Source organism: Saccostrea cucullata, unplaced genomic scaffold, assembly GCF_032062105.1.
Source record: "Saccostrea cucullata isolate Sc308-1 unplaced genomic scaffold, CSIRO_AGI_Scuc_v1 ctg1044, whole genome shotgun sequence".
NCBI classification, from domain to species: Eukaryota; Metazoa; Mollusca; class Bivalvia; order Ostreida; family Ostreidae; genus Saccostrea; species Saccostrea cuccullata.
The window spans coordinates 30,503-102,591 of NW_026938158.1; the positions used below are offsets into that span (position 1 = coordinate 30,503).

General features: G+C 31.7%; 2 protein-coding genes and 2 long non-coding RNA genes across 4 annotated transcripts; all 4 read right to left on the reverse strand.

Moving 5' to 3' along the window:
* Positions 1-3,069: 3,069 nt before the first annotated feature.
* Positions 3,070-12,391, reverse strand: LOC134249522 (uncharacterized). Its single transcript, XR_009988303.1, has 4 exons — positions 12,082-12,391; positions 11,169-11,245; positions 3,516-3,609; positions 3,070-3,409 (listed from the first exon to the last, which is right to left on the reverse strand). It is a non-coding gene; the product is annotated as an uncharacterized LOC134249522 (long non-coding RNA).
* A 3,345-nt stretch (positions 12,392-15,736) lies between these two features.
* LOC134249519 (fibrinogen C domain-containing protein 1-like) lies at positions 15,737-22,768 on the reverse strand. Its single transcript, XM_062731858.1, has 5 exons — positions 22,468-22,768; positions 18,331-18,473; positions 16,990-17,086; positions 16,074-16,238; positions 15,737-15,981 (listed from the first exon to the last, which is right to left on the reverse strand). Exons 1-5 carry the CDS (start codon positions 22,763-22,765, stop codon positions 15,740-15,742), a joined length of 945 nt encoding a protein of 314 aa, XP_062587842.1. The 5' UTR covers positions 22,766-22,768; the 3' UTR covers positions 15,737-15,739.
* Positions 22,769-51,221: 28,453 nt separating this feature from the next.
* On the reverse strand, positions 51,222-53,820 carry LOC134249517 (uncharacterized). Its single transcript, XM_062731857.1, has 2 exons — positions 53,159-53,820; positions 51,222-53,058 (listed from the first exon to the last, which is right to left on the reverse strand). Exons 1-2 carry the CDS (start codon positions 53,818-53,820, stop codon positions 51,222-51,224), a joined length of 2,499 nt encoding a protein of 832 aa, XP_062587841.1.
* Positions 53,821-54,137: 317 nt separating this feature from the next.
* On the reverse strand, positions 54,138-55,327 carry LOC134249516 (uncharacterized). Its single transcript, XR_009988301.1, has 2 exons — positions 55,120-55,327; positions 54,138-54,628 (listed from the first exon to the last, which is right to left on the reverse strand). It is a non-coding gene; the product is annotated as an uncharacterized LOC134249516 (long non-coding RNA).
* Positions 55,328-72,089: the final 16,762 nt, after the last annotated feature.

Sequence of the window (72,089 nt, forward strand, 5' to 3'; positions counted from 1 at the left end):
TGCTATGCTTGGAATTATCAAAATTTAGAAAGTAAATTAAAATTTGTGCATGATCAGGAAATTATTTTTCTATAATATTTCAGCCGTTTTTCATTCATATCTACCTGTAAACTATCTTTTCAAAATCTTTTCAAAATCTATTTTTTTTTTATCGTTGATGAGAAAACTCATAATTTATATAATATACATAATATAACTTAACAATTGTAGAATCAAAGTCAACATTAAGTATTTGAAATATTCACCTCCCTTTCTCCTTTCTGGTAATGAAATGTCCAGTGAATAAAAATCACGAGATGTAAAAGATAAAAAAGTTTTATTCTCCATATATCAACATGCAGCATATGTTCGAAATATGATATTTTTACAAAGTCACGCTAATCGGCAATCATATTAAAAATTGTTTTGAGTCCAACAGGTTTGGTTTGATTTCTGAGATTTTTTTATTATAGTCTATTCGATTGTTTATTTCTTACGTGTTTCAAGAGAATGTCGGCACATATTGAACGTATTCATATTGATTATCTTTATAACTAGGAATACATGGACAAATTCCAAAATCGTCTAGAAATGCAAATCTAATAAAGTGAATCTGCTGATAAATGATAAAAATGTGTGATTGTACTTCAGATTTAATCTATTAAACAATTGAAAGTTGCATCGTAAAAAGGGGGGGGGGGGGTATTTTGATATCAAAATAAACTAACAACAACTCAAGTGCCGAAATCTTAACGAGCAATTACAAAAGTTAATTTGCAAATATGTTGATAAGTATTTAAATTATTTTTAGCTTTATAACCAGAAAGTTTACCAAGCTGGAATAATGAACTGCAAATGCATTATTAAATATTTGTTTTTAAAAACCTACATCGTCACAATGCCAGCGTCATGAGTACCGTTGAGTACCTTACCGATGAAATCCTGGCATATTTCATTCAATATTCTTGGGCTGACTGAAGCGACACCTTTCCGAAAAATTACAAATTCTGCTTGTTTTTCTTACCCCTCAGCAAATCGCATGAAGCCATTTTATAATAAACAACTTGTAACACGTGCATTTGAGGGTCAATTGAATCTTTTTGGTACACATTACCTAACTGTTTATGTTAGCTTTAACTTGATTGGTGTTTCTAAATGGGAGGAAAATGCGTACATATTTTGAAAGAACATATGTCAGGGATCAAACGGCAAGGTGTTGACTCAGGACCCAGACGTTGTGAGGATGAAAAACTTAGTAAGGTACATGTGCTTACTGCTTCAGAATCTTTGGAGGTGTTGTATTCTACACTTTTGACTGTAAAAACTCAAAAGAGCCAACGACTTTAATTTAAAAAATGAGTTGTGTATTCAGTTTTGTTTTGTTTTACAGCTATGTTTTCTGAACTTTTCGTATAAAACGTGAAACGTGAAGATTGTACCATCAGTGTTCATTCCCCACAGTCCACTGAAGCAGTGCGAGTCAGGGGCAGAGCATATAATAAAAATGATAACATATGTTAAACCAGGTCAATTAAGGAGTAGGGAGTCCCTCTTGACCGCGGTTTTACCTGTAGTGTGCTTCCCTATTAGGTAAATAGAAAAATCAGTGGACAATTTAGAGCGAATCTATAATATCCATAGGCGTTGCATGAACAACGTCCGTCAAAACTCTAAATGACATTTTTTTTTTTGCTGACAAGGTCTTAATATCGACCATAGAATTAGCAAAAGTTGTCTTCAAACCAGACATTTGATATCCTTATTTCAACGAATTGATTTCCAAAGCTTGTCTCGTTTCAGAACATATTCAACAAGTATTAATTTTTCGACTAAATAAAAACCTCTCTAGACCCAAAACCCACCCTTAACAAAATTACTAGATCTGCTCTAATGTAGTATGAAAATAGTATGCAACTTCCGTCATGAATAATTTCACTGTGATTGCTTGAATTTTTTCAAGTTTAATATGTGTCAAAATGATCAAGGTTCATTTAAAAATGTAGTTTCTAAAATAATGTTTGGAAATTGAATTTGACGTACGCGACCTCATTAATATTAAAATTTCAATAAGTAACGTGAACGTTCCTTTGAAGTAGCATTATACTAAAAATAATGCTCATAAAATTCATCTCATTGCAGATGAACACTAAGTAGATTACGAAATATATTTAAGCGAATGAAATTTAAGCGGGCTACAATTAAAACGCCAAAATAAGTTAAAAATTTATAACACCCCGCTTAAATAACCAGTTATACGGTATAATATCTAATAAAGTCAAACAAAGGATACAAAGTGCAACATTTAATAATGAAAAAATGATAATTTATATTCTTGTCAGGTAATAAAGAAATATCAACTTAAAATACTATTCTTTCAAACATCTTACAAAGTCTGTTTAAATTCTATGCATTTTATAATAATTTGGATGTCTTTAGGAAATTAAACCATTATTTTTAAAGTTTTTTCATGTGTGAGAAGAAGGAGTATGAATCTTAAGACATTTCCCATATTCAAAATTTGACATTTACCTCTAGTGTATGCAGTTTATACCATTCATTAAAGTGCAATTTCTTTACAGTTGTTGAAAGATATATAAATATGGCACCTGATCCCACATCTGATGTTTTGGAGGTCCGTCTTTGCTCTGCTCGTATGTTGTAATGTTTTATGGTCTTTCGATCTTGAATGCTGTTAGTTATCTCCATATGATTCATTAAAATTCATACTGAGGGAAAGTATCTTGCATTTCTTTTCATCCATACTATACATGTATACTATAGTTAATATAGTGTATATAATAATTGTTACCATCATGTTATTTTTTTATTATTATTTCTGTTACAACAATTTCACGAACAACAAGAAGTATGTATGGGACAAGAACGTTTTGTAGTCGAAAAACATGTGACAAATCTTTGTTTTCAATATGCAAGCCATGCGACATTTTTGTCATGATTATTTTTGTACTGGTTCTATCAATATGATAAATTTTGTCTGTTCCCTAAACAAGTTTATTTCATTTGTTGTAGTTTAAAAAAAATTCAAAGGATTAAAACGAAATACAAATACACTTGGCAATGTTACTCATATATATCAGTAACAAAGCATCATCTGTAAACATCTTACAGCATATTAATACGGGTTTTACGTAAGCACGTGACCAACTCGTTTTAATATCCCAAAGATGTTTTCAGATGAAACTTCTTTAAACAACAACTCGTTCGCAAATAGTGTTGTTCACTTTAAATCCACATGGAAAGTCATCCCAAGCGTAATCAAATGGTGAATAAAGGACTAAGCAGAAATCCGTTCCTCCGTAATCAGGTTTGTCAGGGCCCCAGTCAGTGAAACTAATGTTCTTCAGTGTTGAATACCATATCCAGCTTCCCTCTTCGAAGACCTCCGTTCCTCCCAAGAAAAGAAGTGGACCTTAAAATATATAGATTACATACATATTCTTATGAAATACCCTATCTGAAAAAAATTATATAAATATTTAAAATAGTTAATTATTTTTTTTTAAAATGACCGATACCCAGGCTAGATGTTCGAGCAAGATTCTTTAAGAACATGTTTTCTTCTGTATCCTCTACCTCAACCAACCGTGCACCAACTGCGGCACATTCGATCTGAAAAACAAAGAAGTTTTAGCATCACAAAGATAGTATTTTGTTAAATATCTATGTTGGATTGATCTTATTTTCCATCGACATCGATATCTATATGTCTATGTTTGCAACATCAAAATTCAACTTTCAACAAAGATGTAAGATTTATTGGATCTGGGAGATATTACAAAATTTATAGCTAAATTTATCTGATGTAAGATTGACTTGAGGATGTTGAATAACATGGCATGTATAGATATTACAGTGTGTTATATTACCAAGCCTTTCTGACAATACATCAAACTTTACATTTAAAAAGTCTAAAGTAATGAGCAAAAATATTCATGTAGTGCATGCTCTTCGGGGATAAGGATCGAAAAATTATTACTATCGTAAATGAAAATTTCTTACTTTAACTTGTTCTAAATGCTTATTTTATATGACATTTACTAGAAGCATGCACAAAAGAGAATAGCTGAAAATGCTTTTTGGTTTCTCTTTCTTTGAAGTTTGTGGAACTATATCCATCTTCCATCAATCTATTGGAATTTCCATGGAAACTCAAACTAGAGAATATAAGTATATTTTTAAGCTGGTGTTTTGTATGAATTTTAGAATTTTATTTTTTTATTATGTACATCCAATGTATCTTTTTATTTCAAGTCATAGATTTACTTGATATAAATGAATTCTAAAGTGCCTTGCTGAAATGACGTTTTACACGTACTGGTACACGTGCAGTTCGGTTGCACTGAAGTTACGTAGAACGTGACGTCATAATATAAGAAGCGTTTTAACCATTGTGACGTAATGACAGCCAAGTCCGTTTAGGTCTATGTCGGTGCATTCGCTTTGTGTGATTATATAATATAACTATTATGGACTTCAGTGAACGGCCAAAATATGGTTATAAGGACTCATGACAATGGATATTGACCTCAGACACAGAAAATGATAGCGACCTCGCAGGCTCGGTCGCTATCACTTTCTGTGTCTGAGGTCAATATCCATTGTCATGAGTCTTTATAACCACATATCGACCTACACTGAAGTCCATAATTGTATATTAATTTACAGAAACAACAAATGACGTACATGTATATGTTCAGAAGCGAACATTTAAATATATTTAATGACACAGTCACATACAGACATACACACACTTACATACAGAGTGAGACACACACCTACAATATTACACGTGGAAGGGGGGGGGGTGAAATAAATATCAGTTAGACTTGTTACATACATTACATGTTTTATCATGTCCAGATATCTGAGGCCCCTGAAAAGCTGGTCACTCAGTCACGGTTCAGTGATATATATATATATATATATATATATATATATATATATATATATATATATATATATATATAATATATATATATATATATATATATATATATATATATATATATATATATATATATATATATATATATATATATATATATATATATATATATATATATATAATGTGAAACAGTCGGTAACGAAAAGAGTAACTGTGTTCCTCTTTAAATGGCAGGAGAAAAAATTACTATAGAATTCGAAACTTACAACAGTTGCGAGGTCATTACAAATAAACACACAGATAAACACAAATTAATGCATAATAACCAACTTGAACACGCATCGTTCATTCAACATTACTATTCGACTTCAGAAAGCAGTCAGGTGTAACGAATCCGAAGGGAATACCCCCGTGCTGATACTGGAGACAGAAGAACTAATATAGCGTTCGACTATTTACAGGACGCGATCAGCTTTAAGTTACATATTTAAATTCCTTCATATTTGCCACAAAAGATCCACCTGTGAATTGAAAGAAATGCTTCATGCTAAGTTCAAAATAAGGAATAAAAATTCCAATAACACAATGCACTGCAGGTTAACATGAAATGGAAATATTAATCAGATACAATTTTTTTTTAAATCAATAAAAATAGTACCAAAAATGTAAAAATTATTCGACCTTAAATTAAGGTAAATTAGTATTCGTCACTTTCCTTCAATGTTTTGCATGCATAATCAGTTTACAAAAAAGTTATGCATATCAATTATTAAAAATGTATATAGCAACAGGCACCATTCGCGGTAGCTTTGAGAAAGGGTGCTTGCTTTGTGATACGGTCCCGTGTTTGATTTTCGTTGTTCTTGTCGCGTCAAACCTTAAAGGCAAAAACAGATAGAGACTGTATCTTCGCCAAACACCACGCACCAGAAATGAAAGTCACAGGTAAAAAGTCTTACGGATGGGACGTAAGAAACCGAGGTCCATTTAAACAGCAAAGGCGTTTCCATGATAAAGAACCCTAACTGTTCGAAGGTCCTGAGTACCAAGTAAAGTAACAAAATAAAACAAACACTCTGTCAAACAATGAAATAAATACAGGAACAATGTAGATGGGAAAAAGTGTAGTACAATATTTCTGAAGACGATTGTTTAATGGGCAATATAATATCCATGCTAGCCAACACCCAAATTTGTGTTCGTAAATATGATGTTCCATACATAAATCTTACCGCAAATGGCTTTTTGATTATGAATTTGAGTAAAATATCTGTTTTGTGCAAAGTTCTTTAAATTATCTGTCTTTCATATATCTCAAATAAAATATAGGCATATTCCGACAAAATGTATTGCGTTGCAAATGTTTGACAGATATACTGCTGACACCGTGCGACTCTGACAGAAAAAAATAAATAATTAATGTAAAACTGAATATTATTTTGCGAACATTACTAAAATATTGATGAATAGAAATATTATGGAGGGATTCACAATGGAGCGATAAATAATCAACCAATTTTTTGTTCTATATCTGAATGCTTTATTCAATCATGAAAATAAAACAAGACCTCTGCAAATTCTTGGATCGTTTTAGGTAGGATAATCAATTTCAAAATCGGTGACTTCGTGTTCTGTTGCAGGTGTGGAAACGCGTAGTTATTGTGTGCAGAATTTTAAGCAATTCTGATAAGAAAAAATCAACGAAATTTCGGTACAAAATGTGGAAAAGCAAATATCACAATTAGCAGATAAAACTTCAATTCCGTTAGATTGTTGAAAAGAATCATGAGCAGAGGTAGCAAAACATTTAACAAATTTTCAGAAATGTATGTATAAATCTTTCAAAATCCAATGCAGTTTAGGTCGGTTCCAAAAAAAATAGTCAAGAAGAAATAAGTCATGAGTACAAAGTTAATCGGAAATGTACAAGATTTACCTTACTTGGAATTCATTACGGTGTTGAATTGAATGAAATTAAAAGATGTAAATATGAACCAAAATTATGACAAATAAACCCACCATTAGTCAGTGGAGAACGAGATATCTAACGCCTAGTGGGATGATAACTCTTCTGAAAACTCTTGTTTTACTTCTTCTGAATCATGTACTAATGGCATTCCCTAACCCGTCAGAAAACTTAAGAAAAATAACTTGATTTTTTCTTCATTTGTATCGAATGGCACTCGTACATTAAGGAAAGGTGTTTTAGTAATAATAAAAATAGAAAATGAACTAAAAAAAATGATAAATATAAGATCCTTCACTGCATCTCATAAATTCCCTTCGAAGAGACAGCTCATCCTCTTAAATGAAGATTTTCAAAATATTTTACCAAATAAAGATGGGAAAAAATTATCAAAATGTGGCACTAAATATGTTAAAAAAATTTAGACCTTCAAAAATGAGAATTGAAAGGATGTTTTGAGGCATGGGCTAACTTAAATAATAAACATTGTAATGATTGTCAGATTTGAGGAGATAAACCAGGACTCAATTTCTTAGAATTAACCTAACATTCTAATTCTTTCGTAGTGTATATAAGAAAGCAAAACCGTTTTATGAAATAGCTAGTGCTATTGATCTTGAACCCACTGGGAAAACAAGACGGAATGACACTATATTTATGTACAATCATTTAAGTTATGTTACTTGTTGAATTCGAAAGTTTCCTCCCTACACAATGTGACTTTGACAGGAAAATTTTAATAATTAAGGACATTGGCAATTCTCGGACATCCGGTGAAAAAATGTTTAATTCATAGGTTTTGTCACGTATACAACTGTGACTGAAAGTGATCTCCCGTATAGAATTCTATACACAAAGAAAACCAATAAAGCGTATGTTACAGAGATAAACAAAAGCAATGGATAAATTCATCTCTACAGCAAGAAAGAAAAGTACTCGTGACTTTGTTAAACATTGTGCTCAAAGGACAAACAGTCAACAGATCGTTACATGTACATACAGTATTTACCATAACTAGGGAGGCGCTATTTAGTAAAATCTGGTCAAATGAACCAGAATATAACACGTTAAGTACCATTAAACCTACTCAAGAGTTCTTGAAAAATCTATACGAAAGCCAGCTGGAACCTTGCAAATGGCCTGAATGTGAAACTGCCAATTATTTTCGAACATAAATAAATATTCATAAATAAAAATGTTATGAGATATTCATCATGAAACGATAAATTATGAATCATTTTATTGTTTTCTCTGTGAATGGTTAATCTAATGAGTCGTGAAAATAAAACAATCGGTAAAGAGACTAAGGTTTGGATAGTTTTAGTCGGGATGACAATTATTATCATTTGAAAATCGGAGACTCTGTGTGCCGTGCCACTTGGAGGAAACGCAGTCTCCTGTCCTCATTTAGATTTTATTTAGATGCAGATCTGCAGCGTTAAGGTTTTATACGAGGGCTGTTCGGAAATTATTGAGACAATTACATGAACTCCATAAAGGACGGAGATTATTTTATGAAAATTCAACAACATTATATATAGAACGAATAAAACACTTGAGCAAAATTTCTTATTCCTATAATTAGATAAGTTTCGGTAAAATAATAAACATGCATATGTGTATCAACCTGGAGCAGCATCGCTACGTCATTTTACCGTCACGTCAGTCGGAGATGTTTTCGCATGTAAAGTGATCGGGAAGTATTTAATACTCTTACTTCTTTGTTATTACACATAAAGTTACAACTATGAAACAGTATCTTTTCTTATATTATTCTTTTAAAATGTATGCTGTTGCTACCCCTGTAAACAATTTAATTTTTTGGAAAATGATGACTTAGAATCATGCAGTGCAGAATTATGCAATGCGGGTTTCATACCGTAACATTATTAATACCGTACGTAATAACTCATGGTCGTCCAGAGCTTTCAAATTTACTCTGGTTGAATTAATTGTAAAAAAAAAAATGTATATCAATGAAATAACAAACTATAGCACATTATTTTATTCTCGTTGTTGTTGGTTTTGCAGGTCGTTCAGTCTTGAAAAAAGAGTTCTACATTGCGCTACGCAAAATTTTAGGCATACCGGCTGCTCTGCCCTTGACGTCAGAATCCATTTTGTCGTTGTTAGCAGATTTCTCTACCATGCTTGATTTTTTTACGATCTCTGTATTTCTGATCAAAATTCTATCAAAGTTGCACAACATGAATTTGAAATAAAGCTGAAATATTATACACCTAAACTGATTTATTTTCGCTCTTATTATGGATCCACGAAGAGTTAGAACGTTGATGTTGCATATTTTCAATATCTGATTTCGTGACTGCTCCGGATATCCCTACTATTAACGCATTTGTAAATCATTGTAGAGGAAATATTCGTAAAATATTTTTTTGTTTTTATTAGGTATTAGTGTGTGTCAAATGTATATGCAAAATTTTACCGAAATAGTTCATTTGAAAGCAAAATACACGCAATGTCTCAATCATTTTCGAACAGCCCTCGTATATTTATCTTTGACCATAACGCTACAGATCCCTTAAAGCAAAAAAGGTGCAATTTACGGCGCAATATTTTTTGCACACTTTTTGGGAAGAATTTCTCAACCTTCTAGCATTGGTCAATCAACTAACTTTCACTCCCTAATTCTAAACACATTCTGTAGTCAATTTGTATATTTTATCCACCTTACAACTATTTATAGTTGTCTCTACAGGAAATAAACAAGCTTAAAGTGAATTTTAAGCAATGTAACAAATAATTTAAATCAAACGACTTTATCTTTTGTAGGGACGACTATAAAGGGTTGGAAGATGGATAAAATATACAGATTAGTTAAATAATGTTCCTAGAATTAGGGAGTGAAGGGTAGTTAATCGACAGTTGCTTGAAAATCGAATTAAAGTATGCAAAAAAATATTGCGCCGTAAATAACACCTTTTTTGCATCAGGGGATCTGTAGCGTTATGGACAAATGCTAATATAAAAAAAACATAACGCTACAGATCTGCAGCTAGATTTTATTTAAACGATTATTTTTTCTGCACGGATTTTACCACCATTAAACATTGACGTAAAATTAAAAAAGAAAGAAGATATATTCAGGAGCCGAATTTTCAAGGGAATTGATCTGTGGAACTTTAAATTCATTTTGTTTCTCTGACGTCCAGTTTCAAGTTTAGAGAAATATTCTTCGTTGCCGTTCTGCTACGGAGGGGGTACGAGTAGATAATCATTCATAAGTTTACACTTTTTTTAAAACAGAGTTTTCTTGTTATCTGAACGTTAAAATAAGACAAAACTACAAATTCTTACAGAATTTAACAACACAGTTCTTATTGCTTTTATTTAGTTTAGGTAGAGAACGGAAGAAAAGCACACATATATGCTACCTCCCTAGAAAATTTCTTCTGCATACGCTACACATCACACGTTCTCGGGGTGCGTTAACAGAGTGTTGAGGGAGGTTCATGTTTCAAAGAAAGTGCCTTCCATCAGCCAAGTACCTTACACAAGATGTCTCGACACTGTGTGATGTCATTATGTTGTTTTGAGTTCCGTCAATGCATTCAAAACATGGCTGAAGTAAAATAATTCCTTAATTTTCTTCAATTCGGGCATTTCTGCATTAAACAGGGGGCTAATTTATTTTTATGAGATGACAAACTATGTGCAAACTTTCTTAGATAGCAAAATTACGAGCATTTCCGGCTGCGGTATGTTTGTGTACAGTGGTGATGAGGCTTTCACGCAAAGGAGGGAGCGAATCTCAGGCATTTCAAATCAATAAAAACGATGGAAATTAATTTCAAATAAGTTAAACTATCATTAAATAAAGTATTCATATGCAACTAATATATTCACAAGGAACCGTGAAATTTCCGATATACGTTTGTACAGCTCTCACTTGATATTTTTAAAGATAAATTAATTCTAAATAAAATAATTATAAATTCTATAGATAAAATAGAAAAAGAAAGAACGCTGGCAAAATACCCGGGTATCAGATACCATCAGCAGAACTGAATTAAATTTATGAATGAAACTTCATGATCTTCCATATCAATTGTTAATTTTATATCTGCACATTTTATGAAATTTTCAGCACTATTATCCCAGCCGTCTGCGAGGAATATCATGGACAAAATTTTTGGGCGTACAATAGCAGAATTCATTCGGGTTATATAACTACCACAAGGCTAAAATGCATCACATATTTACCATTTTTTCATACAAACATGGGGAAGAATTAGGCTACGACCAATCAATTAAATACCAGTGCTAAAAGAATCATCCAGTAATAGATATACATACTTGGGCCTCAATCCAGTTTGCGCTTCTTTTCAGAATAAGGTACTGGGAATTCCTGAAAGGAATCCACTTAGGTGTGTCTGTAATGAAGCCCACAAAATCATTTATCCTCTTGCAGATCTTAAATTTTATATCTACATTTATATGGTACATTTCCAGTAAAGAGATACTTCAGAATCATATTAAAATAATGTCATTTTCTATTACACGTATTCAGGTTTTGAGAGATTTTGTCCGTTCAAGAAGCTGTCAATAAGATGATTAAATTTCAGTGTTTTGTCTTTCTGCTTAATTTATTAAAAATCTGGTCTATAATTACTTTCTTACAAAAATGATATCAAAATGGTATAGTTGTGTTAACGTTAAGATCTAGTAAATGACTTTAAATTCATTTTATGGTGCTAAATCCATTATGACGTCACAATCATTTCCAACTTTCTTTTTCCCGTACTTTACGACTTTAGCAGAATTATGTAGAAAATAAGGTATTTTCATGGCATTCAATGCGAAATTATTTGAAAAGTAATACCTATATTAAATTTGTTATCATTCTAAAGAAGACGCCATGAACATACACATTACCGTTTTTTGAGAGGCTGTAGGCAATCTGGATACATTTCATTTGTCGAATAGAAAAAAACACTTCCATGTTCAAGACTGGTTTTCTCAATTTTTCATTGAAAATGACAATTTTAATTACGGTTTTTCATCTTGTTTACCTACAAATTATGACCCGAAATGCCTTAGTTGACCAAACTAAAGTTATAAACATCATTAACGGAATTTATTCCTCAAATATGATAAATCTGTAGGCACCTTTCATTTACTATATCTTGACCTTAAGCTATGAATCCCCAAATGATTATAATGATAATAGAAAAAATATATAGATGACATGAATTGCTAATATAAATACCTGAATGATTTTTGGAAAACTGGACATATCCAGGTGAAGGCGTTAGGTCACCGTTCCCCACCTGGCCAGCACAAACACACTCTGAAGGTCGTTATTGTAAAACACAGAGAGAGTGTCAGAATAATGGAGGCATGATGCCAAACACCTAGAAACACTCGCAGTTCCTAGAAATTCTTGTAGAACATTTTCTGTGGAATATTTGTTCGTGTTTTCTATTACATTTTTAAAACTTGCAGTGGTTTTAAACGTTTCAGCTATAATTGACTGGATAAATACTACATATAAAACAAACAGCAAATGATGTGCATTCATTTCCACGTCTGCAATACTTGTTTAGAATTCTCACCATACATGATAAAGCTTCTCAATCCTTCCTTAACAAAATACTCGGATTATATGTCACTATCGACATTTATTATTAATATCTAACTCACATGACCAGTTGCAATACAAATAATTGCGTATGGAAGTCACAGCATATGCATGCATTCGTTGTAACTAAACGAAATCTGACGCAAGTAAATTTTCTGCCACTTCTAACGAAACAATTCCATAAACATTATCTTATTGTTCTTAATTACTACCCTGTAGTACATGTATGAAGAAATATCACATTGATTAAAATCCTACGGTTAGTAAAGAAGCATTTTTGAATAGGTATCTTTTTTTTACTTTTTTCTCATTATTCAAATAATATTTTATATACTAGAATGGGAAATTCAGAGTTTTCTCTCTCAAAACAAAGCACTTTTTTCAAATCCTGATATTAAACAAATGCATCTAAAATTTTACAATTAATCACGTGCACTTGTTTAAAAGTTAAATTTTCTATTTGTCGACAAATGTATTTGGTATAAGCTCTCCATTTTAGAATGCAGCTCGAATTATGCTTACTTTAACAAAACTTTAAAATCTTCCTCATTTATATTGACATATATAGACATCAGGTCTTTCTTTTAAAAGGGTTTTTACTTTAAATTCCATTTTGTATCGGAAAGAGAACATATTCACATCTATCTATCAGGGTTCTTTCTCCCATTCAGTAAAATATCAGCCCTAATACAGGCGTTTTGGACTTAATGAGACAACATCTTGGAATTAGGGTTGGCTGAGATAGCTCTGTCTCAGTCCTTTGTCAAGGGGCTGTCTGGTCCTCACATTTCAGTCGATTATTCCTGTTAAATTTGGGCGAATAAATAGCATTTCTTTTATATATAAATATTTTAAAGTGTTAATGATAAATATTTTAACGCTAAATGTAATAATCCTAAAAAGTCAGCTGCTACTTTTAGTATTAAAACATCCTGCGTTGATCTCGACACAATTTGTAATATTATACTTTCTTGTAAATTAGTTGAATGCGATTGGTCGAGAATTATTTGTTAAAAAACACTATTACCGCTGAATAATGAAGACACGCCCTCCAGCGTAGCGATAGTCAACATTGCTTGACGACGGATGATATTCCAAAAAATAGCGACTGTGCAGAATTTATGCGCGCACGGTTCACTGTTATACGTATTTGTATAAAATATTCAGTACAATATAATAAATATTGCATGTAATTGAGTGTAACATTGAAAATTTTCACCCGTCTGCGCCTCGGTTTACAATGATTTCTTGGGGTGAAAATGTTCAATGTTACACTCAACTACAGTCAACTACATGCAATATTTATAATGATAACGCAAACGGATATATATTTTGTATACTGGAATTAGAACTAAATTAGAACTAAATCTTTACAACTTATTTATGCTAAAATATTTTGTTAAGTGAACCAAATGACGTTACTCATGTTTAGTTACTGGGTTGGAAACTCGTCCTTAAATTAGCTAGACATGCAGGACTGACTGCTAAGAAATATTGTGAGCCCTACCATAAATCTTCTGGCAAAACATAATAATATTACATTCTTTTATAAATTTTGTTTTTGGCAATAATGTGAACGGAACCAGATCACCATAACTTCGATTTTGAAAAGGTTAACAATTCTACCCCCTATTACACTTTGTTAACGATACTATAAGATGACCTGGAAAAGATTTATTAAATAAATGAATTTTAATTTAAAGGAAATTTTGACACGTCCAGCCATGCGTCGATATGTGCACGTGCGAATCTGTTCGCCGCTGGCAAAATTTGTACGTCTCTGGCATAGGCGCTGAATTAGTTTCAAAATGCTATTTCGTATGTATTATTTGTTTTTAGGTGTGTTTAAATACTCTCATAATTCACAGAATTAACAATCCTGAAACCACTCTAGGCTTTTTATTTACAATATAAAGTATAAAGACATTTTTTAAAAGGTGCTATTTCAACGATATTTTTTTATTATTTTTATTTTAATAAAGATATTTGAACACACCTAGAAAAAAACATATAATACACAAAATAAACAATCATGAAACCACTCATCTAATATACAGTAAAATGAAATTTTTGAAAGTTTAGTTGCTAATTTCAGCGATTTTTCTTTAGCGTCCAAAGAAAAAACATTTTCTCTTTATTTATAAAGTTTGTACGCATAATCCACTCCCTTTATTTCTTCATGATAAATGAAACTGAATCAACACGAGTTTTTGGCCTTTTTAGGTTAAGATTTCGAAATCAATTAAACCAATTTAGATCTCCTAATTTCTTGTTTGTTAATTAGACTCAAATACTCAATAAATTTAAGAATTTCTGCTTTTTGGATTACAGAAAATGTGTTTCAGTCATCAAAAGGCTTCACCAAAAATTACCCGGTATTATATTTGGATCAGAATTTGAAATAATACACTTAAAAAATTTATTTAAAATAATAATACCTTCTCTGAACTCCTTAGGTTTTGCGGAACACCGAAAAATAAAAATTCTGAACACATTAGTAGGGGTATGGAATGCCATATACAACAGCCAACTACTTACTGCCAACTGTCATTTGCTTACTGCCAACTGCTACACAAACTTGAATAAATTTGATTTTTATATTGATATTTATGTAAATTTTCACAAAAACAAACAAACAAGCAAAAAAATCAAGCCCAGAAAAAAGGTATATATTATTATTTTTTTTATTTTTTTAATATTATTTTTTTATTTATTTATTTATTTTTTTTTTTTTTTGCAATATCCATTAGAAAATATAGTTAAGGGATTTTTCTAAATTTTGTAACAAATCCTATGAAATGCGGAATTTTTTTTAATCTATGTACGACTTCAACATGAAAAACGTTACTTTTTATGAAAAGGAACTTTATATCTTTGGGTAATCTGTGAAGAAAATTTGCGACCTGTAAAGATTTGATGTCATTGTAGATACATGTACTTGTGACAGATATTTTACTTATTCTCATTAGGGATGTTTTCCCATGACATTTTATTGTATTTATAGGTGGTTTTGTATAATACTGTATCAGCATCATAACGTATCGGCATCAAAGTGAATTCAACTATTCATAAAATGTGCCTCATATTATTAACAAGACAAGTGACAAAGTAAATAATATCGAAATTAAAATCATAGATTAAAAGATATGCTTTGGAAAATGAGAGCAAAATCTGAAGAAATGAAACACAGCATTCATCTTGGCATTTATTACATGTATTTTTCATTTCTGACAAAGTTTTTGTGTTATATTTCTTATTTTCCTTTTCTTTTTCTCTAAGAAGATTTTCAAATGTTGAGTTTCCTGATTTTCATTTCAGTAAATTTCAGGGAATAAAAATATCCTTTCCAGTGTTTCCAATTCACACCGTCTGCATCTGACTTTTGCTTTCCTTTCAAGTAGAGACCGTTCAGATTTGACTGGTGACAGTCATTGTACCACCAACTCCCTTTAAAATTCTTTGCACAAGAATTATGATCTCGATCCTTTGTGGCAAATTTCATATTGTTGTGGTACGTCAAGGAATCGCCTGAAGAGAAAAAATGTTCATGCAAAAACTAAATGAACTTATATAGCATTTAAGATAGAATTTACTTTACAATTATCACATATTTGACTCACCGGCGGTTCCTCTGTATCCTGAGACATTCAAAACATATCCGGATTTTTTATCTCCAACCTTAAAAGTTTTGTAACTAGCATATCGGGTATTTCCAGAGAAATCCTCCATGTTGATTAGCAATTTGTATTTTCCAGTTCCAGTCATTATGTGGATTCTGTCATTTCCTGAAAAATTACGATACTGTCATCCACGAGATACAATGAATTTGCTTCATGAGAAAAACACAATAGGGACGTCGATAAGTTATATTCGATTACTCAATAAGTGTATTCAAATATATTCACATAATCAATAAAATACAAATGATCTTATATAATTTGAATGTGAATTTTAACCATCCTACCCTAACAAATTGACGGTTGAATGAAAATTGTGTGAAGACTTTTGCAAGTTTACAGTTAGAAATTCTACATTTTATATTTTAAAATATTTAAAACAATGTGTTGATTTATTCTTAAGTGTGTATGGAACTAAGTACAGTGTATATAAAATTAAATAAAAATTATTTAAAAATATTTAACGTTCCAAATGAAGATCCAATTTTCTTATAATTTAAGCAGGATGGCTGATCAGATATAGATATTTGAAAATTTCAAACTTAATAAAAGATATTAATAGATGAATGTTCGTTGATCTTTTCAATTATTCTTTGAAACAAATGTCAAAACTGCAAACAAATGATTTTGTCGATGGCAAAAGTTTTCAATCACATCCCCAGAAAACGTTTTATACTATTAAATTATTCATCATGTTTGCAATTTTTTCAGTGATCTTATATTTCATTTAGGTTTAGTTGTTTAAATTTTTATATGAGATACCTTGTACAAGAAAATTATTATCTTTCAAGATCTGAGGTAAAGAATGCCTGTGTTGTAAAAACAAGTACTCCTTATTTAAATGAAATCTTCATTGTACCTAGCCAAAACTCATAGGAAAGATTTCCAAATCCCTGCTCGTAGTCATTCCAGGTTCTGTAGAAATTTTCAGATCCATCTTGTCTCCTTTGTATAACCTAAAGTTAAACATATGAAATACAAACATGTCAAATGCATGATCTACATGTATCTATTTTGATTTTAATCATTTATATCACCCAGCATAACTCACCGTGAAAAATATACATGTACCAGCTGGATGAGCAACATGTATTACTTCCGGAAGAATCAAAAGTTTATTCTTTTAAGAACCAGCCGTACAATATTTTTTGTGTTTTCCTAACTTTTATTAAGTTATTTTTTTAACTATGCTTTCCAGTTAAACACTTATCATGCCGTATGTGTTTTATTATAACGAAACAATCATAGGAGATTTATTAAACTAAATCCGCTTTTAAACATGTTCTAAGACAATATAGAGGCATTAAAAAACTCACATATGAATGTAATTCATATAATTGTATTTCTTATTTTTAGTGCAACAATACCAAGGAAAATAAATGAAAAAAAATTTCGTTCATTTCTGAAAATAGAAATAGATTTATTGACATTTTGCCTAAATTGCATAGCGAAATATTTTTACGTCATAGTTACATTGCGAACAGCAATATGTCAGAGACTCAAGATTCTTAGAATGATAAAATTTAGAATTCTCCACTCATTGTTCATGCATTTGTGATCGGTTAAAATTATTAATAGATATTCACAAAGGAATAATCTTTAGGCGTAGCTCTGTTTTTTTTAGGCAGCATTTTTCAGATAGTCTCTTCTCAGGGAAAAGGAAAGTTTTTAGGTATTAATTTTATAAAAGAGTTATAACAGTAGACGTATTTTTTGTTCCTTTTATATGGAGGAATCTTCAAAATGAGACATCTTGTAATGCATTACAGACGATAATATATGTACCTACATGAAAATACTAAAACTTAACAAAAAAATGTTATTCTTACAATATTTGCATATTTTAATTCAAAGATTAATAGTATCTTTTTCTTAAATAAAAAAAAATAATATCGTCATAATAAGCTATGGTCAAATATTTCGTACTACAATGTATGATGATTTTTTACCTACCTATCGATTGAAAAACCGTCAAAAAATTCTTGAAATATTATTTATATATCATTTATTCTCTGATTATGCTAATATTGTGGAATGGCAATGAATAAAAGACCCCCCCAAAAAAAAAAAAAGTTGGTGGGTACGCATTTTTTAAACATGGTTTTTGCAACAATAAAATTCATTTCATTGAAAGCGAGTGTAATAAAATATAATTGTTGCCGAATTACATTTAAAAATCAATGAAATAAAAAAGTTATACCGTCCATCCTCCCCCGTCTCTCTCTTGGTCACAGTAAACCTGGAAGCTAAGCCCGTTCTTTGGAAAAATTGTGTACACCTTACTTTTTTTGTAACCTTTTAGGTACAGATCCTGGCAGTCTTTTGGATAGAATGTTCTCATATCTGTGCATTCATTTAATTTCAAAATTAGAAAATTTTGATTAGTAAAATAAGCATTTAGAACAGATTCAAACTTCTGTACGCAAGCCCGTTGAGGATTATTATTATTGCATTTAATCGCAAAACTTTGCGTTTAATCGCAATAATTATTGCGTTTAAACGCAAAACTTTTCGTTAAATCGCAATAATCGTTGCGTTTAAACAAATAAACAACCATAGTTTCGTAAACCTATTAGAATCTAACACTTTTAAAACGCATTAATCAATTCCGTAAGTATCACAGCAAACTAAGAATGTTTCAGTGTGTAACAAACTAAATTCAATCCCGTAGGATACCCCTATTGCGTGAATGTAAATGTTGTTATTTATCCTGTGGGGAGCCCCTCGATGTGTAATTTTATCTACCTGTGAGCTCGTGTTCGGGTAGTACCCGGGAAGTCACAGCCGAGATAAGACCTGTTTGGCTTGTTGTTATGATGAAGTAGCCGGGGCGGGTACTCAAACTGCATCAGGTATTTCAAAATGCAATTTGTAAAATATGTTTTCTTGTGTGCGTCTACACGTTTAGTATGGTTGTTTTATTATATTTTTCCCCAGGGTCCTATTTCCTCGGGCTTTTGTCCCGTTTCGTAATTATCAGGTCTTGGGCGGGGTACTACAGCTAATTACATTGACAATAGCCAGTCGGCAGTCCGGGGTGACAGGGAGAGGCTTGCAATGTGTAATGGTTTTGCAGTAACAGCGGCAAATGTGTGAGAGAGTACGACAGAGTACCACAGCCCTGACGGACACATAGGGACCAGCAATTTAAAGTTATGTGTTTATCTTGAATAATGAAATCACCTGTTTGAAATAATATCAATTCAAACCAAAGTTAATCCAGACGGCGTTGTGAAAGTTTATTATGTGTTATATGTGATATATTGGTGAAATTCTATTCAATTCTATTTGTGAAAGAAAAATAAGTTTACAAAAGGAAATTCAAATCCAGAACTGAAATCTTCAGCAAAAGAATTGTGAATAATTTCCTACAGTAACTTTTTAAAGGACATTCTCCAGGACGTGCTGCTGATTGACATTTCATTTCTATATTTTTTTTATTTGTTTTTGTTGTAAAAATTTACTTTTGTTTTGTTTATTAAATTTTGTAAAAATTTCATTTGTTTTGTTTCCTTCATTTATTCAAGTTCTTAAAGTGTATAACCCACATCTCAACACAGTGGTATTAATATTAGTATTAATCATTTTGGTAGTACACATCGATCAATCTGGTTTAATTTGATTTATTTTTAATTGCATATGATTCCATCTCGTAAATTCACGTGTTTTCGTGTTTACTGTATGTGATCAAAGAAAAGGTTGTGTATATACATATAAATAATAATAATGTACATAAACATAAATCTAAACATTTCATCAGTACTTTCCTTAAGGACGTTCGATCCTGGTATTTTGAGCATATTTCGCGCAGGTCCTTTATTCATAAAATTAAGCATCATTTTTAGGTTCTAACAATAAAACTGAATTCTACAATGCAAACTAAACAATATTCAAGTAAAAAAAAACGCGATTAAATTCCATTCAAGTAGAATTAAGCTAGGGACTATATTTTGTGGGGGAAGGTTGTTTAGACGAAAATGGTCATTTTTTCCATTTGAACTATAACAGTACTGTTAATTTTGGATACCTATTTTTTCCATGCTGGTTGCACACACAGCTTTTTTGCAGTGAAATATGCAATGCTGGTTCTGAAATAGCTACTAAATTATTTCTTATGAATTTTATCAGCAAAGTGTGACAAATATAGTAAATATATTCTGAAAATCCGAGAAAAAACTGAACCAATTTTAACGTAAAATTCACACTTTTTTAGTAATACCGGAAAATGTACATCATATACCCCCACTTTTGATGTTCTTTTCTAAATATTCAAGATAACTTTGACCTATTTGCTTAAAATCAGAAAAGTTTAAGACTTTAAAATAATTTTCTTGCTTATTATATTTTCAATGCCGGAAAAATAACATTTTATTTGTGCAAAAAGGTCAAATAATTGATTATGCGAAGCAATTTGAAACTTTTTCATAGTCACATTTTTTAAGTGTCTTTTTTTAAACAGACTTAGAGTTCATTTGTTTCATGCTTTAATTGGATAAAAATATTGTAGGGAAAACGTCGAAGATGTAATTCTAAATTAAGACACAAATTTCAGTGCAGAAAGGTCATATTAAATGTACTGTAGCGATAAAAGAAGCATATTGACCCACATTTTTTTTGATTTGAATTTTAATTAAGCTAGGTATGTAGAAACTAAAAATATACTTGGCAAAAAAAGTTTAAGACTTTAAGGACATTGGCAACGTTTCTGGATTTTGTATAGAATTTTTCAAGAACTTTTGAACAGGTTTGATGGTACCAAACATGTTCAATTCTGGTCCTTTTTACCCATCAAGCCAGCCTTTCTTTATAGATTTTGTCTAATCAATGTTTTTACAATTTTCAATGCATTTCCTATGTAAAATGTTGATTAAATGGTCCTATATTATTTTTAACCATAAGATTTTTCTAAAACCCATTTATTTCATAAAGTTTACACATAAAATACATTGTTGAATCTTCATTTCTGGTGACAAACATATACTTTGGCTCAAATTGCAATTATAGAAACAAAACACAGAAATACCAGCACTGTTCTTTGATTTTGAGTTACTTCTCTTAACATTTAATTATTATTCATAATGACCAAGAGACTGGTTGTTCATTTCTATACTATAATTTACTTTATTTGAAAGGAACTGTCATTAAAAAGTTTTGCAAGAATTTATTATTAACTTTTAATGATGCCTCCTTCACAAAACCTATAGAATCGTTCTCATCTGGCCTACCTAGCTATCAGCACTTTCAGCATAATTATGTCACTTCTTTGCACTTCCCAGCATACATGTACTTATTCTAAATGACGACCTGTTGACTGTCTGCCCCCTCAGCACAATGTAAACAAACCCATCTCTGCTATTCTTTTATTACTGTAGAGTTGAACATATCAGATAAAACACACACACGTGCTTTTGTTTACCTCTCAATCTGTAACACACGCTTTATTGGTTTTCACCGCCTAGAGAATTCCATACGGGAGATCGCTCTCAATGACTATTTCTATAAATGAAAAAAACCTGGATATAAATCTTTTTTCTACGGAAACCCTGCGTTGCCAATGACCTTAAATATCAGGATCGAACGTCGTTAAGCCTTTTATAAAGGCACATGGTGTAAATATTTTGACCGCAATGTGGAGTGATAGTTTTTCCATCGTTATTTCTTCTCTAGTCTTTTATTTGGAAATTCCTTTAAAATTTTTTGCATAATTTTGCATGCTAAAGCTTTGTTTCTTTCTTAGGTTGTCTTTGTTTTTACAGACCGACACTTCTTTCTCCTTTTAAAATCCATACCATGATTTAACCATTCAGAAACTGCTTGTTCATAAGAATCTGATTCTATAAAGCTTAACAATACACAATTCTCCTCATAGATTAATGTACAAAAGAAAAAAGAATCAAATATCAGTGTGGATCTATTGCATTCTTTAAAGATCAATAGAAATGCTTGCTTTTACATACAAAGATTATTGCGTTTAAATGCAAAAAAACGTTGCATTTAATCGCAATGTTATTGCGATTAAACGCAATAATTACTGCGTTTAATCCCAAAAGTATTGTGTTAAATCGCAATATTATTGTGTTTAATAGCAAAAGATTGCGTTTAATCGCAATCTTTTGCAATTAAACGCAAAGCGTTTTGAGTTTAAACTCAATGGTTATTGCGATTAAACGCAAAGTTTTGCGTTTAAACGCAGTAATTATTGCGATTAAAAGCAGTTTTGCGATTAAATGCAATGTTTTTTTGCATTTAAACGCAATAAAAAATATTTCTTTCCCTGGACTGGCCTCAACGGGCTTCCGTACTTCTGCACATGTTAAAAGAAAAAAATTAATCTGACCTCCATAGTCTCGAAATAAATCATGAATTAATTTCAATTCTTTCTTTATTTCTTCCATATCTTCCTTCGTAGCCCATTTTGTTTCATTCTCCTTCTTTTGGATTCCTGATGCTGTTACATTTTTTCTTTCGCTGCAATTGGCTTGCTGGAGGTTAACAAGTTGTGAGGCAAGATTTAGAAGTGTTCGAAATGAGTTCATTTCCGTCAAACATTGATCTGTTTGTTTCCGACTAGGTTTATCTCCCTTGCTTTTTATGGTGATTGACAGGAGTAATAGTATAAAAAGCTTCGCATTCATTATGATTTTTATTACTTCTGGGGTATGAAAATCTGAGTGAAAAACGGAAAAAAAGTGTATTAAAATACAAACATTACCTTAATAGCCTTGAAATCCTAAAAGATGTGTAAAATCAAGTTGAATGAATATATCATTTATTAAAATAATCTGAAGTGCTAATATTTAACTTCAGTCACGTCACATGGTACGATCGATCAAAGATATATCTTTTGACTGGCAATGGAAATATTTAAATAAATGTTAATATTACATTGATTTCCACCACTGTAAACTAGGATACATACTAAAAATTCAAAGATGAACTAAAGTCTACATAAGCAGATAAAGTTTTCGCATACAAATTTTGAATTCTAAAATTTATACGATAAACCATATGAATATTACCAGCATTATAAGAACATCATTTAAAAAATATTTTAACACTTACCTTTCTTGATAAATGTTTGAAAAAACAAATAAAGTAGTATGGGGGAACATATGTAGGTAAAGACTTCTACGAGATGAACACAGCTTTTATTCTCCTCCAGTAAAATGAACCTGCATCACGTGTTTAAAACATAACACTTTCAGTCACGCTAACTCATAATTATTACTTCAATTTGTTTTTTTTTTTGGTCTGGGTTTAAAGAATATTAACATGCTTGAATACCTTGTGTACGTCAATCACTGGTTTCCTTCTTCGAAAAATCAACTCCGTTGAAATAATCGTATTCGCATTTTACTCGCATCAGTAGGAAATAAAAAATATGTATGCATGCAAATTACAGTTCTAGTTTATGCTCAATATGACTTACACTACCCTGTGTACTCCATAAAAAATGACGAGATGTACGTCTGAAGTATAGCGATATCTCAATTTAGTATTTATTTTTAGGCTAGCGAGTCTTTGATATGATCCATCTTTTATCGTGGACAATCAGCATTACAAAGAAAAATATTTAAAATGAATATCATTCCCATTAAAATGGTAATTAGTAGATATATTTTTGCATTGACATGAAACAGATAATACCCAAAAACTTCTACATGACAAGAAGTAAACACTTCATGTGGCCTTCAACTGGACAATTTTGTATTTCGACTACAGATCCACTACATATGACCCAGTGAGCTTGTACTAAGTCTGACACATTTGTTTCATCCTGACATTTTACTATAAACAGACCCTTATTGGTAACTTTGACTTTGATTATTTTAATCGTCAACTTCCATTTCTTATGCAGCTATATACATGTACCCTTATCACATGCATATGGTTTTTATATCTCCCAGTTTTGATAAACAAGAGCATGTTCTACGTACAAACATTTTTTTTAAACGAAGATGGCGAAACAGTTATATCAACATTTTTTTTTTCAAATTAATTGTTCGATCATTATCCATTCCTACGTCAATACGATATATTCTGCTAAGCTTGAGAAAACAGATACCGCAGAGTCTTACACATCTGTTTCATACTTGGATATCTTATTTTGAAAAGACGTTAATTGTAATAACAACCAAGCTATATGATAAACGTGATGACTTAACATTTTTATCGTCAACTTCCCTTATTTTTGTAGCAATATACCTTCATCACCTGCATACGGAGTGTATATATCTCAGTTGATTCCATACGCAAGAGCATGCTTTACGTATGAACACTTTTTAAAACGAGGTAAATTATTGACAAGAAAGTTGATGAAACAAGAATATCAGCAGTCTCCTTTAAAGTCATTATTTCGTTAGTGCTATGGTCGATACAATGATTTGTCAGCTAATACAATTTATCATTGAGTCAAATGCCGACTGACGTTTTTCATACTGATTGTTGGTCCATTATCTATACACTGAATTGACGACGGATTTTTTTGTTATTTCACGATCATGACAAGGAGCGGTGTGACCGGTCAGCAGGGGATACGCACTCCTCCATGGCACCTGATCCCACCTCTGGTGTTTCAGAGGTCCGTGTTTACTCTGCTCCTATTTTGAGTTGTTTTATGGACTTTGATTTTGAATACTGTTTGTTTTCTACATATCCTTCGACACATTAAATTTTTCTACGTTTTTTTTTCCAAATCGTGACAAGGAGCACATGACTTCTGATTCTGTTTTTAACGGTCTTTATTTGCCCTAATCCCGGTTTATACTTTCGGGCTAGATCAATGTACGTTATCTTTATAATTCTTCGAATTCATTCAGTAATCTACATTTTGGAATATTGCTGATTCATTACAAATACAGATTATTTTGATTTTATTAACGCCTCGTCTATTATATATATATGTATTATATATGTATCATGTATTATAGTTTTAATAAAAATACAAGAAAGAAAATCAATATTTAACTGTTGATATGACTGCTGGACTTGAACAGTTGAAATAACTCATGATCATTCGTGACTGTAAATGCCACTATAAAGCCGGTATTCTCAAGTAATTTGATAGACAAAATATATAAAGAACAATGTAAACCAACCAGCGGCACAGGAGGAGAAAATTTATATTTGGGATCACACGAACAAAAAACATAAAAGATGTGAAAAACAGTATTATGAAAAAAAAATCGGTTATTGTATTGACCTAGACCGGTCTAATCGTTTTTTGTCGACAAAAAATATCTGGTGTGTGTTCAAAACGGGCCGACAAATCATATGTTGGCTTGAATCCTTATATCCAATAAACGGCTGAATGTTGTTTTCCTCTTTTTCAAATGCATAATTTTATTTTACTTTAAAATGTCTTGAAATGAAAGTGTTAGAAAAATTGTTTTATAAAATTGAAAAGAATGTTGGAACCTGTATGTCTTATCTGAAAAAAAAATATTTAGCATCAGTGCTATGACATTTAACTAGTAATCAATCATTCATCTGTATTGCATCTCCAACCCATTTATGAGATAATATATTTCTTTAACAAATCTTTAATGAACACTTAACTTTTAGAATTTAATATTACATGTTTGGGGGAAAAAACAGAATATTTTTCCAACATACGTAAAAAATAGTTAACCAATGGTTAAGATCCACTTAATGCTTTTAATTAAAACTCCGAGATGTGACTTGGATGCATATTAATACAGCATGAAGATATTCATGTAATGTTGATTACGCACAGTTTGTTGGCCTGAAGAAAAAGAGGGTTTGTCTTAATTATCTATATATTACCATTTTGATATTGTAGAAAAGTCAACGAGTCATTTAAAAATTCGACCTTTTTTAGCATGAATAAAGTGACCATGTTCTATATGTAAATGTGTCATTATAAAAGTATGAAGCATTCAGATATCGATAGTAAACAGATGTTTTAATTCACAAAAATATAAATCATCGTTATATATGTGCACAAGGCTTAAACTCGAAGAAAGTTTTTTCTAAGAATGATTTACTCAGAATTTTATATTTCAAGGGAAAATAAGCAATTACCTTTGTATATAAAGTCAATACTTCTTCTACAGCACCCACAATTACCGTTAGTATTCCTATGTATGTTAAATATCTCGAATTCATCCTTTTAATCCAGTTCCAAAATAACCGTTTTAACTGTTAATCCTCAATATTTGTTTTCATCATTTATAGATGTAATAGTAAAAAGTGTAACTGATATGTCAGCCTTTTAAATCGATTTCTATGTAAACAAATCAATAAAAAAAAAACTCTGGTACACTGACACTTAACTTGGACCACAGCTTGTATACAGATCAATTCAGATATAATATTTACGTGTATATTATAACTTGACGATCAATTATGTCAATGCACATAACCAGGAAAATACACAGGTAAAAAAAAAGTAAGGTACATTAAAACAAAAAGAAACACACAAAATAAAGACTGAATTGATTAGATATTTTATTTTATTTTATTTTTTTTTTTTTTGAAATTGTTATATAACATTCCCAAATCTTTAATCAACTGATAATTTAAATTTCTTTAGATTTTGACGAGTAACTACATGTAAGTTGTAATAAATTGAATCACAACTGTTTCCCACGGAGAAAAGTCAACTGACATGTTTTTTCTCGGATAAAGATTTCTTGCCTGGCTGCTTAGCCCTGATTCAATTTATTATGAACTTCATAAGCGCTTGATTTTATTTGGATTTTCTAAAGGATTAAACTTTTTTTCAGAATATATCTGATGTGTAAACTCATGCCTTTTTACTCACAAGCTGATAAAAAGTGAAAAATGGACGTTTAATTCTTATAAATCTAATTCCTCAATACGATCCTTTATTTTTGTACACTGTAGGAATATTTTATGCTGCATTGTATGAATGAAACATAATTGAGATGAGCGTCGATAAAGATCAAATTTACTTGTAAAACAATCAATAAAATAAACTTAAAACTCCCCGAATGTTGTTTAAGTCAACATATATCGTAAAAACAAGTATTCTTCAGAATAATTCGTCCTTGACCATTATGACGAATACATGTACGACAACTCTCTAAAACAAAATTAGCAGAGCGACGACAGCCTTGATTTGCCCTGGGTTGTTCAAAGACGAGATAGAATATTGAAATTAAAAGCATGAATTTGATTCTTAAAAGGAAGCGAAAATTCTCGGGAATGTTTGCTTTTCCAACACAGCTACATCGAAAACTAAGCTGATTCGCTGAGGAACATCGAGAATATGTCTGTATCCTCTGTTTTTTCGCTAGATTTGTCTAAACTCAAGGTTTTTTTTTTTAGCATTTAACTTTAAAACAGACTAGAAGATGTAACCGTCTATTTCCTTTCTTTGCAAAGCCCAAAATCTATTGAAATTTATCGATGTTGAATTTTTGTCGTCTATCAAAGCACAGAGAATCAATAAATAAATTTAAGATTGGAATTATCAGTGTTTAGAGTGCAGAAAAAACCTTTTGTGATGTAATATACGAGGCCTAGGGGCGTTCAATAAATAATGTCACTAGAGCTCGGAAAGAAACAAAAATCGCTTTTCTATGATTTTGTCTTAATGATTTAACTAAGATATTCTCTTTTAATTAAAAGACATGTCCTTAACATTTTTATTCAATTTCTAATTGTTTTTAGAACACAGTTTTGAGTATGACCCTTCGTATACTGGAAAATTGCAGATCCTATGATTTGCTGTGCTTGTTTTTTTCTTTCTGAAAGGTGTTTTCCTAAGTTTGGGAAATGAAACAATTCAAAGATTAAAAGATCTGGCGAATACTGTTGATGTGACAAAATATAAACTTTCTGTTTACCCCAAAACTCCTTTACTCTTCATGGCCTGTGGATTTGGACGCTGTCAGGAAGACATTTAATGTAGTGAATTCCTCATTCTGTTTCCTTCTTCTCATAAACCTTTTAATTTGTTGGCAAATATTTTGCTTACTAGATTCCTCCAGAAATTGAACTACCTCCCTATATATGTACAGTGAAACTTCTCCAAACCGGCCCCCTGGAAACCGGTTCTCCCTGAACATCGGCCAAATTTATAAGTCCCGGCAAAATTCTTAACATTTCTTTACACATAAACTCTCATAAAACCGGCCACCCCTGAAAACCGGACACCGGCCACTTTTCCAAGAACAAAAGTTAAGAAACACAGGAAATTTCCCCTCATCATACCGGCCACTTTTTGATTGCAAGAAATTAAATTGTCATTGGCCGGAAGGGTTATAATGACTGGCCGGAGGTGTGAAAAACAGCCTATCCACGAGAAGTCAGAGGTGTGAAAAACTGAATATGGCCTCATAAGGTTTTCTCTTGTTTAGCCGTCTTGAATGGGTAGTCATCGTGCCAGACTACATAAATGGCCGGTCTAAGCTGTGTACATATGATTAACATAAATTAAACTTGAATTAATAAAATATCAAACAACTAATAAATTTAAATCACAGAATGAATCAACAAATTATCGCACGCCATATTGAATCATCTTTTTAAATATACATAAGCGGCCTTAAAATTGGGCACTGTTAAAAAATGCTAAATAAAATAAAATAAAATTAAATGTTTATCAAAACATAAATTTCATAATGAGAATAACAGAAGTTTTGCTCAAAAATGTTTTAATGATTTACTTTTAACTGAAGTACAAACATTTTTTTTAAATTACCTAAGCGGTAAATAGATACACATGCAGTTTGCTATATAGAGTTCAGTTAAGGTAAAGGGTCTGGTTTGATTCTTCGCATTTGGTTAATAAAGTAACTTTCTATGTTTTTTCTGTTCTTATTTTTTTAATTTCTTTACATAAAAATCAACATGTATGTAGAATTTATCCTCACAAATAATAATTTTCATTTTTTCAGACCTTAAGAATACATTACGTGTCTGCCGATAATTAATAACATGAAGACATTAATTATATATTTTTCCTAGCATCTGTCACATAGTTATGCATTTCTTCAGCATATTAGATTCTCGGGAAACTGGCCACCCCTCTAGTCCGGCCATTTTATTCAGTCCGGCAGCTGGCCGGTTTAGAGAAGTTTTACTGTACTTGAACAACAAGACCGCTAATATTTAAGAAAATAACGAATAAAACTGTTTTAGTGTTCTTGGAAATTTTTGGTCTTCTTAGGCCTTTGCAGTTTTGTCAAGGACTTCTTATTCTAAATTTGTTTTGAGGGTTCAACGCAAAATGGATTCAAGTTTCATAATCTGTTTGAATTTCAGAAAAACGTTGATAAGAACAATTTTTGATTTTTTAAAAATAATTGTTTAGATTTTCTACACGCTCTGGTTTTCACTCATATTTATAAATATAGGGTGACATTTGAGTATTAAACTTTTTTACAATCAAATGTTTCTTTAAAACAGTGTGAACCACAGGCGCTTGACGTTTTTAACCTTTCTCTTTATAAATAAAAAATTTCCCTACTATAATAATAAAGAAGGTCGGACACGTAGCCATCTTGGATTTTTTTCAGGTCAGCTACCTCACCTCGATTTTTAGTCTACAATATGTTTAAAATAAACAGATACAACCCTTTCCTTGGAGTACTTACCTTAACAATACCTCCACTTTCGGGCAATCCAACTCAAACCACATTAAACCCTCTCTAATCTTTAAAATATCGTTTCATACTCAGTCTACTGCTACCGACTCGGTAAAAACTTAGAAAAGGGAGGCCGGAAGTTTATGTTAGAACGTCATAATCTGGGAAAGCCCTTTTCTGATTTGTTTGATATCTTAAGAGTTTTAAATGTTAAAATTGCGGTAATATCTGACATAGAAAACGAACTGTTTGCATCATGTAAATCCATAGCATGAAAAATAAAATACACACAAAATAATGGAGCTTGGACAGTTTTACTGTTATGTATCATATAAATACCTTAGTAATCAATCAAAAATAAGTAGAGGGAATTCTCATTTACATAATAACATCAACTTCCGACCTCCCTTTTCTAAGTTTTTACCGAGTCGGTAGCAGTAGACTGAGTATGAAGCGATATTTTAAAGATTAGAGAGGGTTTAATGTGGTTTGAGTTGGATTGCCCGAAAGTGGATGTATAGTTAAGGTAAGTACTCCAAGGAAAGGGTTGTATCTGTTTATTTTAAACATATTGTAGACTAAAAATCGAGGTGAGGTAGCTGACCTGAAAAAAATCCAAGATGGCTACGTGTCCGACCTTCTTTATTATTATAGTAGGGAAATTTTTTATTTATAAAGAGAAAGGTTAAAAACGTCAAGCGCCTGTGGTGTGAACTACCCCCGATATGCATGATGTCTATCAAATTTACTATGTAACTTAAAGTCAATAAAACATAAATCTGCGTTAATTTGTTGAATTATCGCTAATATACATTGGTTGTTGTATGTCCTTGTTGACAAGGAGGGTACCCAATTTTGATGACCACTATATAATTTTTGTTAATTGAAATCCACCTGTTCATGTGTGTATGAAACAGACATAAGTTGCTGTAAATTTCACATATTTCAGTTAATATATTGTTGGGAAATTAACAAGTTTTACAACAGCTTTAATGACGCGTTCAATTTTACTCCAATTTACTGATTCTTGCCCATTCATTTTTAACGCAGTGTCTCGAGTAGCCCTTGTTTTCCAGCTTCCCACAATGAAATTATGCGATGAAAAGTGGTCACATAAACTGTTATCAATTCATTAAAGATTCAATAATTAGAAAAAGTCAAGCTTAATGTCATATGATTTCTATGTTGTATGTCATGGAGCTGATGACATTATTTATTGAACGCCCCTCGTATTGTACGGTTGAATAATTTTGGAACTAATTTTAGTGTGCATGAATGAAAGTATTCCCTTGTTTTAAAATTTCAGTCTTGAATTAAAATCAAATTCCTGTGTGATAACTAAAACACAACTATCAAATCTCAAGTAGCAAGTGTTTTTTCATGTAATAATGTGAGGCCTCCGATTAAATTTGCTCGTATGACGCAAAAGAGTGCTTCGTTTGTTATCTACTATGCATTTCATCTATGACAATCTCCAGCCGTCATCTTTGTTCCTATTTTAAGTTCGATGTCGTTCACTTGGTTAACATCATCATTCTCACCGAATATTTCCCTTAAATTTCTTTTTAATCTTCTCTTTTCATTAACAATGCTAACCCAAATAAAAATAACAAAATAACAACGTCAATCAAGGCTACTGGCAATAATATTCCAATAAACGGATTTGTTGTAGATAGCTTCGTTCCATTCTGAGGTGCCATGAATCCAGTGTTAAGTTGAACAATAGAGGGAGAAGATATCTGGAGATGCCCTTTCGTCTTCTGTGTGGGACGCCCAATAATGTTTATTCTGGAATTATCATCTTTTATAACAGCAGTTGTCTTTCTGTGAGTGGGTTTAGTTTTACTCTGTAATTCGTTCCTGTTGGTAACATATCCGACAAAATTAATTTTGGGCATCACATGTTTTCTAAAAAAAAATATGAAATATTAAATTATCTTCCAAACGAAATTTCTTGTAATTTCAATCAAAGCTTTGATTTGGTAGCACAGTGTACATGTTAATTAAAACTGGAGTTACTATAAAAAAAAAATCATATAATCCCTAGAACATGTGTTGGTTTCAAACACATGTATATTTCGTTATGATCAAAGTACATTTTAATATTTAATTGAAAATATGTTAATGCATACTGTTAAATTATTTTCGATGAATTGTGCAATTTATGTGTGTTTTTCTTTTTCTCTTTACCTTAACACGTCGCAAAACGACAGTGCTTTATCATCGAATTACATTTAAATGAATGAAGATTTAAAAGTCGTACATGTATGTTCACTTACTCCATTAAATGGTCCTGTCCATATACCAGTTTACTGACTGAGTCCCAGTGTCCGATTTCGAACATCAATAAAAAATAGAGAATAGCTTTCATTTCCTATAAAAAAAATTCGAATCAAAATCCATAAATTTAAATCACAGGCTTTGTATAAAAATGCATGTTCTTGAATATTGAATAAATGGGTGAATTGGAGCGTCTTCTACTAATAATTAAAATAGGAGTCCACCCTGCGATCCAAACAAAATTTCACGATCAATTAGTTCGAATCTTTTGAAGCAATTCTTTTACTCTATACCTAAACATTTTAGATCAGAGGTTTGGGTCTCTTTAAAGTATTCAATACCTGCTTATATTTTTGGATTTTTTTTTAAAGATTTGAGGTAAATCATGCAATGCAGTATGTCATGATCATGATAATTATACTTTATACAAAATTACACCTTTTTTATTGTTATGCATTCACTAAGGGTTCAACTGACATTTAACATATTTTCATATTTTCAGGTAAAACTGAGGAGATTTGATTTTTCAAAAATTAACAGGGCCAAAAACGATCTTTTGTGAACATTCTTTCCTGATCCAAGCAGGTTGATTGGTGATATTATTTAGCTATCTGATGTACATTTTGTTTTTTTTTTAAATTCATTTGTGTGACATTATGGCAACAAGAATTACAGCACATGAGTCATATCCAATAGTGCGCTCAATTAATACTAAAATTTCATATACCTTGACATTAGATAATCTACACCTGGACATTCTGATTTCTAAGGATTGAATTTTCAATAAGGATGATCATTTCCAAAAATCTTATGAAAAATCGATTATCACATACATGTACATGTATACAGTGGATTATTCTTTAAAAATATCATTGTCATAAGGTCTATCTGCATATTATCATATTATATCAATGCACCCTATGTATCAATATATGGATACAAAGGATAATTATATTGAGAAAAAAAAACGCGGGGTACGGTTAGATTGATTTGATAATTTAGCCTTTTTTATACAAAAACTTAAAAAAAATGTATTGCAAACGAAATTCAATCCTGGTCTCCCAATTGCAAGGTTAACACCAATGTGCTCAGAAGTATGCAAAGAAGAAATGGTTTTAACAGACTAGATCAAGGATCAGGGATCAAGGATGTGATAAGCACCTGTGTGTATTGATTGGTATTTTTTGTCTAACTTTCCGTTTCAATGTTTCATTTTCGCAACCTAAAATACGTTTTCTAGTAAACCTCAACTAAAAACGAAGAAATATGATGTTGACCCTTTAAATTGATACATTATGGCATAAGATAATATTCAACTAAAATTTTGCTTCTTATCTTAAACATATTTATAGTGAAGGGTTTAGATATTGAAATACTAAAAAAGTTTATATCTTACCAAGCTGTTGATACACTTTGTGGCAAAATTAGAATAAGGAGATAATGCTTATAAGTTTAGGAAGATGTTTATTCTTTAAAGGGACATATAGACAAAGTTTCAGTTTAAAATGTTCAGATTAATTCTGCTATTTTTATTAATATTTAACTAAAGTCCTGCTATGATCATGCAAACTTTGAACGTACATGTAAGTTGTCGTGATAAAAGACAAATTTAGAGCTCTAAACCTTTGTTATGTAAACAGGGCCTTATTCGTGCCTTTGTTTACATAGGTAGATATACTAATATATGTTCGCCCAAAGCAGATGATTTCAATATTAAAAGTTACTTCTAAAAACGATTCGACAGGTTTTATGTTAAGTTGAATTTCATTTTGTTATAAGACGATTTTTTCTATATGTAAACAAAAACAAGGCACGATCCTGTTTTTCATTATGAAGCATTAAGATATGTATCTCGTTTGTTAATCAACAAATGTCCAAACCTTTGATGATCACTAGATGATGCCGTAGTTATGAATTGTAAACATTAAAACTTGATTTAAATAATCAGTTAAAACTTTGTCTATATCCCTTAAAAGTGACATTGTTTTCTAGTCTTTCATTAAAGATGTTCTCTACCATTTACATCGTAAAGGAAAGCCCTGTTGGTTCAAATATAGATGTATACATTGCATATACATAACATAATTCGAATATTTTATCATTTATTTAAACAGAAGAAACAGTATAACAAGATATTTTTTTACATGTTTGTTTACAAAAAGCGTTGTTTTACAAGTGTTAAGGTCAACCAAAAAAAAAGTTTTTATTCATTTTACGAAATATCTTTCCGTTATACCCCGATCATTACATGGAGCACACGGCGGGTTTGACCGGTCAGCAGGGGATGCTCACTCCTCTATGGACCTGATCCATATAACCTTCTGAAAGAGGATGATATATATTCCTGTTATTTTTTTTAACTTGTAGTCTGTGTACTTAATTAATGGAGTGTTGAGGACGCAGTAGCAAAATGTGAACAACATGATTTAAAAGGGGCCGTAAAACTGAACTGCATGTTTGTGTTAGTTGGTGTTACTCACTCGCCATGTACTAAATTCTGCGGGCCTTATTTTATTTCCTCAATTTTGTTGTCGTTTTAACTTGATAATCCTACATTACCCAAGTCAGTCTTTTTAAAGGAAATGCTTAATAAAGAGGTCAAGTCAAACGGGAAACATGGGGTGGAGGTACGAGGAGAATGCTGGTTCCCTACTTTTTCCAAATATAACTTTCAATCTTTTTTACCGATTTTGATTTGAATGACATAAATAATAAATCCCTGAAATTTAAAGAAATCGTACGTTTACCTTTTTGCTAAAATATGAGACTTTAATATGCTTCCTATATAATTCCATACAAATTTTTGCTCGAATTTTTAATTTTATGACAAAATCTTTAAATATTTTCTCCTCTATGTAAATATTATTCAGTTTACCAATTCATATATAAATATATGAGAACTATTGCTGATTTCTGAAAAAAAAGTGTGTTTGTGTTATTTATCCTTAATTTTTTCACAAAAGGTTATTTTTCCCTTCTCACATACCCCTTACTCCCTAATACACACATGACCATTACATCCCTCTCCACACACACACTATTTATAGCTGTATAGTCAAAATAAGGGTATTTTGTAGTGGTGTATACATAAAACGTGGTACTGTAAGAAGTTGGCCTTAGAAAAAACAATTCTGAAAGACATGTGAAGTATTTAAGCAATATCTGTTTTTTGCATTCCCTGTATGAATGGTGACGGTAGCTTAGTGTAGGAGCGTTCGATTCGTGATCGAGATGCCCGGGTTCGATCCTCGTTCACGGCTCCTCGTCAAACCTAAGACGTTAACATAGGTAGTTACTGTTCCTTAGCGAAGCACTAGGCACTAGAAGTGAAGGTCGCGGGTTTTTTTTTTATATAAACGCAAGTCTCGTGTCACGGTCGGTGTTGGTACGATAAGGAACCCCTGCTGCCAAAGGCCCTGAGTGCCGAGTGTATATTTGAAGCCCTTCACCGGCATTTGGTGACATCTCTATATGAGTTAAAAAATCCTTTAATGGGAGGTTAAACAATATACAATCAACCATTCAATCATTACCTGTAATAATTACGTGTAATATTAGAGCTGATATGGCTAACAATAAACTCTTGCATTTCATTTGTTCACACTCAACACGGTAGAATAACAGTGCTTGAATTTCACAACTGAATCTTTCAAAAAAATTTCTATCTGCTAAAAGTATTTTCTTTTATTGCCTTGACGCACGGTTATGTTATCTTTTATGTTTATACTTGCATACATTTCAAGCAATATCGATCTGGCTTTCACCAATTATGTACTTAAATTCTTTCATTTAAGATTATGAAATAAAATTTACATGTAAAGAAGGCCCCATTATAAAGTTAAAGTATTTTTTCTCAACAAAAATAAATTAAATTCTTTTAGAATATTTAGGATGTCGAATCTATGTGGCTTCATTTCATATTTCAAAGAATCATTCCTTAATCATGGTCTGTGTCATAAACATAAAAAAAAATTAAGGAAGAATTATTTTAAAATGATATGTTATATATATATAACTATATGTATATAATTAATACCCTGGACTTACACTTTTTATTTATAGCTATTTAACAATACATCCACGCAATTATACAAATAGATCACTGGTGTAATATGCTAATTATGCTGTCATAAAATCAATAGAACACAAATTATACATGAATGCTCCGAGTAAAAAAAAATGCCAACAGGATATATACAGTGTATATTATTTCATGTTGCATTTGTTAAAGAACTAATGAATAGAAAATTTTATAGTTCATAGTTATCCATGAAGCTGTCTGAAAGAATATTAGATCACAGATATACAGTACATAACCTTTTGAACCTAGCTCCACATTTTTTCCCTCGAGGATAGAAAAGATCCTCATTTTATCGAAAAACAAAAGATTTATGATAAATTATCAAACATATACCGGAAACTAGCTGCATAGAAAGTATTTTTCCGAAATGTTTTTTTTTATCAAAATACTTTTATATTTAATTAATACACGCAATTTCAGCTTTTAAGATGAAGCAAAGTTTCTCAGTTCAAGTCATTCAAAATTGTTGATGGTATGACTGTACTTCTACATAACTACTTTATTAGTGTTTTATTATAATTTACTAAAAGTTGACAGCTGTCCTTACCGTGATCGGTACATATACAAAGAATATATGATTAAAGTTAGGCATATTTATGATTAAGAAGTATTGCTTTGCCACAATGGTGTTATAAGCAGCACCGTAAAATACCAAAAGAAAATACTATCATTCCAGCAAAAGCATTTCACCTTGCTTAATCTAGCATGGTAAAGTTTTGATAACCATATTACTCATCGATTGGATGTTTGATTTCAATGAAATCTATAATACTTTTCATATGAAATACAGAACCAAGCAATATCACTTACAATACTCACCAATTGAATGGTTGTTCTCGAGAATGTAGTAAACAATTTTCAATAATTCAGTCAAATGCATGTTCATTCTTTTTTAATTTGAATTATGTAAATTATATCTATATACATGTAAGTTTTGAACTTAAATTCCTTATTCCCTGTTCAATTTAAAATCACCAATTATTGAAAGACATTTTCTTGCGATTTAATTATCCCTGGTAATACTGAACGCCTCCTAATAAAAATTTGAGAAGATATAGATATATGTATATTAAATTTTCTATTAAAAAAAAAGATTCATCATTTTTAAACTGGTCAAATTTTCTGGTAATGTATACTGATTTTTTGTGCTCGAACATCTAATAGTGCTCTCGTAGGTTAGTTATGAGTAACAATATTCTTTCACAGGAAAATAAAAGTAGGTTTAAAAAAATGGAGACTTACTTTTTCACAAGATAGATTTTCTCCTTTATCTTCACTAATTGGCAGGTTGTATATTCTATTGACAGTACTTAAATGAATCGAATTGATGAGGCAGTAACCAAATGCATACCTTCACTTTGAGCCAGTAAGAACCGGGTTACTTATCTCTTAATATGACGCATTTTAATATTTCCTCTAGTTTGTCCACATGCTGTATTTTTATTTCCATATTTTTGATATCGTTTTCACTTAATACCGGGTATTCATAAATTACTCTGAGAAATGACATTTTTTTTTTACAGAAGAGCATTTTTAATGAGATCAGAGGAAACTTTATCTACAAGTGTGTAATTCGAGTATTAAGCCTTTATTTTGGAAAGAAAAGAAACAATTATTATTGTGCGAGCTTTTATTTTTACTGTTTGGTGGTTAGCATAAGGGGAAAAATGTAGATGATATATCTATTTCAGTTTATTTCAGTTTACAATGTACTTTGGTAGAAAAAAAAAATATTGCGGAATTTTAGTTGTTTGAATATCCACTTTGACATTTTGCGCACTATTTGTTTATTTCCCCCTAGACTCGCTAAGTAAAGGAATTTCTACTCACAGATAATTTTTTTAATTCTTTCAGCGACATACTGAAATCTTACAAATTGAATGTACAATGGAAGCTAAAAAGTCTCCGTTGCTTTTACTTACATACTTATGGTGTGTAATAGATTACCCAAATAGGTAATACAAATAGTATTCAGATCAAAAGTACATAAAACAATATAATACAAGAGCAGAGAAAAAAGGGATTTCCAAAGCTCTAGCGATGGTCGCAATTCAGTGTAAAATGGACTAACAATGAGTATGAAAAACGTCAGTCAGCATTTAACCTAATTTTTTTTTCAGGTGCCTTTTTACCTTTATGTACAATTGTATCCAGTTTGGACAACAACAGGCATTTAAAAGCATGTTCTCCTCATTTAATAGGCATTCCATCACGGATATCCTCTACCCACACAACTGTCCTTTAATTGGGCAGATTATAAATCTTGTTTTTTACATCTTGATTTACTTTGTACCTCTGTACTCTTTCTGGTTATTTGAGCGATGCACATTTTATGTGTGGTCCGCTAAACCCTATATTTAACATAATATAAACATAAATGTGACATTCATATGTGAACAAGGCATTTAATGGAAAAATCAGACAAAATTTAAGACCTAAAGAGTGCCTGGGAGAAGTATGTACTGTCTTTCAACTGTCGTGAACCCGAGTATTGATAAGGTGGACGAATTAATATTTTGTATGAAAACGGAGGCCTTACATGTACTAACGGTTTGATAAAGTTCCCCCAATAATATTGGCAATATTTTTTGCTGACAAGGTGTAACATTCTTCTATACTACTTTCATTTTCTACTTAAAAGATAGATTTTCTTCTATCAAATGCGATTTTAATAGACATCATCCTTTGTGTATTTTAGAGCCAAGCATTACTTTATATATTAGCTGCAATGAAAAAAAAAACAGCTCACTGACTATATATCATTTTTTTTTAAATTAAATTGCTTTTAAATTAACTGTAAGAACTAGATGAGGGATACTAATGGCTCCCCAGTGTCTCCACAGTCTGAATAAATCTCTAAATACTTGATGTGTGAATACATCGAAATACTGGATGTCCTGAAGAATAGAAGAAATATTTTTTCTGTAACTAATGTTTAGCCAATTTCAATCCAAATAAAACCTTGTACTTTTCTAGAATATAAAAGTGATATAAGAAATTAAAATAAATATTTTCTGAATAGTAGGAGTTTCATGCAGAAAGAATACACAAATCGTTTTTCTCATACACATATATTACTTCTTAAATGCAATTGTGACGTGCATTTTCCCGTATTTTCTATAAAATTTGTATAAAACATAATTTTCAGTTAAATTTTCATTCAGAAAACATACTCTTCCACCGTCGCCCAGAAATATTTTTACATATGTGATTTTTTCAAAGCAGTCTACATAATATATTTAAAAATGGAAGTGGTTGACACTGGTGGAAACTTTTTTCGAAAGGAAAATAAACACAGAAATGAGTCATTCCGAGTCTTTTCTGCATTTAACTTAAAAATGTATCAAATTAATGACGTCACAATTCCAGAACGGTCTCAATGCCATGTTCTTTTCAATTTATCTATTCAACTCTTGTTAAAGCCAATTTCATAACCTTTTAAGAACATAATTTTTTAGGGCACAATAAATCCTAAACCATACCTTCTTTCGACGAACAACAAAAAGTGAGATTCAGTCAAACTAGCATTTGAATACTGTATACAGGGTTATTTTTCGCCCTGTGTTTTGTTCGCCCTTTCACATTTGGAAACGAGTTTGCTCCGTTTTAAAATCGCCCAGAAAGATTTTGGTTTTAGATTTTATACATTTTAGTTTTAATTCGTCCTGTTTCAGATCATCTTACAAGACCATTTTAAGTTGACTACGAATTATTGCAAGAGGATTCATGCCATTGTTATTACCACTCAGCACCTCAAATATCGACTTCAAAGATCTGAGATCAATCGAGTATGACCATAGCATCATCGCGGAATATTTTGGTTTAGCTACTTTTCCGGAATGTTTATCGGAAAGCCTCTTATATGTTGAAGATTGCTAATGCTTTGTAATGAACGTTAGACAAATAACTGCCTCCAGAACGTTAAGAAAGTTGGTGGTGATAGTGTAATGATATGGAAAACGGTATGCTATAAAATTAAGATTGATTTGGTTCCAATTCAATAGATTTTGATGAAAAAGGGTACTCTTACCATTTTCTACCTACAAATGCCTATCAATTTTGTAGCATCTTAGAGCCGTATTGCGATCTCACAATGCACAGCCACTTACGGCTCGTTTGACACTCCAATTCTTGCAAAGCAACATCAACCTGTTTTAGCCACAGTCATCTAAATCGCCAGATTTAATCCAAATTAAGCAGCACTGGACAAAATGGATTGACATAATATGCCAATAGACAGTTACATCCCCAGACTCTGCCACATCTGACCAAAGCTCTATATTTGGAGAGGGAGTATTCTTATACATTTTAGTACACACATTTGCTTCCATAAGAATCCGTTTGTGGCTATCATTTGTGTCTGCGGGAAGGGGGGAGGGGGATACCATATTTTATCAATACATTATTTTACAATATAATCCTTATGTTCACTATCTGTGTCACTAGAATTCTACTGTGCGTTTCTTTTTCTTTCTTTCTTTCTTTTTTTAAGAGTATAATTTTCATGACTGTAGAATTTATTCGCTTTCTGCAAACTTTATTTTCAATTGACGTTTTCTCCAAGGATCTATTCAAGAGCTCTTGAAAGTACCCAGAAGAATGCCTAATGCAGGTTGCTGATACAATATAAAGAGGTATTTTAGGTAAAAAAAAAATGAAGAAAGGAATGTGTATAACAGAGAATTGATAAAAATCAACGTTTTGAAATTTCTCCGTCAGCCTGAGGCTAACTAAAAATTGGGGAATTCTGGTAATAATACCATGTCTCTGCAAAGCACCTAAAAAGTTCAATTTCGATTTTTACAACAAAAACCACACCGTTAAAAAAAACGAAAATTAATGAATTAGAATAAACAGGACCTTTTTTCTAATAAAAAGGCAGCTGAGTGATACAATGTACTCTCAAGTTTTAGCATAGTTTTTATAACGATTTCATTCTAAGCATGAAAACGAAGAAAGAATACTTATTTCAATTCAGTTAGCTAGAAATATATCTTTATCGCGTGTACAATCACGATTACATATTGTAACCAGACAGAACAGCGAAAACACACCCCCGTCAAGTAGATAGTCTTGTAAAGATCTATGTTAAGAAGAAATAGAATACCTGATGTGCCTGTCTACAGGGAATGACATAAAGCCCTGAATTCATCATAACATTTTCCACTTATATTAATATTAACTGTTCTTTTCATCTGTCAAATATTGACCAATATTTAAAGCTTAACAGACGTATTCATTTTTTGGGAGTTGAACTATGTTCAATCTCCCATGGTCATCACGTATTTAACATGCGCAGTAATTTGTGTTGATTATATAGAGCCGAAAGCGAGGCTACTGTGTCGGCTGATTTACTCCGATGATATTCAACAGAAAACATGCATAAACATCCGCCACAAATAGTTCATGTCATTTTCTCCTGAATTGATCTAATTTTCATAATTTGAAATGTAAGTAAATGTAATAATGATAAAGTAATCTTTCATTTGAATATTAGATTTCGTTCAAAGTAAAACTAAATTAAATTCTAAAGAACCTTAAAAGTTTTTCGTAATGGAACTCATTTTTTGTGTGGTGTGATACACTGAAAAAGATACGATCAAAAACTCTACATACTAACGGCAAGCGGTAAATCTAGTCGTCCCGACGTCCGACGGTCCCGGATATTTAGCTATTTCTTTATTACCGGTGCACAGAATTTATTAAAACTTTTCATGAACATTTTCTTGGTTTAAATGAATTCATGAATGGATAAAAGCTTTAGGAAACATGTGTATTTATTACTAAATCAGCAGTATCACCGGTCAAAAGCGGTAAATCTAGTACTTTGTTATAAATGTTAAAACCAAAAAACGGACACTGATGTTTTCATAAAATCATTTCGTAAAAACAACAAAATGAAGTTTTTTTAATAAAAGGAAAACTTCATTTACATACCAGATAACTCGTACGCACACAAACTCTCACATATATCACTGTTTTTATGTTTGGTCATTAAATATTTGTTTTAAACTTAGTATTCCTTTTTTCTTCACAATATTTAAAAAGATTAAGTTCTGACGTACTCCATGTATATTGTTCGTGTAATTGAAATACATTAATATCCACAGAGAAGTTTTATATAACAAACCTGTTAACTCTTAAAAGGATGCTGAGTTAAAATCCACATTTTATCAACATTGATATTATTCCTGCGAAACTGAAATTTTCATAACACATGGGTAAAGGTGCCAAGGAAAAATATCTTACAAATTAAGAGACTGTGAGCAGTGAATTATATAAATGATCAACCGCCTCTAATATGAATATAATGGCAGTGTCCATGTTTTCCAGTGGGAAACCCAGATATGTGTAGGATGGAAAAGTAATAGAAGGTGCACAACGGCAATATGTTATAAAGATTCTATGAAAATTTCGTTCAGTGGTGTAAGAGGAGTTGTGGATAAGAGATTGGTATACCTAAAGCGTTACAAACAGATAGACGGAAATCCAGATTAATAAATACCCTCCCGCTTTTCAAACAGGGGGCATAAAAAAGGACTAATGTAGGCAGGTACCAATATGGCCCCTGCATTTTTTGCTACTCAATGTCTCTGAATGTCTTTCTCAAGATTTTTGCAACTCAAAAAATCTGAAACAGTTGTCTGTTTTTGAAATAATAATATTGTTCACTCACTTAACCTCCTGAACAAAGATTTTATTTAACACCACGTTCAACTCCCATGAGTGCTTTCAGTACTTTGATTTTCTTGGTCTTTTTTTTGCATATGTTTTTTTCTGTATTAAAACAGTCAAAAGTACATGCATGGAATATGAAATCACCAAATTTTATTAAAATGAATAACTTCAAATCGAACGACTTTCAAAGTCTATACAATTACATGTATTACCCGCGATAAGTAAAAGTCTCACTTACATGTATACATATACTCTGAGGTTGATATTATTTGTTTGCTCGTTTGCTGTTCAAAGTCCCTCTCGAGAACATTGACGCCTCCACTTGCCGGTGTTGGGCGACAATTTGATACATGTACCTATATTAGACACTCGGGACCATTGAGAAGATATAGACCTTTTTCGTGTCAAAACCTTCAGTGACAGTGGAACCCTGTTTAGATAGTCTTATCCGAAGGATCAGTCTCCACGTTCCACAGTGGATTCGAACCCGAGACATCAGCTCCTTACTCCGCTACTCAGTTCCGCAACTCAAGCAGACGTTGTAACCTCTGCGCCTCGTGGGAGAAGTAAAGTTGATATTTAAAAAAAGATACTTAGGTTTTTGATTACAATATCTATCAGAATTTTAGAGACTATGTCTTCCAACAATCTCTAGGCATTCTCGGGGATACTTTACTACCCGGTATAAGCAGACTTATTTTTCATATTCATATAAAGCAGAATTTATTAAAATCTTGTACATGAAAAGAATAAGCACTTATTTGGTCTTCAATTAGACCTTTGATACTTTGACGACGTATTTTCAATAAAGAATTGTTATTTCCAATCAAAAATTCAAACAAACAAATCTGCTTTAGATAATTTACAAGAAAAACCGTTAATCGTAGGTTAAACCAACAAAACTATATAAAAAAGTATTCACTAAAACTTTTCCATCGCCCGTTTACCTTTTTTATCACATGGATAAGGAGTTTATGTCTCTCAGTTGAATCTATACGCCATAGCATACGCATGCTCTACGTGCAATTTCTAAAAGAGCTAATCTATTGACAAAATATTTGATGAAACAAGAAGAATTATAACAGTCTCGTTAAAATTCATCATTTCGCAAATTGTTGGGCTATAATGTATATGTTGAATTGTCTTCGGATTTTCCGTGTTTCACGATCATGATAAAGAGCATTTGATCGGCGCTCACTCTTCCATGGCAGCTGATCCCACTTCTGCAGTTTTAGAGGCCTATTTTTGCTCTGCTCCTTGTTGTATTGTTTGAATAAATCTTTGAGCTTGAATACAGTTCGTTATCTCCATTTTTCAATTTTAAAAAACAACTAACAGAATCTTCTGCACGTACTAATTTTTTTTATGTTTTTTTTTATGTTTTTGTAATTGTACATTCTGTTTCCATTATTGCTTTTCTTTACAGAGGGTCTTTTTTCTGATTTTCATTTCAGTAAACCTCAGAGAATAATTATATCCTGTCCAGGTATACGATTCCACACCGTCAGCATAGGATTAATGCTTTCCTTTCAGGTAGAGATTGGAGCTGTGACAGGTAACGTACCACTATCCGCCCTTAAACTGCTTTACAGAACTACGTGCATCATTATGATCTTTAGTGAAAATTTTTTTTCCATTATGGCTAGACAGTGAGTCGCCTAAAAACCAATTTCTGTATTATTTTTAAAGTGATAAGTTTTCTGATAAGAATAAGCTGAGAATGTTCACACAAATGACTTACCAGCGTTTCTTTATAACCTGAGACTTTCAAAACATATCAAGACTTTTCATTTCCAATCTTAAATGCTTTGTATATTGCATGACGAGTATTTGGAGAAAAGTCCTTCATATCGATACGTAGCTCATAATTTCCTGATTCTGTAATTGTGTGGATTTTTTCATTCCCTGTGATATTTATTTCTTATTATTTACAGTATTTTTTCAATCATAAAAACTATAAACGAGATATGTATATTTTATGCTAGGCAATTGAAAGTTATTTGATAAACAAAAAGTAAGAAATCGTTTCTCAAAAAAATTCTTCCAACAACAAACTGAATGTATATCGTCAAAAACATAAAAATGATATTGAAATTTGCCTTACATTGTAACAGTATTTTTAGGGCAAATTGAACCATTTAGTTAAGTAAAGCAGGCATTCTATATTTTATCTTGTCTACATATTTTTTCAGGATTTTTAATTATATTTCCTCCTGATCGTAAATACAAGAATTAAATTATGGAGAGTTCTTTGTTGGTTCTGTATTTTATCTTATCTACATATTTTTCCAGGATTTTTTATTATATTTCCTCCTGATCGTAAATACAAGAATTAAATTATGGAGAGTTCTTTGTTGGTACAATAATTGCAGCTGTTCCTACCATGCAAATAAGAAAAAGCATTTTATTGCTTATATATATATATATATCTATATACAGTGTAAGTTGGTTTTACAAATAAAGTGAAGTTCACAAAATGATGCCTAAAGGACTTTGTGCTAAAGAAACATTGTGATGGAAAAGTGAAAATTTGACAAAAATAGAATTTTTACATGACAAACACTAATTTCTGTTCTATTTTTTGAAAATTAAAAATTTAGAAAATCTCAGGTTTCCAAATCAAAAATTTAATATATTTATTTTAGCAGCAGCACAAAAATAATGCTTCACTTCTTCCTCTTTATGGTACGCATGCGCAGAAATGTTGAAGAATTTCACATGATGTAGATTCCAAAGATAAAATTTTTGGTTGATCGAGGTTTTTCAAATTGAGAAAATCAATGATAAATGCTAAGTGAGGTGAAAGAAACAGTGAATGATTACTTAATAAACACCCGCAATGATTATATTTATATTACATCTACTGTTATTTGAAAGTTGAAATGTGGAAATAAAAAAAATGATAAAATCCTCAATATAGATGATCTGATATTATTATTCCTCACTTTTGCTTGGTCCAGTTCAATGTTAGTCACAAGCTTCGTGCTTAAAATAAAAGACACTTGATGTTGACAATCATGACATTGACGATAACAACTAAGCAATAAATACAAACTTTGTTTTTCTGGTACTTAAATTTTGCAGTTTTCCTTGCTTTACGATGCAATTTATTGTCCAAATTTCGCTTTATTCAAATTTCATATGAATACTATATTAAGTGATAATTTAAAACCGATTTATGTACATGTCCATACAAATTTTTTATATTTTCAATCGTTATATTTACAATGATGACATCTTTATCTAAAAAATATTTCCCCTATACATGGTACATAACATCACATCCGCCGTGTGCACCTAGTCATGATCGGGAAACAAGGGAAAAACTGTCGTCAATTCAATGTATAAATAATGGACTATCAATTGATACATATCGGGTATATTTAAATCTTTCTTCCCTTTATCAGCCACAAATTAAAAGAGCACATATATAACTAGAAAGCAAGTTTTTTCAATACATAGTGTAGACATGAAAATACTATAGTGAAGTATCGACAATAAACGCAAAAATAGTTTGAGTATTTGAGCTTAGGAAACGTGAATTAAATAAAGCTTTATAAAAGTAAAATTAATGATAAATTTATATTTCCATATTTCTCCACCGCTTTAAAATTCTAACGTTAATATTTTTCCAATAGCATGACAAGTTAGTAATTAACTTGTGTTAAGAGAGTCTTGAGAGAATAAATTATTTATTTTAAAGAATACTGTAAATTGATTGCTTGTATATTGTTTTACAATCCCTCTCAAGAATGTTTTACTCATATGGTGTCGCAAACACTTGTCGGCGGAGAACTGCAAACTATGTCCTATACTCGACTCCGCGGGCCATTTAGTAGGAAGATATCTTTTTTGTTCCAGCACATACTGCGACAGGGGACCTCGATTTATGCGGTCTCATCAAAGGGACCGGTCTCTACGTCCAACAGTGAAATTTGCGAATTTATAGATAAACCTTTTTCTATAATATACCGAGCCAAACTTCCAAAATCCGTTCTTGTAGTCATTCCAGTTTCTGAAGAAATTTTCTGATCCATCCTGTCTCCACTGTATAACCTGGAGTAAAAATATGTTTACTTTTTTTCTAAATTGACAGTGTTTTCTTCATTCATATACATAAATCAACACTCATATTAAACGTAAGTATTGCTTAAACAGCATAAACAGTGTTATTTTAATAGTATTGAAAATACACATGTAAATCATAAGTACACTTAATGATGTGCGTAATTTGCTTCAAAATAAACTTTCAAAACAGACATTTTTCTTTTAATTCAAGTAATGATCAATATCAAATCTACAACTTTTGCGTAGTTATAATACCGGTAATTAAAAGTATATATCCTCGAATCACGAATCTTTTTTCAACACAGGGGCAACACAATTTATTGAATCTCCGTACGATAATGAGTATGGCCATTTTTTTTACTGATTTATACAGAGTTAGCGCATGTTTATCTATTGTTCTTTTATTAACAGTGCATGTAGTTGTATATTTGCATTAGTAATTATGTTTTAAAAAGAGATTAATAGACAAACATACGATCATGGTTTTAAAGAGGAATAGCTTCTTCTAACACCCGCACTCTCTGTTGTAACACAAGCGATGTGACACGTTGAAAATTTCTCCACGTGATATCTTTCTTCAGGTAACTCTGTGAATACTAATTTCCGTCACGTGACTTATAGGTAGCTCATTTTAACTAAATAGGACACAGCGCTCAAACATGTTGTCTTGTAAGCCATCGATTTAAAATATCATTTACCTATATTGACGGGCTTATATTGTTCAGTACATTTCAAACCCTTGTAAAAAAGGTGCTTGTGTAACACATGATAAAGACGGGAATATACTGATCTCGAATTTGTAATACATATCTGCGTTATGCATCTAGTCTAATTTAAGACCCATTTTTACGATGATAGCTCCGAATCCCACTGATGGACGTGGAGATCGGTCCTTCAGATGAGACCGTATAAATCGAGGTCCCGTGTCGCAGTAGGTGCTGGCACAAAAATGATTCCTCCCTGCTCAACGGCTTTGAGTGCCAACTTAAGTACAAAATTTGCAGCTCTCCACCGGCAAATGGTGGCGTCTACATATAAGTGAAAAATTCTCTCGAGAGACGTTTAACAACATATAAACAAACAAATCCATGATAGCTCTGCCTCTCTTCTAATGCATACATACTGTTCAATCAAGTACAGGTAAGTGAGAATTATCTGAATTTTTTTTAACAGTAAAGTCAAGCTGGCTATCTCCAAGAATCACACAAGTTCAATAAGTTTAATAAATTTATTTACAAAAAAAAAATAATAATAATAAAGATCTCACACAAACTTACCACACAAAAATTCACACCCTCTTTCTCACTATTAAACAATTAAACAAAGAGAAAAAAAAACAATTGGTAATCAACAATTACCCAATTAACAAATTCATTAATCAGCCAATCACCCCGGGTATCTAATTCAGTTATTAATGCCAAACATGTTCACAGATCATAGATTATCCTCGTCATCATCACGATCATCATCATCAACATCATCCTCATCCTCGATGCAGGAATGAAATCAAAAGTTTGCCTTTTCTTATAAAGCGCTAACTCAAAGTTTCTTGGATAGACTTATCTGTTATCCGTTCACCAACAAATATTTGGATCCACGCACAGCACTCTTCCGGGCCTTAGTCCCTGGAACCTTTCGCCGTCACAATGATCCCCTCAGCTCAGTCTATGTATCAAGCACAGGTCATACCAATATCCATGACGCTACAATGATGCATATTTATAAATCACATGTTTCACTACACATGTTTGGCAATACCACTATATATGTTTGGCTATTCATTCTCAATATAAAAATAATCAAAAAAGTATTAAGTGTAATGGTTACCAGTTAACAAAGTCAAAACAAATTATTGCCAATATGGCGCACCTTACTTTCAACTTCCGGTCATTGACTTCCGCCCAGACATTTAAACCAAAATTTAAATGGACAAAATATTCTACACAAAGTAACAAAACACTTGTCTTTGAAGACAGATTTAATCACAAATTCCATCAAATTTTTATTTGATTTAGACAGAGAAATCACAAAAAATTCATGGGTATTCATAGGCGTGAGTACAAGAAAATAGCGAACATTTAACAATGAAAACTTTAAACGTTATCGATATAATACAACAGCCACTCGAACACTCTCGCTAACCGTCACACCCGAGTGAACAACAGGTAAAATGGTGAGAGCTGGCCAAGTTAAGAAATAAGAACGAAGTTGTACTTAATAATAAATTTGCATAAAATAAAAACTATATACAAAGCAAATAATATAATAATATCATAAGTAATACTTACCACGGACCTGTCTCCGTGCCAGTGTCAAGATAAAGCTTGTATGGCTATTAACATATACTAGCTGCTTAAAAAAACGTGTCTGCAGCTACGTTTCTCTGCCGGGAATGACCAGGCCTCAATTGTTCTGGTCGGCTTAGCTATCTTGCAAGGATTTATGGGTATAAAAAGCATAGGGAAAAAACGCGGGAAATACAAATTAAATATATAAGTGCAATAGTGATTGTTACACACCTCCCCCCTTAATGAAAAAAAAATGGTAACATTTTTTTAACAAACAGCAATCACTACCAACTTGCCCTTACAATTTTGAAATAACTGAACGTATTTACAAAATTCTGAATACAAACCTGACTAATTTCTCCTTAGCTGATTATTGGCGACTAAGGTAATCTGCGCCGACGTTTTGGCTTCCCTTTATAGCTTCTATCCGGAACCGATAAGGTTGTAATTGTAGAGCCCAGCGCATTAACCTCGAGTTCTCTGTTTTGGACTTGTTAAGGTATGTTAATGGCTGATGGTCAGTCTCCAATACAAACTCACGTCCATAAAGATATTGGTGGAACTTCTGAATTCCCCATACTCTTGCTAAGCATTCCTTCTCTATAACAGCGTATGATCTCTCTCTAGGTTGCAGTTTTCTGCTCGCGTAAGCCACTGGAAGCTTCTCTCCATGTTCTTCCTGCAAAAGAACTGCTCCTAGTCCGTCATCTGCAGCATCTGTTCGTAAGATAAATACTTCACTGAAGTCTGGAAGTTTCAGAATTGGTTCTGAGGATAACATCTGTTTCAGTGTATCGAATGAACGTTGCTGAATATCTGTCCAAACTACTTTGTTGGGTTGTCCTTTCTTTGTCAAATCTGACAGTGGGACGGCAATCGCTGAAAAATTTGGTATGAATCTTCTGTAGAATCCTGCCAACCCCAAGAACGATCTAACCTGCTTCTTTGTCATGGGTACTGGAGCATTTCGAATAGCTTCTATCTTGTTTGAATCTGGTTTCAGTCTCTGGTCACCTACTATGTGTCCTAAACAGTCTATCTGATCATATCCTATGAAACACTTAGACGGTCGCGCTGTAAGTCCTGCTTTCCTAAGTCTGGTGAATAACTCTCTCAGTGCCATCAGATGTTCCTCCCAAGTATCTGAGTATACGATGATATCGTCTATGAAGTTGTCAACCCCCACCATGCCGTGTAGAAGTTTCCTCATCAGTCGGCTAAACGTCGCCGGCGCATTCACTAATCCGAATGGCATAGTACGAAATTGATACAAACCAGACGATGTTGAAAAGGCTGTAAGAGCTTTACTATCTTCTTCCATAGGAACTTGCCAGTATCCTTTACTCAAATCCAATTTCGAGACAAACTTCTTCCCTGCCATCTTTGAAAATATGCTCTCTGTGTTCGGCATAGGCTCGGCGTCAAAGACTGTAACAGAGTTTAGTCTACGAAAGTCTATGCAGAATCTGTTTGTTCCGTCCTTTTTCCTAGCTATGACTACTGGTGATGAATATGGTGAGACAGATGGTTCTATTACATTCAACTGTAACATCTTCTCCACTTCTTCCTTTATGACACCCTCGGTATTGAAAGGAATAGGATACTGCTTCACCCGTATTGGATTTGATGATGTCAGTTCAATCTTATGCTTAACTAGTGTAGTCATTCCTGGAACGTCAGTGAGAACATCAGCATACGATTCGCACAGAGATTTCACCGATTCTAGTTTATCAGCTTCCAGTCCTTCATTGAAACATACATCTGACACTGTTTCTGTCTGAGTATCTGTTGGTAACATCATTGAATTCTGCTCATCAAGTGTTCCCTCTTCACTAAAGTCAATAAGTGATATGGCGCAAGTTGTAAGAACTCCACAGTGTATTTCCTCACGAGGAATGTACTGTTTCAACAAATTGGCGTGAAGTGTCTTTACTTTACTTCCCATCTCAACTTTGTAATCCATATCGCCAACTTTCTCTACAACTTTATATGGTCCTCGCCATTGCATCAAGAGTTTATTTGACTTTGTCGGAAGTAGAACAAGTACTTGGTCACCAACTTTCATCCTTCGATCCCTTGTTCTCTTATTTTAATGTTTTCTCTGATGCCTCCTTGCTTTTTACAGTTGTTGATGAGCAATCTTACATGTCTCTTCAAGTTTCTCCTTTAAGTCTAGTATATATTGGTAAGTAGTCTTCACCTCACTGTCTGGTATGTCCTTGGTCCACAGTTCCTTGAGTATCATCATCGGACCACGCACTGATCGACCATAGAGTAGCTCAAAGGGTGAAAATCCAAGGCTCTCTTGAGGTATCTCTCGATAAGCGAAGAGAAGTGCGTTGAGGTACTTATCCCAGTCTCTCGGGCGTTCAGCACACATGCGCTTCAACATCTGCTTTAACGTACCGTTGAATTTTTCAACAAGGCCGTTGCACATCGGGTGATACGGCGTTGTAGTAAGGCGTTTGAGTGATAGCAATCGGCTAACTTCCTTCATAACTTCAGATGTAAACTGCGATCCCTGGTCTGTAAGCATTTCCGATGGAACACCAACTCTGCTGAAAACGTCTACAAGCGCCTCTGCAACTCGTTCTGTTTCGATTCCTTTAAGTGCCACAGCTTCTGGATACCTGGTCGCATAGTCTATGATAGTGAGGATATATCGATTCCCTCTGTCTGTGACTGGCTGAAGCGGACCAACAATATCCACAGCTATGCGTTGAAATGGTTCTGATATCATGGGCATTTGTCCAAGAGGAACTGCAGGTACTCTTCCCTTAGGTATTGTTCGTTGGCATACGTCACACGAACGACAAAATCGCCTGACATCTGCTTGTACTCCTGGCCAAAAGAATTCTGCTAGTATTCTGTCTGTAGTCTTTTTAACACCCAAATGTCCTGCCATAAGACATTCATGAGCCATCTTCATAACCATTGGTCTATACTTCTTTGGAACCATCAACTGTCGATACGTCTTTCCATTTGACACCTTTGGACTACTGAATTCTCTGTAGAGTAATTGCTTCCGTATAAACATCCTGGTTGAACCTCCATCACCGAGCTCCTTTACTGTCCCTTGTTTAGCAATGTCCCAACTCTTGCTTAGCGAATCGTCTTTCGTCTGTTCACTTAATATCTCATCACGTGACACATCTTGAAGAGTTTCAGGAACCCTCAATGGTTTATAAGGCAACTGCTTCTTCTTCAGTTGACTGCGTGTCTCAACAGCAAATGAAGGTTTAGAAGTTTTCATCCAATGAATATCCGGGTTGTCTGGTTTCCGAACACCATCAAAATTCCCAAGAATCAGATCAAACATCGGTGTTTCAAAGCATGAGACTTCGATTGTTCCAGTAAAATATGGTGTGTCAACTTCAACTATCGCAACATCTGCATCTACTACGCTTCCGTCAGCAAGCATGCATTTGTGAGTTTTTCCAGTCAGTTGGTTTGACGTAACCAGACTTTTCCGAATCACCGCACCACGACATCCGGTATCTCTTAACACTGTCACAAGTTTATCGCCAACACATCCTTTCACAACTGGCATCACTCCATCATCAACTGAATTAATGTCACTTTGCGGCTTATGTGCACCAACATGAGAAGAGTCGTGTTCTTTTCCTTGTGAAAAGCGACGTCCATTTTTGTTGAATCCCTGTTGTGGTTTCTGTGGTTTATCAAATTTTTCCTGTGTGTTTGTCTTAATTGCTGATGACTTCCTCGAAGGACAATCAAACTGCTTGTGTCCGTATTTATCACAATTAAAACACTTGATTCCACCACTGGTTTTGGTTCCTTCACTAGAACTTGGAAAAGATCGCAAATTGCTTTCCAAAGGAAACTTTCTTGTCGAAGATTGGTCTTTGGGTAACAGCTGATGAACAAGTTGCTCTCGCCTCAACATACTGATCAGCATATCTGGCCATATATTGAATAGAAGGAGGAATTCGTTCCTTCAAGAATAAGGAAAGTTCTTTGTTACAACACAAAATGAATTGTTCACGTAACATCAAATCTTTGAGTCCTTCATAAGTCTTAACTGTTTTCGATAACTCCATCCATCGTTCCATGTAACTTTCAAGTCTAGTTGAAAACTGAATAAAGGTTTCACTACCATCAGGTTTTGAAGATCTGAATTTCTTTCTGAATGCATCCTCAGTCATGTCAAACCGTTTCATCAGTGCTTTCTTAAGTTCATCAAAGTCCAACGCACTGTCTGGTGGTAATCTAGCGAACACATCCAACGCTTTTCCTTTTAGAAGTGCACTCAAGTGAGCTCCCCAATTTTGTCTTTGCCATTGCTGTGAGATAGCGTATCTTTCAAATCGCTGTATGTACGCGTCGATGTTGTCTTTTGCCTCATCAAACGCTGGTAATTTTGGTCCTCTAACAGGTTGTTGTGTTTCAGTGTGATGTAGCGCAGTTGACTCAAGAACTTTATGTGATCTCTCTGCTGCCATCATTTGAAATCTGTGATCTATTTCCATCTCTTCAATTTTCCTCTTGTGTTCAGCCTCAGCGTTTTGTTCCTTCATGGATTCCAGTTCCAGCTGATATTCACGCTCCTGTTTAGCCATACGTTCTGCACGATCTTTCTCACGTTCGTCTCTAAGTCTTGCCTGTTCATTGTTCACAAACTGTTGAAGTTCTGCATCCTTGAGTCCCATTTGCGTCCCAACTTCCAAGAGTTCCTTCATCTCCTTGATGGTTGTCATCGTGCCTATAAGTACTGAGCCGCCTTACCAAAGACTTTAATGATTCAAGGATAATATTCTTTTTAATTAACAAATATGTCTCACGTCACCTTACCTTTAACCTATGAAAGGGAGCACCATACTTTCACTTACCTCTGTGTAACTATACAGGAATCCCAAGAGTAACTACTACAACTAACCTAACGTATTTACAACTACTTGGCAAACCTACACCTACTTAGTGAAAATGTGTAATTTGGAGAGGGTCAGCAATCCCACCGCTGCCACCAAATGTCACGTGGTCAAGCTGGCTATCTCCAAGAATCACACAAGTTCAATAAGTTTAATAAATTTATTTACAAAAAAAAAATAATAATAATAACAAAGATCTCACACAAACTTACCACACACAAATTCACACCCTCTTTCTCACTATTAAACAATTAAACAAAGAAAAAAACAACAATTGGTAATCAACAATTACCCAATTAACAAATTCATTAATCAGCCAATCACCCCGGGTATCTAATTCAGTTATTAATGCCAAACATGTTCACAGATCATAGATTATCCTCGTCATCATCACGATCATCATCATCAACATCATCCTCATCCTCGATGCAGGAATGAAATCAAAAGTTTGCCTTTTCTTATAAAGCGCTAACTCAAAGTTTCTTGGATAGACTTATCTGTTATCCGTTCACCAACAAATATTTGGATCCACGCACAGCACTCTTCCGGGCCTTAGTCCCTGGAACCTTTCGCCGTCACAATGATCCCCTCAGCTCAGTCTATGTATCAAGCACAGGTCATACCAATATCCATGACGCTACAATGATGCATATTTATAAATCACATGTTTCACTACACATGTTTGGCAATACCACTATATATGTTTGGCTATTCATTCTCAATATAAAAATAATCAAAAAAGTATTAAGTGTAATGGTTACCAGTTAACAAAGTCAAAACAAATTATTGCCAATATGGCGCACCTTACTTTCAACTTCCGGTCATTGACTTCCGCCCAGACATTTAAACCAAAATTTAAATGGACAAAATATTCTACACAAAGTAACAAAACTGAGTACAAGAAAATAGCGAACATTTAACAATGAAAACTTTAAACGTTATCGATATAATACAACAGCCACTCGAACACTCTCGCTAACCGTCACACCTGAGTGAACAACAGGTAAAATGGTGAGAGCTGGCCAAGTTCAGAAATAAGAACGAAATTGCCCTCAATAATAAATTTGTCTTTAAAATAAAAACTATATACAAAGCAAATAATATAATAATATCATAAGTAATACTTACCACGGACCTGTCTCCGTGCCAGTGTCAAGATAAAGCTTGTATGGCTATTAACATATACTAGCTGCTTAAAAAAACGTGTCTGCAGCTACGTTTCTCTGCCGGGAATGACCAGGCCTCAATTGTTCTGGTCGGCTAAGCTATTTTGCAAGGACTTATGGGAATAGTATGCATAGGGACAAAACGCGGGAAATACAAATCATATACGCAAGTGCAATAGTGATTGTTACATATTTCAAGGACTTTCTTCCAAATTAGATTGGATTTCTGACATTTATCTTACGATATGGTATATTGTATGCTTCTTTGTAACAAATAGTTCAATTTTGATTGTTCAACTTAAATGTTTTGTATTTTCTCATGAACCGATATCCAAGGATTAGATTAGAAAGTTAGAGAGTAAATACTAGACAGTATAATTAACGTTGTCAATTTTAAGTTGAGTTGATTCCAATTCTTTGGAATTTTCAGGAGTTAAAGAATTGTAAAAGATTAAAAAACAATACATGTACAAATATATAAATAAATCATAAATGATTATCTCAAAATTTTACGTTGTAAAAAAGTGGAAGCATTAATTATATTAAAAGAAAACGCATCTGCATGTATTAGTGTTTTAAAAACTAAATAGACGCGTTAATTACCGTCCATCCTCCCCCGTCTCTCTTTTGATCACAGTAAACCTTGATTCCAGTTCCTTTATTTGGGTAGATTGTGTACACCTTACTTTCTCTGTGACCTTTTAACAATAAGTCCTGGCAGTCTCTATAAACCATTTCTACAAATGTATGCGAGGGGAAAAGTGAACAATAAAGATTTGTAAAACAAACTTGAAATTAATTTCTAGTGAAAGAAAAACAATTACCTCGGTGGCTCCGACAATTCTGTAGTAGCCTGTGCGTTGATGTCAATTCCTTTTTTTTAATTCTCTTATAGCTTCTTTTATAGCCAGACCCGTTTCATTTTCAACCCTTTCTTCTTTGTTACAATAAGCTTTCTGAAGCTCAACGTGTTGTAGGGCAAGGCCCAGAAGTGTACAAAACGAATTCAGTGCCGTCATACATTGATTTGTTTGTTTAGTTTTAAACTTATCTTTCATAGCCTCGATTATACTCGGCACCAGCAAAAAATGCAAATAGGATGAGTTTCATTTTCTGTAAAGTAAAGAAATGTTAAAAACGATCCAATTCTTGTCACAGTGTCTTAGCGTTAAATGTTTTATTATACACTTACATGTATTCTCAAATATAGTTTATATGACTCAGTGTTACAATTATCTTTTAATACTTTAAATTGAGAATAATCACATAGTGTGGATTTGCATGTATAATACAATGCACATCATAAAAGAGCTATGTGGATAACGCATGATAAGAATTTCCATGTGAAAATATAGTATTACAGAAATAAAAATTAACTACTGTTTCATTAATTGTTTAAAACGTATACTCTTTTATTTTTATAATGACCATTGCATTTTCGTAACAATTTGAATTTTAATCTTATTCTGTATAATTATACATGTAATTCAACGTAAGATATTTCTGTTAAAAACATTAATTTTTATATTTAGAGAGGGGTTAGTATATTTTTTTGTATTTTTCCTTAAACTGATTAAGGATAAGAGGATATCTATATTGTGTGATTTGATATTGGCTTTATCCAACGAGTTGAAATGGTGTATTTATTCGCGAGGCTTGTTTTACATGTATTTATCTCATACAACTTTCGTTTTAACAAAACTTTAAGACTTCCCCTTTGAATCTACATGAATGATTTCTAATTCGAATTGATGACATATAACATGATGACGTAGACTGTTGATGTTGACATGTCTCGGTAGAAAGTAGATCATGTTCAAAATCTAGAAATTTTGCTATCTGCGTCTTTGAAAACATTTTGTGACAATTCCTGGAGCTTACATCAACCGAACTTCTCACTGAAAGTTGTTTAAGGCTTAATGGTAGTCAATACAGGTACCTTGATAAAAGAAGGCACTTCTTTTACATATAAAAGTCTCTTTCTTGCTTTTATTGACATTTTATATCTTTATCATTCATTTTATAAGGGCAAAAAATATTTACAAATGAAGTTTCAATGAAATACAATCTCGAAAAGAGGGATCATGTCAAAACCAGAAGTGCTATTGATAAAGCATCTACCCGTGGATAATACATAGGTTTATCTAACGGGTTGTATCATCCAAACGGAGGAGATAAATTATATTGAACATATAATGACCGATTTTAATGTCTTGTAAAGTTTTTAAACTTACACAATGCAAATTGATATAATTCTATCATAGGAATGGCTTTTTTATTGATCATCAATAATAAATCAATTTAATAATCTCTTACTTGTCCCAAGATTTCATGGTTTAAGCTATGTAGCAGATAATGTACGTTTATACTTACTTTTGAATAAAACGTATATTTCCTACATGTAGCCAATATGAGCGTGCACCATGTGTATGATACATATATATGTGTGACATTTTAAAAAATCACGCTAACTGATAATTATTAATTTTACAAGTTTTTTACTTTAAAAAGTTTTGTTGTGAAGAGGGAAAAATCTATATTTTTTCCCAATTACTCCAGATTTTCTTTTTTTTTTTTTTTTTTTTTTTTTTTTTTTTTTAATTACTAAAAAAGAAAAATAGGTGAAACACATGTTTAATATATATTAGCATATTTAAAAGATACAAGTCTTTGAATCACAACTGCAGAAGAAAGTGCGAGAAAATAAATGATTTTATTCATGGGTAAATAAGCTAGCTTAAAAAAATAATTGATGCTATTCAATCATATCGAACATACAGAAACAACAATCTAGCACCACTGAGACTGAAACCAGTGGATTGAAGAGGCGATTTCTAGCTACATATAATGTAGACACGTTCCCAAAATTTCGAAATTAAACGAGAGCTTGGCGGAATTGCGGACCTCTCTAGACTTTGCATGAAAATTATTGTTCTTTTTATTATCAGGCATATTACATTAATTATATATTCACTTTAATATATTGATAGTTACCTTGATATATTTTCTTCATACATGTTAAAGACAGATGATAAAAACATTTTTTTCTTTGGAGGAGACTTGATATTATGTCTCAAGTTTAGAAAAGTGGATAATTCTTAGAATTTTTTTTTCTCCAAAAAACTGGAAAATGAAATAAACTTGGAAAATATTAGTAATATTTCAATGAAATTACAAATATGGATAAAACACACTCAGTAGAAGTTTACAGATGAAAAATTATTTTAGAAGAATATGTTATAATGGTGTTAAAAGTGTAATAAAATTTAGAAAAGTATACCAAGCCAGGTGAATTTTATCAGAAAAAGCAAAATGGTAAAAATTAGCCTATATGATATTGATGAATTTTTGTCATTTTTTTTTCTTCCTAAAAATCGCCTTGGTTGGTATATTTTTCTAAGGTTCATATTGCACTTTTAGCACCAAGATAACATATTCTGATCTTTGTTTTCACCTGTAAACTTTTACTTAGTGTGATTTGTCTATTTTTGTTTTTTTTTATTGAAATATTACTAATATTTTCCAAGTCTATTTCATTTCCCAGTTCTTAGGATGAAAATTCTAAGACTTATCCACTTTTCTAAACTTGTGACTTTTTACTAAGTCTCTTCCAAAGAAAAAAACTGTTTGTATCACTTGTCCTTAATTGATGTTCTTCAGTAGTTATCCTGCATGTTATAAAATATTTTTGAGAGGCTTTGTAAAATAAATGTTAAAGTTTACAAATATTTGTTATCTTTTAACTATAGCATGATGTTTGACATGGTTTTGTTATGGTCCTTTGTAAGGTGAAAGCAGATCTAATTTGAAGTTCATATAACCTGTCACAATGTCATGTTTTAACGAATTTGTTCATATCAATTTCAAAACCTTTGTTTAATACTTAATTTTTGTAATTCTTTGAAAATTTTCTTTTCTTATACGTTGTATTGGGCATATAACTAAGTGTATAGTTGTTACTAGAAAAGTGCGCCTGAGAAATGGCAGTATTCTTTGAGTACGGATACCCGATAGAGCAATTTAAAAAAAACAATCACTCTAAATAGAAAAAAAAATATTTTTAATAAGATACATGATTAAGAAATTAAACAAATAAAGTGCTATCAAAAACAAAATCTCGTAACACATCAAACTAGATAATATAACAATTTTTATACTATACTTGCAATTGTTTGTTTATGTGTAAATTCAAAGTCAATAATAAATGTAGAATACAGACCCCCTTCTTTGTGATGAATTTTCATACCAAGCATTTGCAAAGACAAGAAATAAAATATATACATAAAAAATCTTCCATTTTGTAAATTTGCAAATGCAAATATTAATATTTTAAGCATCGAAAATATGACTTGCATATTTCTTTCACATGTAACCTTGACAATTCTTTGTACATTGTACATTGAGGGCAAAATTTTAAGCTAGTCGAAGAGTTTGTGATTGATACAGTCTCTTTCTTTGTCTCGGCTCTGGTCCTGGAATTATGAATATCTATGGGAAGATACTTTTCTGGGGTATTCCTGTCAGTTTCTATTTAAGTCCCCTCCATATCCGCAACGTCGTTATCATTTATAAGCAAAGGTAAACCACTGGTTTCGGCCGCATTTTGAAGCACGAATGTGTTTGATTTCTGTTCAGTTGAATCCCTATCATTATCTGAATTTTCATTAACTTCAGGGTCGTCCATTTCATTATTTTTTGTGGACGATCTCCTCTTTCTCTTAAGGTAATAAAAGAATACAACAATAGACACTATGCATATGATAAAAAAGAAAATTGCTATGGTATAAGTTGTTTCTGGGGTACTTTCTGAGACATGTTCTTCCATATTCCCACTATTAAAGGTGACATTTTCAGGCGTGGATATATGAGATGATTGAGTACTCATTGGTTCATTTGGAGGACCTTCATTCTCTGTATCTTCTCCCCCAGGGTAATTTAGCCTAGGCATTTTGGGGAAATTATCTGTAAAAGACATTTTTATTCTTAATTAAATAAATCTTGTTCATATGAAATAGGATTTGAAACTATTAGTATTTCAGTCATTTGATGTAAGGAATTAACAACTGAGAAAAAAAATTGTTTCGAATTCGGTGACAGTTTGAAGGATACTGATTCAGAATACTGTGTGGCTATATAAAACAACTACATTGTATAGCCAGAAGATAAAGAAAATGTATAATTTTTTATTTCTTTAATCAAACAGTAACAAAGTTATCTTATATTCTTTTCCCCAATATGTTTACATTCATTTTATGAGCTTTTTGAGTCATATCGTTAAAAATAGCTTTCTGACCTGTTTCTAAAAAAACATTTGGAAAGTCCCTAGGCCTGTTCTTAAATATAAAAAAAATTCAATCACTCTTTTTAAATCAGTGTTTCATATCTGTATTTATTAAAAATTTACCGATTTATTTACTATAATTTTGTTATTACATAAATAGCAATAAATTATTATTTTTTTCATATTGAAAACAAAATTAAAAATTTGTCAATTTGCATGAAAAAAATTAAGTAAAAGTAGACACATTTTTGTTATTGTTTGAAATATTTAAATCATAATATTTTTAGAAAAACTTTGATTAATTCTTTAAAACATTAAGGACTTAAATGTATATCAAATAAACATACTTACTTTATAGGAATACTAATCACTACGGCTCGTTCTTTGAGTCTTTGAATAATGTCACAAGATTCCTTTTATTTGACCTATATTGGTATAGTTATGGTAAAGCAAAAGAGACATAAATCGATAGTTCCACCTTTTTTAATCTCGACAGAAATTGGTAGAATTTCACTTAAAAAAATTAATTTTTGTCCCTTTCTTTGTTACTTCTTCTATGAAAACTTAAATTAAATTCCTTCAAACATTATGCATGGGTAAAATTAAAAAGAAAAACGATGTCATATTTCTCTCTCGAAATAAAATAATTATTATTCAGCTTTTCTTTTCGCACTTTTAACAAAATGTATAACACCACATGATATTAGTAGGAAAAAATGTTTTGTAATATTTTGTAAATTATACAGTTGTCGAGATTCATGACCAATTGAGAGAATACCTGAGTCGAAATACTAAATTGTAAATTATGTAGCATTAATAAATTCTTAAAACCCTACTGAACGATTAGAATGTGATTTTTTTCATTATGGGTACGTTCCATGTCGATAAACAAGAATCTCAGCAATAGACATAAAACAACAATGAAACATCATTCGATCAACATCCAGAATAGTATTTTACATTAATTTGTTCATGTATTTCATGTACTTTGCTTAATTCATGAATCCCAACAACTGGTAAATTATTCACGTCGAATGAATTACTTTTGTTTCATGAAGAAAGAAAAAAAGATTTTAAATTGTCTCCTATTTTTTTCAGACGGTCATAATGTCTTTGTATTACCACTTAAAGCAGTTAATTGTTATTCTTTGAATATTCTTACAGGTCAAAGGTTAACTTTAATGTTGTTACCCAATGGTATTGCTACTGAATCATTTTCCATCTACTTATTTATCCTCTTTGTCAATGTTTTTGAACCATATTATTGATTTTGCGATTGATTCCTTTTATCAAAATATTCCCAAAAATTTAAATTTTGATAATGTCATTTGAGAGAGAAATGCGACTGATGAGTTAAAGCCGCTTAGTCCGATTCTAATCGCGAAAAAAATATATTCGTTTTTCTTCTTGAAAAATAATTGTCAATAAATTGTTTCAACTTTTGTCAAATTATATCCCCAAAGTATTTTTCTTTTAAAAGATATCAAAATTCAAAAGTTAAAAAAATAGTTTTTGTTAGGTCACACAAAAAATAAACCTTTGTTGATATCGTATGAAATCACCTTCGAAAAATTAAAGTTATCGATTAGGCCTATATCTCATGAAGAACAAACCCGATCAATTTTTTTTTTACACCAAAGTACTAATACCTGTACACGGACGATATTTTAGCCTTTGTTACGAAAATTCCTTTAAAAAGTATCTGATTTTCCTTTATTCTTAAATATGCATAATGATATAAAATTACTATGGACTATATTCAATTAATGTCTTGATTATATTATGACCTACATGTAGGCTTCTACTAATAGAAAAAAATACTCGGGTTTGAATTATCCTCATAATTAGATATAACCGATAGATATATTTTTCAAAAGTGAATTCACACAACAGATCTTAACTTCCTGTCAGGAAATTTTGTTTGTCAATAAGGTTTTTGATCTATGTTTTCCATGTAAGGATTGTTGTAATAAACTATTAAATAAATCTCATCATTTATTTTCATATATTATCAATATAATGACGTACTTTAATTGTGTAAGATAAAATGTGCCTGTTTCGGATTAAGCGACTTTAAAAAGATTTATTTTCTCGCAACTGAAGTATTATATAGAAAATGTATCGTCATTGCTTTCCATACGTACACTAGTACTTTATTATCCTTGAACATATTTCTTGGCGAACATGCTTATTATTAGCTGGTTCTAATTTTAAAAACGGTATTTCCAATGATATATATTTTAAGACATGTGTAACATTGGATAAATTAACTTCCGAATAAGATTTAAAAGTACGGAAAAAAAACCGAGATTTCAGAAGAAGAAAAAAAACTTTGGAATCTATATCGTTTTTTCGTACATTTTAACCTTAACTGGAAGTTGGTGGTTCCCATGTGAAGTCTTAAAATGTGTTGAAATGGTTTTCAAGGAATGGATAATAAAGAGGCTCGACAAAAGATGTCAGTGATGATTCATTAAAAAAGTATTTCGGAGTTTAAAGTAAGTAAATGACAAAGATAAATTAATAAAATACGATTTTGAAGTTCGGATGTCTGAAATTGAGTTTGCTACTTTGAGATTTTAAGTAGAATGTCTGTGCATTTTAAGCATAAATAATGCTGATGAGGAGTCATTTGTTATAATTTCATGTGCAGTATAAAATCTTTGAGGAAAAATCACAAATACCAAACCTTGGATATGTATATACAAATACAAATATTTATTGGCACAAACACAATTACAATAATTGGCAAAGGCACATCATCAATTGTTCATTATATATAAACAATAATCTGGTATAAAATGTAAGGCTATACATAATCATAGATAAATTGTACATCATTTGTAAAATAATTATGTTATGCAGTCATTTCTAGATGTAATACATTTTTTAATAAATGAGTTTGTTATTTTCAGTACTTCTGGACAATGGCTATTAAAGCAAAGTTTAACTTTTTGAGTATTAGACATATTTAATATTTTATCATGGAAAAAATTCATCAAATTCCTTTCAAAAGTTAACCTATGATTATTGTATTTATGGCAGATGAAGAGAAAATGAAATTCATCTTCAACCTCTCCTGTGTTACATATATTACAAATTCTTTTATCTGTGGGTGTAGAAAAATGTCTTCCTTTTTCTATGGCAAGGTTATGAGCACTAAGTCTCAATCTGCTAATAATTGATCTGTCTGTTTTCTTTCTTAATATATCAGTGTATCCACATCGTTTGAAATTATTAAAAACTTGATAAATTTTTAGTTTCGATGAATTATGAATCTTTGCATATTCCTCTTGTATGCATTGATCTGATATTCTTTGTTTTATGCTTCTCAGAAGTGGTTTTATTGAATTTTCTTTTTTAGTAATGAATGAAAATCCTAACTTGTTGAAAAGTGAAAAAATATTTTTAGTCCATGAGTTTGTTTTGACTGTTGTTTTATAGATTTTAAATGCTAAAGTATTCGTGGAAGTAATAAGATGGTTCCAAAATTTTATACTTGAAAACTGTATTCTTGTCCACAGGGGTTGTCTACCTAAATCTGCTCTGCAAGGAGCAATATATATATATATATATATATATATATATATATATATATATGCACTAGACGGTGTTTATCATATAAGTTTTAATTAATAGCATAACAAGTTAAAATTAGTATTAGTATTCAAACTGAATTCAAATCAAGTTATTTCATGTGTACATTTGTATTTATTTATATTTTTATAATGTTTTGTATTCATTTATGACAAAACTTTTCCATATTTGTGTAACTATAAACGTCATTGATAACTAATAACTACATGTATTTAAAAATCAATTATTATTACAATAAACATTTAGTTTTTTGCTTATCTAAAATTAAGTTTTACCCACCGTTTAGCTACGAAACATCTCATACTTTGTTGTTTTATCAATAATATTAAAATAAGGAATGTGTAAGTATTTGTGTGTGTCAATAACAAGATATGTCCTGCTAGTTAGAGATAATTACTGTATACAGGGAAATTTTCGCCCCCGTTTTATTTTCGAACCTTTCGCCCTATCTTCATTTGGACGAATTTAAAACGGAGCGAATTCAAGGAATACAGTATAATTTCTTTAACAAAACTATGAGTAGGCGAATTCAAGAAGGGACACAATTGATTGCGATTGTGAAATGTCGAAAATAACACGGGGCGAAAATAACCCTGTATACAGTACCTTCAAAATCACATCAGTGAATTGCAAGTATTAGTGATCTTTTGTGAAAAGCGCCCCTTTTACATGAATTCTAGTTACTCATCTTTTTTCAATTTTCATAAGATGTACAATTGTATATATATTATTAGGTAGGTTTTAGGTGAGTAGCACTAAATAAACTGTTCATGGATCATTCCAAAATGACTGTACCCAAAGTAACGTTTATTTCTCTTAATTATTTGTGCAAAGATTGGACTTCTTAAATGTTCTGTGCGTTTATTTACCAGGATTATTTATAAATATGCAAAAACTCCATGCAATTTATAATTTGACCCATAAATTTTGTAAACTAATATCAATTTAATTCATTACATGTCTAACAAAGCCTGTAATTGAACTGTAATCAAACTGAAGAAAAAGGCAATCTACTATAATTTTAATTTAATTGATTACTTTTGAAAGTAACAGATCACATCCAAAACAGGGAAGATTGCACATACTTGAGGAAAGCTATTGTATTCTTAACTACAGTAAATATATTCATTAATACGTAGTTTTAAAAACGCATAACTTATTCTTCATTCTTTATCATAATATAAAAAAGTTAACAGTCTAGGAAATATTAATAGATACATTGACAATTTAAATTTATAACAATTAATATGCCAAGAAACAAAATTGATAATCCAATCTTTGTTAATCATGGAATTAAGAGAACAAATTAATTTATACATTAAGGGGAACAATAACTAAAAAAAAAAATACGACTCCAAAAACCAGTTGTCTTCACATTCGTACAAATTCATAGTATAAAGAATATAAAAGAGCTGTGTAGTTCAGGAAAATTCTATAAAGTAAACATCACAAAAATATTTTTTAACAATTTATAATTATAAAATATGAGCGACTTTATTTGTGCGTAGTACTGTGTGATCATTATATGTTTCAGATCAATGCAATTAATTTAATCAATACACTACATACATATCAATATACATGTATATTATTTTTGTGATATACACATGCCTAATTTAAACGATGTTAAATAAATATCTTATATATTTCTATATAAATTAAACCAGTAATGCATAAATTACAAGGGAGTGGGTTGAGTGTTTGTACTGCATCGGTTCACAATACATTAAGTTGAACCAGGGTGGCAGAAATATTCCAGGGGTGGGAATTACCAGTGGTAAATATTGATATTTCCAGTCCCGGTAAATACTACAAATTTTCACTTAACTGGGATATCCTGGGAAGAATATTTTTTTAAAAATTGATTTTATTTCTGAATTAATATAGAATCAAAAGTTTATAATTAATCTTAAAAGAATTCAAAATAAAATAAACATAAAAAGCAAAATATTTATAAAAACTGTAATACCGGTATTACATATTTAGAGAGTATTACTACAGTAACTTCAGATATCCTACCAATTAAAACTTAGTAGCAGAACATGTTTTCCTGGTTGTAATTTAAGAACAAAAAACAAAGCTTTCCTGATACAACTCTCTTTTATAGATTAGTAGAATAATTAAATCTATCAATCATAAATCTAAACCCAAAATAATCCCTTTTTAATCCTTCTACAAACACTGTAGTTTTTAAAATCAATTACGTTGTTTTAACAAAATGACACAATAAAATATATAGAGATAACAAATATTATTTAAGCTCCAAGTCCATTCAAACAATACAAATCAGAAGTATAGAAAAGACTGACTTCCAAGCAAGATTTTTATACTTAAGTCTTATGAATTCCATAATTTTTAAGCAAATGAATCATTTTTACTTACAATTCATCCTTACAATTGTTGAAAAACTGTTTACAACTGTTTTCTCAATCCAGTATAATACTTGCATATTAATACATGCATGGTTAACCATGGTCCTGTTGGTCTCTGGAAGATTTCCATGTTACTTAGATTCCCTGTTGTAACTCCATTCTATCCCAATTTGTTTCTTGATAACATGACTTTTTAAAGATGATATTATCATATTTTTAATCATCTTTAAATTTTTATTCCTTAATTTCTTACATGTACACCGAGCACTTCAGGGAAAATGAAAGTACGGCCCATACTGATTATATAATGCATTTTGTCTTCTCCTTCACCATAATTGTAATTTTCCTTCTAAGTATAACATTTTGGAAAAAACTGATCTTGGAAAAAAAAATTTAGAATAAATTGCTGTAGTTTTACTACACCTTCTTATATTGATGGCTTAAAGCATTCACTTGGCAATAGCCGATGCTTTCATCCCCTCATTGTCCACAATTCTAGGGTTTTGATAAGAATTTTTAAACGCCGTATTTATTATTGTTTCTGAAATCATATGCAAAGCGAATTAATTGACCTTTTCAGTTACCTCACAAATTATTTATTTTCATCTTTATTATTGGTCGAGAGGAGTGGAGAAAATGTTTTGTCATGATCACCTGTTTCATGTCCTCCCTGGTCCAGCGCTAGTGTTGCCCCCCTTTCATCATCATTGTTTTTAGATTGATCCATCGATTCCTGATTGCTTCTTTCAGAACACTGGTCATTGTCTAGATGCTGACTTTCCTCATCACAATTCTGTCTATGTGTATTTCTTTTCTGTCTGAACTTACAGAAGACAATTATTACAACAAAAGATATAACAGCTATTGGTATAACAATACCACAAGCTACAGCAGTTCCTACGCTTGAAAGATGTTCTACTGAGTGTTCTGCGAAGCTGATATTGAGTTTGGTGCTGTTTATCACAAAGTTGTTTGTAAGGAAAGATCGAGTTGTTTCTGCTAAAATATCTTTTATTCCGACGAAGTGAAGTCTATCCATGTTGTAGATGACTCTGGAGCAAAAATAATAGAAAAGAATTAAATAAATTAACAACTTTTGATTGTACACAAAAAGCTTATGAATCTTGATTATCACCTGAGTATCACTGTATTTTCTAGTTATGGTTATTCTGGCATCACTAAAGTGAAACTTATGCGTCAAAACTTAAAGTAAAGGCACTGTAACCATTTTTCTTGTCGATGAAACTTTGACTCCATGAAATCAAGGGGAATCTTTTAAGAGGTGCGCACCTGAAAACATATAAAAGATACATATGAAATCAAACAAAAATTAATTACTCACAACATGCACAACTACGCACAGATTTGTCAAATGTTGTTTTGGACAGGGAGGTATTTAATATCTACAACATCGATGATATATATGACAACCTTATGGAGATATCATGTCGACAAAAATATACCCAAAAAAGTAGTGACCATTCAACCATCAGATAAGTCATTTATGACAAGTGCTTTCAGATGTAAGATGCGACAAAGATATAGAGTACATGATAAGCAAAACGAGAATGAATATCATTGGAGTAGATACCGTCATTTAAGGCAAGAGGTAATAAGTATGGTTCGTAAATCAAAACAAGTCTATAAAGAAAAAAATACCTCACAAATATTAGATAGAACAATACCACCTGGCGAATGGTGGAAAATTGTAAAGTCTATTACTCAATTTTCTTTAAAAAAAAAAAACTAAACCCCAACCAACAAAATCCAATAGTAGGATTTTTACACACCCTATTAATAAAGCTAATATAATTAATAAACACTTTGCAGAAATGTCACATCTTGCTGTTAGCGCAGAACCCCAACTATCCTCTAAAGGGCCAGGTAAACCATATTCAATAAATACAATTCACATCACACTCAAAGAAATGGAGGATCAATTTTAAAATATCAACCCATCTAAACCATAAGGACCAGATGATATTTCTCCACATATACTGAAAAATATAATCCCTTCTATCACTGTGCACCCATAGCAAATTTGTTAAATGCATCATTAACCAGCAAACAGCTTCCCCATATATGGAAACTATCAAATATTACGCCAGTTTATAAAAATAAAGGTAGTCCTGAAGAACCAGGAAACTACAGACCTATTGCTTTAACTAGTATTCTCTGTAAGATTATGGAAATTCAAATATCTCCACAACTAACAAGGATCATAATCTTCTAAGCAAAATCAGTTTGGATTCCAACCTGTTTCTCATAATTACGCCTTACGCAGAAATTTGTATCATGTACCAATCACTAGAACTGTTGCATATTATATTATTTGTAGCTTTTTACCATCTACAATTAAATTATGAAATGATTTGTCAGATATCTCAAAATCTGCAACAGTTGTAGCAAGATTTAAACAATACATTGTATATACAAAATCTTGAAGGTAAAATAAAAATCAAATTATACAATTTATGGACAAAGAATAATAAATCTACTTCACACTCAGTTAAGAAACTTCTCTAGTAATCTTTACGCAGATTTGTTTAATCATAACTTAGATGATTCACCTAAATGCTTAAAATGTGGTTATCTTTTTGAAGAATCTGTTCATTTTTTCTTTTCAATGCCCATGTTATGACTTTGCCAGGAACTCCTTAATTACATACATGAGTGACCATGACATACCAAGAGATGTCAATATTGTATTATCTGGTTATGATTGTCTATCTCTTGTAGAAAATATGTTGTTCTTTGACCAATTTCATTATTTTATTTTAAAAAACGAAAAACAAAAAAATAAAACAATAAGCGATTTTAGCATTTGAAAATACACTAAATATTTTGCAGCATGTCTTTCAATCTTGACCTTTAGGTTGAAAGTACACAAAAACATACAAGTGTGGATCTGAGCCTTCGCCTCTTTATTCTTGTCTTGTTGTTTGTTTGTTTGGGTTTTTTCATTATTTAAATAAATTTTATTGTTTCCCTTGCCCACTTTTTCTCCCTCATTTTTTTTTCTCAATTTTGTACTCTTTAACCCTTTCAATATTAGTTTATAATACAGCTGTACATGTCTTTGTAGAATAATAAATATGTACAATATTTACAATACATTTGTACCTTGATCTCAGATGGAGAGAACTAATAAAGGCCCTTTACCTGCTTTCAATCCATGTTCATTGTATACTTCTGTGTATAGTATGAATATAATACTTCTTAAACTATCTGAAATCTTTCCATTGCCATTTTTCATGACCAATATTTTTAATATTTTATTTCATGAAAACTTAATATTTACATTTCCAATGTCTTTGTTCGAAATAAAATTATAAATAGTTAATGCACTTTATTTCCTCATAAATGTACTGCTTCATCAATAGGCGCAGTTTAAAAAAATCACGTGCAAGGCGGGACAAACAGAGACAAGAAGCGGGACTTGTAGCACGTTAAATGGCGGAATCAAGAGCATGTAACTACTTGTATAAGGAATACTGTCAGATATTTCAATTTCATGACGATGATCAATCGATTGGCGTGCGTGATAATTTTATGCAAAAAGGCGTTTATGCATAAAATTCGTCATATATTCATAAAATTAGCACGCAAGCCAATCGATTGATCACATCAGTAAATCGAAAAATAAGACAGACTGAGTTATTCCTTAGATACTTAAGAGAATACGGTAACATGTGCTTTGTTCCATAGTGAAAACCAGTTAAACTTGGCCTTCCTGCACTTAGAAAAAAGTTTGGTACATTAATTCAAAATAATGCTGCTTAAGATATTATATACATAATTTTTTTTTTTCTTTTCACAAATATGGTGATAGACATTATTAATAATTTTGGTCAGAAAAAATATTTTTTAAGCATAAAATGCTCTTAAATCTTAAAAAATTGGACAAGAATTACGTGTGATTCTGAAACACAGTGAAGAAGTAATGTCGTATTTTTTGCATTAATATCATTGCAATATCTTTTATTTTATATAACTAAAACAAAAACATAGTGTCACAGTCATTTAAGTTATTGAGGTCAAGCATGTTATATTTTTAATAAAACATTTAAATTTAATTGCTTAATCACAACCTTTATAAGCTAAATTTAATAATCTGCTATTTGTTGGTTGTCTAAAAATAGGTGTGAGTTGTGAGGATAATTGATGTAAGGAAATTATTAAAAGTCAAAGAGGACAAGCAATTTTTATGAGGGAGAATAAAAATACCAAAAACCATATTTATCAACCTGTTCTAAAATTAAAAACCAGCGTTTTTTTTCCATTTTCTCATGTAAACAAAAACAAGGCAGAAGCCTTGTTTACATTATGAAGATTTTTTTTGTTCTGTTTCTCCTTTGTATATGTAAATTGACAAATAATATCAATATTTTTGCTGATCACGAGAATTACCTTGGGAACGAATTGTCAGCATTAAAATTGTTTTTTTTTAATCAGTTGAAACTGTGCCCATGCCCCTTTAAATTTTGCCATAAAGTAGTTGTGTGTCACAAAAGGAGGTTATGACTAAGAGAAATAAAACGTCTGCATACACCTTTGAAAATGTTTTTATCCTTTTATATCTTTTAAGATCAATAACAATTACATTTACCATTATTCATCTAAAATCAAAAATATACTCACAATTAAAGCTGAATACTATAGTGATTTATTGATTATCTTGAACACAGATTAGATACATCGTAAACAACCAATACACTACACAGTGGCTATTTAAAGAACAAAATCATATGTAAAACCAAGGAATACTTTCGGTTTCTGAAACTGTCCAAAGGTCGTTGTAAAGACGAATAAAGACCCTGTAGAATTATGAATTAGAATTACAAACGGGAATCAAATTAAGACTCTGAAAAACAATTTACTCTCTGTCACAATTTGACGTCGAAAAATGTTTCCGGTCATTATTTGACGTCGAAAATTACCTTTTTATCCGTAGAAAAAATGGTATTCCCTTACGTAACAAGAAATAAGACCCTCGTAGAAAAACGACCCTTTGTAGATTTATTAAGGTATTTTATCTTCTAAAAAAGGAAACGCGTATACGTTGTGGTTTGGTGTAAAATGCGGAGGATGGAGTCTCCAAAATGGAGGGTCAGAGAGTGCAAGGGGTGGAGCCTCTTACATGTATTTTAATATTAATACTTTTTCCTGTTTTATTTTTCAGTCATTTTATATACTGAATTCAATTGGGTTGCTTGTAAAGTCTCCATCGGTGATAAAAAGTGCCTGTCAGAATTAATTACTGAGTCTAGATATGTCGTAAAAATTTTACTGCAGATAATAATGTCATGCATTGTACATCACAGATCACCTTGTCTGCAAATTATCACCAATGAGAAAGTAACCCTCTCATTTTGATGTGAAACCTGCAAAAGCCTGGATACGTGTAAACCACAAAAAGAAGAAACAATAAAAATGTCCACTGAATGTGAAATTTAGCAAAAAAGTGCTTCTTTACTCTAATGTATCTGTTGTATTTTTTTAAGTTTCTTATAGGTATAGCTGATCAAGCCCTTAGCAGTTAATTTTTGCTCTGCTCTTCAGAAAACTGATACCTTCACTAATAAAATCTGCCAAGACTTTATGGGTTACTGCGAGATAGCAGTGCGAAAGAAGTTTACATTCACTTATCATCCGTTATACTGCATAACAACATTTAGATCA

What these genes read in the sequence shown, in the direction of transcription:
- LOC134249519 (XM_062731858.1), bottom strand. Translation starts at nt 22,765, where the DNA reads ATGAATGCGAAGCTTTTTATACTATTACTCCTGTCAATCACCATAAAA. An exon ending in TTTATTTCGAGACTATGGAG is followed by an intron (nt 18,474 to 22,467) that starts GTCAGATTAATT and finishes ATGAATGCACAG; the next exon opens with ATATGAGAACATTCTATCCA. An exon ending in AGGATACAGAGGAACCGCCG is followed by an intron (nt 15,982 to 16,073) that starts GTGAGTCAAATA and finishes TTTTCTCTTCAG; the next exon opens with GCGATTCCTTGACGTACCAC.
- LOC134249517 (XM_062731857.1), bottom strand. Translation starts at nt 53,820, where the DNA reads ATGACAACCATCAAGGAGATGAAGGAACTCTTGGAAGTTGGGACGCAA. An exon ending in TACATGGAACGATGGATGGA is followed by an intron (nt 53,059 to 53,158) that starts GTTATCGAAAAC and finishes TTATTCTTGAAG; the next exon opens with GAACGAATTCCTCCTTCTAT.